Raw genomic sequence first — 72,089 nt, forward strand, 5'->3', positions numbered from 1 at the left:
TATTTATTTATGTTTCCAAGTTTATTAGGAGATTGTGAAAATGTTATTTTTTTTCCAAGAAAAAGTGTTGGACAAAAAGGTCTCATGATGAATGAATAAATTCATGTAACTACCAATAAATCACATAAAATTAAAGTTAACAAAATTTTTTTAGAAAAAAAAATATATATGAATAAAACTTTCATCTTTAAATATTCAAGAAATTTCTTCTCAAATAAATGTTTACGAAATTTATTCGCAGACATAAATCTAGTAAATTTGAATCAAACACCTCCATGATTAAAAGTGAATTTAAACTAAAATGAATTATACTTGGATAAATGAGTTTAATAATAAATGTGAGGATTGGAACACTTTTACATCAACAAATAAAAGGTTTAAATTATTAAAAATATATAATAAAAAAAAACTCAATGTCACCATAAACTTAGCTCAGTTGGTAGGGACTAAGCAACTATAAAAAAAATAAAAAAAATAAAACTAATTTGTCAAAAAAAATTAAACTAATTGGGCTACATGTTCACCAACTTGAACTCGTAAAGTCGTTATTCTAACCAAATCAGTTTGAATTCGAATATGGATTAAACACGATTGAATTGATTTGGTCCATCGTGTTGAATAAGTCACATCGTGTCAAATAAGATAAAAATAGAAAGGCTTACACACATTTATATAGTGAGTGGTTTGTTTATTCATCAACACAGTGAAAATATTAGAATAAGAAAAGTGACACAAGAATTCAAACAATATGTTTCTTATTTTTTTTTGGTAGTGTTACAATGTAACAGAGACAAAAAAAAAAAAGAAAAAAAAGAAGGAAAAGACAAAATTAAGTTCCAAGCGTATCTCTAGGATGAGAGATTTTATGTCTGGCGGAGGACAACTTTAGTTTGCAGAGCACCTTGCATGTGATCCTTCCTTAGCCATAAAATCTGCACACATATTTTATTCCCAAAGAACATGCACTACTGTTGTATTACCATTTTCGTGTAAAACGTCTCTAATATGAAGGATGTCGGTAGCTTAAGTGTGCAAGGTATGATCACGACCAGCAATAATCAGGTCAACTGCTTCCAAACAATCACTCTCACGAATAATGTTGACATAACCTTTTTTTACTACAAAAATCAAGACCTATCAGGATAGCACGTAACTAAGCTAATAACGCATCACCTCCAATCTCCAAGCTGCACCCGTTGTTCTTCACCCATAGAGAATATTCTTCATTGTTTACGTGATAGCTAGCACTCTAGAGAGCTTTGTCTTCGCTTAAATATGGGGCGTTATAATAATTTTATCTCTGAATTCGATGTCAATGTTTGGCTTCATGAGATGACAAAGAGTACTTCCTCTATTTTGTTTGTTACAGGAGTATGATATGCTTGGTGTTGGAAAACAATACTATTTTTGACGATCAACATTGGCGTATTTAAGATGCGGTGCAAAAGACTTTTGTGTTACATGATGAATGCATTTCTTTCTAATCTTGCTTTGGACCCACACTCATCATGCCTCTTAGCTCATTGGATCCCCCTCCAAAAGGTACAAACTCAATATTAATGGTTGCTTTCTAGAAGATTTTAGTTGTTTATGTGTTAGTGGTGTTGTTCGCAACCATGATGGAGATCGGATAGCTGGTTTTTCAAACAATAAGTTTCTTATACAATACTTGGATTTTGGCTGAATAAAATAGTAAAGACTTATTTACATGAATAAAATTTTAGTTTCAATCTTAGGCAGGTAGAGCCAACAACCAATTAACCATTCTTGTTGCTAACTTCTATTAGATGATAGTTCAATTAGTCATTTATGTTATTTATTTGGGAATATTTTATATGACATATCCATAATCAACCACCACCACCTCTCTCTAAGATTATATCTTAAGTTAGACTTATGGCAAATACCCCAACCTGAATTTCTTGGATTGCTGAGGTTATGTTCTCTTAGGCTTCATTCAACTTTAAATGTATACTCTTTAAAGAAGTTGTAAGTTTTAACCTAAGGTTTTGACGGTCACAGATTATTGATTACAGTCTCTTAACATGCATGTGAATACTATATACCCTACAAAACAATATGATTATAAGTAGTGCCAATAAAACTCATACTTTCTTGATCAAACTTAAAAGACTTTAATTTTTTTTTGTAAACTTCAGAGAGAAAGAAAAAACATAGTATCTGTGATGGAACTAACAATGGTTGATCACAAGAGAAACATAATTATTCGCCCATAGATTTATTGATTCAAAAAAATTATAACAAAAACACATTACACTTTCAAAATCTATTTTAAAATAAGCTATAACAAACGGACCCTTAATATGGAAACCATCAATCAACAAGGTACTGTTTTGCAGTGCCCCTTATAATTCAATGAGTGTGTTTCTTTAAGTGAGGTATAGACTATCTATTACTCCAAAACCAAGTAAATCCCCAACTTCATCAGATAATGATGGCTTCATTATTCTCAACAAAATTATCCATATCCTTTAAATAAGCACTAAATATTCCATATTTTGAAATGACATGATATTTATGCAAGAAATTGTTACACGTCTTCTTGAAAACCTACTTTCTGTAATTCTAGAAGGATATCCCTAAGATCATGACCGTAAACATTGTTTTCAAAAGTTAAGGACTCTCTATAATCTAGAAATCAAAATTGAATGACCAAAATAACCCATAAATATAAAAACAAACATACTCTTCTTGGGAAACACACTCTTCATCGAATTCTTCACCGTCGGATGAAGAGGAAGATATATTTATGAAGTCAACATGAGATAATGAAGAATCCGTGTTTGTCAAGTTTCAAACAATCTGTTGAGACAACGAAATAACTATTTTTTCTTCCCCCAATTTAAACTTTGCACACCTATATAGAAGAAAACAATATTAGGGAACGATGATTGTCCATTTTTTCCTCCTCCATTAACATACAAAGAAATTTACATGCAGTTAATAACTAAAAATTGTCTCCACATAAATTTATTTCCATTAATTGTCAGTGCCAATATGTGATTAAAGCCAATATGTGATTAAAAACACCCACCTAAAAACACTAAGGTGCAAGTTAGTAAGCTGCACCCACTTATAATATAAATAGAAGGGCAATTTTGTAACTATCTTAAAAAACATCTTAAAAAAAGAAACAAAAAAGACATTGACATGCTTAAGGTACAAAACAAGTAATAAAGACAAACTTTTAAGGAAACAATATTTGGAATGATGAAAGTGGGTGTAAATTAGTGAAGGTTGCTAACTTGCACCTTAATAGTACTTATAAAAATGAGTGTAAATAATCAAGTGGATGTAGGTTGCTAACTTGCACCTTAGTGTTTTTAGGTGTGTGTAAGTTAGCAGCCCATATATATATATATATATATATATATATATATATATATATATATATATATATATAGGGAGTGTATCAAATGAGAGGACTCTTATTATGAGAGGGTGAGAGGAATAAATAATGACCATTGGATTGAAATTAACGGTTCACATTAAAAGTTGCACATTAAATTGCACTGCCTATCTTTTTCCCTTCTCTCCACGCGCATCCTCTCTCCCAATGCCGTCTGCTTCCTTGTTCACTCTCTTTATCAGTAACTTAAATTGCACACAGTAACTTGAAAGCCATGAATTTTTTATCAGTAACTTGAAAGCCATGAATTTTTTAATCAACTTTTGAAACAAACAGCAAATTTTACATCCTTAAATGACATAATGGGTTTTCACCTTTGTTATCAAGCTTAAGCTAATTTTAATCTTGTGGTTTATCTAGGTTAATTTGTTTAACTTTACTTTTTTGGTGGCTGAAAAAAAGAAATGAGTAGTAGAAATAAATGGTTTTGTTTGTGAAACAATTTTTATTTTTATATCAATTGTTTGAGGCATACATAAATTACGTATCATATCATATGCCCATCCTCATCAATTGAAGAAAGTGCGGCAGGTTAAAAATAAATTGATATACGGAGGAAGAGGTGTGCGTGAGATAGAAGAGGAAGGATCTTCCTCCCTTTTTTGCAGGGTAAAATGAATAATGAATTATGCTGGTGGAATTTTTACCCATCATTGTACAATCTAAGTTTTTTCACTAATAATCTGAGTTTAATTGAGTTGAAAAATTTAGAATGAAGAGAGAGAAAGGAGCTATGGGAACTGTTGACAGGGATGACTGAGTTACACGCGCGCGTGGTAAAGGAATAATTATATGAGAGATAAATTTAACTATTTAAGATCTCAATTGTTAATTTCAATCCAATGGTTATTATCTATTCCTCTCACCCTCTCATAATAAGAGTCCTCTCATTTGATACACTCCCTATATATATATATATATATATATATATATATATATATATATATATATATATATATATATATATATATCAGTTGTAAAAGCAAATGATTGAGGAAATGCCATAAGCTTAAGTGAGAAATCCTATACCTAACAAGTCTTCCTTTCTCCAAATATAATGTCATTGAATACACGTTTTATAATTAAAATTAATTACTATGATTTTTATGGGACTGTCAACCATCAAATTCAATTGCGGAATCAGAGAAATTAAGCTATAAATTAGATTCTTACCTTGAGTGGATATTCAACACCTCAATATTGTCTCCTTTCACGGCATCCTTCAATGAGATTAGACTTGGAATATGTGGAATTACTTCAAAATATCCTTTAAAATACCTTGAAGAATACCCATGAATTCGAAAACCCTTGACTCCATATTTATTAGGCTCATGGTAAGTAAAACAATCATATGAATGATATAACAATACGGCAGCACCCTCTTCAAAGTGTTTTACCGGAAAACACAAAACATGGCTCCACGGTAAAGGATTGTACAAAGTATCAATGTGGTAAACCTTAGTCCATGATTGTCCAATGCCATATTCATTCATAACCCACATTGTAACATATTCGAAGAAGTTTGAGTCACAAATGTATAGAAATCCCTTTAATTCTCCCATGCTAATATGTATGTTACCAGACAAATAGCCATATTTATCAATTTGGTCCTGGACATCACTTCCAATCGCAACTTGGGGAGAGGGAAATGATTGCAACCTCTCACTTTCAAAACATAAACACAATATAGATATTTCTCTTCCCTCAAATCTGATCCAATGAAGTGCACCATTCACACAAGTGGGATTCATAAGACAAGAAAATGAAATTTGAGGATCCACATTGATATTTCTCCATGTTGGTGTTCCGAGTGTGTGTATCTCAACAAGGAACACGTGCTCAAAGTCCGAGAAATTGACACGTATAACACTTTTCTTCCAAATATGTATCACTTTATATTCATTAGTTTTAGGATAGAAACCAAAACCAGCTTCTTGTCCTATTACATGAACTGTGTCATTCGGCATACGAACCGTAGTAGCTTCAGGAAGTCTTATGAATTCCCCCATGAATGGGTTGCAGATCACTGAAGGGTTTCCAGTAGTTGGTTCAGACAAACATAGCAAGCCATTACATGAATTCACAATATTAAACTTATCACGATCACTGTTGCCAGCAATATAAGGGTGCTTGGATTTATTCTTTATCTTGTCACTTTTGACATCACTACGAAGAGGAAGCCTGAATATAGGCTCAAGCTTCACATGATTGTTGCTTCCAATCTTAAACTTTTCAGGATCGCACTCAAGAAGGTAGAGGGTTCTTGACACTCGTCTATAGTATCTTGTTCGAATCATGAGACTAATTGGTGATCGCTCAAAGTGTAATTTAGCAAAATGTGGTTCTGAAATCATTCCTTTCCAAATTTTGCACACACATTTACAAATGAGAAGAGACTTGATGGGAAGTTGAAGCAGAATATGGGCGGTGAGGTGGGATGGAAGAATATCAAAATAATGACAACATTCATGACTTTCTTCCTCCTCAACTTTCCCTTTTCCCTTATTGCATCTTTGGCTAGCCCTAACAAGGGTAATTGAACCGTTTTTTATTTTCATGGCTACACCAAATTTCAAAAAGGGAACATAAAGAAAATAAGTAAATCAAAACACACAAAAAGGGATTCATATTTGATATAGTTACCATAGAAACTAAAAGGAAAACATATTCAATTCATATTAAAGACTAACTAAAAGCTAACCGTAAAACAAACATGAGAATTATTGAGAAATAAAATCGGAAAAGTGATGAGAGAAAAAGAGGAAAGTACCTTGGGTCGAAATTGAAGAACTTTTCGTTGGTAAAGAAAGATCGGGAGCGGTGGTTGGCGAAAGCAAATTAGAGGGGCGAGGGTTTACTAGTTGAGAATGAAAGACTCGTCAATTTTTATTTGATTTTTGTTACAAGACTGACTCATCCATTTTTTTGGTTACAAAGTAAATAAAAGTAACAACAAAACAGAAAAAGAAAAAAGAAAACAAACTACTGCCTAATAAAAAGGATCTTAATTCATTCGTCCTTAACGGAGGGAGTAACAACTTTGGAGGAGAAGAATGAATGGTCAAATCGACATTAGTCGTGGCTCCAAGTTTGACTGACTCATTCATTTGAAATAGCAAGTGAATTTTACTATTTCTCACCTAAGTTGGTTTAATTCTTTAACTTTTTGTTTGTTTTAATTCTCTAATGCTTTTCTTAGAAGTTTGACTGACTCATTCATTTGAAATAGCAAGTGAATTTTACTATTTCTCACCTAAGTTGGTTTAATTCTTTAACTTTTTGTTTTAATTCTCTAATGCTTTCTTAGAATTTTAATGCTAAAATTTGTCCATTTTTCCGTCTCCACTTTTAGTCTTTGTTTTTAAATCGAGTTATGTGTATGTTTTAATTTTTTTTTATGTATTTTTGTAGTAATATTTAAAATATTATAAAACTCTCTTTCAAACGAGTTGAAATACTCTTCATTTGCTATAATAAATGAAAATATCTATTACTCCTTTCGTTGCTAATTATAAGCAAAATTGATTTTTTTAGATTTATTCAATTAATGGTATATATAGTTCATATATTATGGTCCACATTCATCATTAATTGAAAGAATTTAAAAAGTTAAATTTGTTTATAATTGGCAACGGAGATAGTACTATAATTTTGGTTTATAAATGTTCAATTGATGTCATATATTTTAGAAATATCTGCATTTATATCATGTATTTACACAAAAAATACAGTATTGGACATTGACATTTATTGCAGCAAATGGAGATAATCTCAATTCCTCACAAACATAAATTAAATATAAATTTTTGTGTAAAAAATAAAAAAATAGTTAAAAAAATCTCCTTTTTTTGGGTGAGATTGTTATAATACTATTAACATATCCTACAAAAATTCATTGCAAATATTGAGTGATACACATATGTTGATTGAGATTTAAAGACAAAAAATGGAGATGAATAAATTTTGGAGGGCTAAAAGTTGAAATAAAATTTCAAAGAAACTAAAATCAAAAGTTAATAATATTTATAGTGATCAAAAAATTATATTTAACCATTTTTCGATATAAAAAACGCTGGTCTAAGGAAGAGATTTATACAAATTTCAGTGTCCATTAATGAGAGCTTAATTGAAGTAGCTAAACTGTGTAGAAATTGTTCCAACACAGAATTTATTAACGCATAAAGGATTAGAACATAGGACAAATAACGCTGCACAGACGACGAACAAACCAACGTCGCATTAAGACGACGAAATCACAAAATAAAAAACAAAGGGTTAAATATATTTTTAGTCCCTATAAAATTGGGACCTTTTAAGTTTAGTCCTTACTTAATTTAAATAGTTCTTTTAGTCCTTAATTTTTTAGTCACTACTCAATTCAAATTTGTTTAATTTATGCTTAAACTCTTATGTTTTTGAACAGTTTTTTGCAGACATGTTTAGAACTTTACTAGAAGTTTCTCCGCCAAAAATTATCGCAAAATTTGATTTTTACATCCAAATTTTGTTACTTTTTATCATTAACTTTTTTCATTTTAAAAAATTCATATTTAATTCGTTTCATATTAGAAAATTCTAAATTTTAGTAAATGAACCTTTCATAGTGTTCTAAACTTGTCTCAAAAAAATCGTTCAAAAATTCATGATTTTAAGGATAATTAAACAAACTTTGTTTTAGCATGGACTAAAATTATAAGTAAATTTTTTTTGTAGGGACTAAAAAAGATATTAAAATTAAGTAAGGACTAAACTTAGAATTTCTCAATTTTATAGGGAAAAAAGAGTTAGAGAGGTGATTTTAGGTTAAAAATTAACCCAAAATCAACCCTCTTTGGTGGATGAAAGAGAATAAACTAAGGTTTTGACGACCGCTCACAAGAGAGGAAGGAAAAAAATTCATGTTTTATGTAAAGAGTTAATTATGTTTTTGGTCCCTACAAAATTGCGACCTTGTAAGTTTAGTCCTTACTTAATTTTAATAGCATTTTTAGTCCCTATAAAAAAAAATTTACTTATAATTTTAGTCCCTCCTAAAACAAAGTTTGATTAATTATCCTTAAACTCTTAAATTTTTGAACGATTTTTTTGAGACAAGATTAGAACACTATGAAAGGTTCGTTTACTAAAATTTAGAATTTTCTGACATGAAATGAATTAAATATGAATTTTTTAAAACGACAAAAGTTAAAGATAAAAAGTAATAAAATCTGGATGTAGAAATCAAATTTTGCGATAATTTTTTGCGGAGGAACTTTTAGTAATGTTCTAAACATGTCTGCAAAAAATTGTTCAAAAACTTAAGAGTTTAAGCATAAATTAAACAAATTTGAATTGAGTAGGGACTAATACTCAGTGCAGAAAAACAAAATTAGGGACTAAAAGAGCTATTAAAATTAAGTAAGGACTAAACTTAAGAGGTCCCTATTTTATAGGGACTAGAAACATAATTAACCCTTATGTAAATAAACATCTATATTTAAAGTGGAATAAAAAAAGTTGCGGTCACTTAGTCAAAGTAAAAAAATTTGGTCCAAGTAAAAAATAAGTTACCTACAAATGACAATTTATCTGCAAGATGTTGTCAATTACCTTCAATGTGCAGCTTATGTAATTCAAACTTTGAAACAACTCATCATATCTTCTTGAATGTGAATTGCTGCTAATATTTGGCAATGGCTAAGCAACATTTTGAAAATGCAGTGCATGTTTAATTCCATTTCTGCTGCTATTGATTTGTGTAATAGAGGTTGGTCACCCCTCTGCAAGATTGTGGTTCTTTCAGCTATCATCAATTGTTTCAATATAATTTGGTACTACAGGAATCAAAGAAGATTTGAAGATAGAAAGATTAACTTCAAAACTGCTATCAATTTCATCATTTCTGGCACTTCTTTGACAGGTAACTGTGCCAAGCTGTCTGCAAGATCCAACATTCATGATTTTGTCCTGCTCAAGGCTTTCTCTGTTAGGTTAAGATTGGGAAATGCTCCAAAGATCAAGGAGGTTTTGTGGCAGCCCCTATCCTTAACTAGGTAAAATGTAATATATATGGAGCCTCAAAAGGTAACTCTGGTCTCTCATCTTGTGGTGGGGTTTTTAGAGATTCCAATGCAGCATTCCTGGGTGCATTCTCTTTTAATCTTGGCATAGGCAATTCACTCACTGCTGAGCTCAATGGAGCTATGATAGCAATAGAGATGGCTTCTCAAAAAGGTTGGAATCACTTATGAATTGAAACAGATTCAATGCTAGTTACAATTGCTTTTAAGTCAAAAACCATTGTTCCTTGGAATCTAAGGAATAGATGGGATAATTGTTTACACTTGGTTTCTTCAATGTCTTTCATTGTTTCCCAAATCTATAGACAGGGGAACCACTGTGCTGATAAGTTTGCTGGCATTGGCTTAGATCTCAATACTCAATTTTGGTGGGATTCCCTTCCTCATTAGATTAGATACAGTTTTACTAGAAATAGGTTGGGCCTTCCCTATTATAGATTTTGTTCTTAAGTGCTGAGGGTTTTGGTTTATGTCCCCCCCTCTTTTTGTATCTTTTTTCATTAGAATTCTGCTCTACACCCTGCACTTTTTGCTCGCACCCTGCAGTCATGACGAAAATGCCCCTGCGTTATTTAAGTAACGCAAGTGTTAAACTCTGCGTTACTTAACTAACGCCGCGTGAGTTAACTCACGCTGGCTGATTACAGAAGCAAAATTCAACTATCACACCATCTTCGATCAACCATCTCACCATATTTGAGAATAATCTACGTGAAAATACTATTTTCGAGAGTATAACTTGCCCTGTGTTTATCCCAAATGAAATAGAAGCAAAATTCTCCATCTTCGAGAATCCATGGGTGAAGTAATCAATTAAATATTCAGAAAAACAATCCGTGTGTGAAGTAATCGAGAACAATCTACAATCCATGTGTGAAGTATAACTTCCCTTTAATAGGATGGGAACAGATGAAAATCAAAGGGGCATTCTCATTAAATATTCAGAAAAACAACAAGGGAAATAATCAATTAAATCAAAAAAGAAGCAATATGATGGGAACAGATGAAAATCAAAGAGGCGATCGTGGATCCAGAGAGATGCCATGTAAATTCAATTAAGACTTGCTATCAAAACCACTTTTTTTTTTTTGACGAAAACCAATCCTGTGTAATGAAAAAAAGAAGAAATAAATACAGCACAACTGAAGCGTAAGTTAAGTCACGCTAAGTTATAACCTGCGTGAGTTAACTCACATAGCGTGACTTAAGTCACGTCGGGGTGTTTTGGTCATGGCTGCAGGGCACGAGCAAAAAGTGCAGGGTGTAGAGCAAATTTTTTTTCCTTATTATACACTCCCTCCGTTTCAAAATGAGTATTGCTTTAGAAAAAAAATTGTTTCAAAATGAATGTCACTTTCTGTTTCCAATGCAATAATAACTTTTTTTTTTCATACCCTCCAATTAATAATATGTACACTACTTCCAAAGTATTACTTTTAAAACTAACCAATAGTTAATAAGGATAATTTGGTAAAATAATCATTCTCTTTCTTTTAATCATTGCATTTCTTAATATGTGTGTAAACACCTAAAACGACACTCATTTTGAAACGGAGGGAGTAATATTTTAGGAGCTTGCTTCTCTGGCAAGTTTCCTTTGGTTAAAAAAAAATAAAAAATTGGTCGCTCACAAAAAAAAACGCAATACATCTATTGTTGTCATTGGTATGAAAAACAAAATTACAAAAGAAAAGTTGGAGAAGGATAAATTATTACTAGTAAAAGTGGTATTAATGGTCAATATTTTACAACTAACCAAAGGATAAATTATTACTAGTAAACTAGTTGTCAACCCGTGCTTCGCACGGGGTGGATTGCTTTTTTTTTTCGGATAATTTTGTTGGCAATCACATTTGTTAACGCTTAAAAGTGAACTGATTGCGAACATAGATATTACATGCTTATAAATATAAAAAGTCATGATCCATAACATACTAAATCCTAGATAGGTCTACCATAAAAGAAACCAAAACAGAAGTTATACAACATAGATTTTAAAGTAGTTGTGTTTGATGGATTACAAAGTTAAATTTCCAAAACGGCCCCATCATCTTCAATCCCAAAAGTAAGCACCACCTTTCATTGTTTAATGGCCGCGGATGTGTCTGACATACATCTTGGTTGGTGGATCTTCTAAATCAAAGATCAACTTGTCATCCTCTTGTAAGTCGCGGTCTCTGACGAAGTCTGACCATTCACCACCCAAAGATTTCTCGGCATTTCCCCTGCCAGCAGTTGTTACCTTGCAATTATATGTCTTGTGTGTCTCCACATCCTCTAAAGTCATCCTTAGATACTTCCTCTTCAAGACTCTTCTGGATATTTGATTAGGAAAATGCTGTATGAAATCAAAAATGAAAGTGTAAATGCACATAGATAGCTTGAGCAGAAACTACTTCTTTAAGGCTGATGCTATGAGATGCTAATATATTACGCTACTATATTACAGTTATAACATCATCTAAATTTAATATAAGAGAGGATATGTGGTATGTTATCGATTTTCAATTTTATGGGTTGAATTATCTTTTTTCGGAAAATTTTGTTATAGATGAATAGATTATTACAGGAAAACACAGATTTGTTAATATGCTTAAAAGCAAACTAATCCCAAACAAAGATATTATATGCATATTGTAACACCATACTTCTATTAAGCGGTAAAACGCGCGAATACATCAGAAATATTCTAGAAATAGATGCTACGTCTCCGAATAAACCACAATTCATACATGCATAAAGATCATGTTATACTACATAGCAGCGGAACAACATATAATTCATAAACAATCTCTGGATCTCCAAACTAAATACAAATGTATCATCCAAATCTCAAATAACAGAATATCTCAACTCCAAATACATAGTCAAATAAACAACATGCAAAGACTATCCTAGATCAGAGCCCTAATCTAGACACTTGCATGAAAAAGAGGAACTCCACTCCTCGGCATCAACAAGCAACAACTAACATCCTGCACGCTGTCTACCCATCCATACAGAGAGGTAGGCGGTCCACCACAGACCACTGAGGGTTAGCATTACATCATCATAATCCATAAAAGATTTAAGCAAGAACATTGGAAATGAAAGATATATTCAAGAATACAAAATAACAAATCATACATGTATTCACAAGTATTCACAACACTTATATCATTCAATATTATCATTCCAAGTTCGTATCAACAAGTGTATCATACACGTATCACATATACATAACCCTCCCTCCTAGAACACTAGCATCACATGATCATTATTATCCCCCATCACTTACATTTCAAGCTATCACATTATTATCATAGCATAGCATACATATTCAACCTCTAATCAAGTCATCAACAAAATCTCATCATTTATCAACATCAATCAATGAAAACATTACTCACTTCATTACTCATCTAGCATGCTTATCTCAACAAGTACAATTTGTCATATCGAAGACCCATCTTAGAAGCCACAACCTGACGATTTTGCATAAGCACACCACCAAGACCCATCTTAGAAGCATCACAATACACAACAAATGATTCCTTCGGATTCGGCAAAATCAACACTGGAGCTGACGTCAACCTCTTCTTCAACTCTTGGAAACTTTTCTCACACTTAGCATCCCAAACATAAGCTTGTCCTTTCCGAGTCAACTGCGTCAATGGCAATGCCAACTTAGAGAATCCCTCAATGAACCTCCGATAATAACCTGCCAACCCAAGAAAGCTTCTAACTTCAAAAACAGACTTAGGTGGTTCCCACTGCAACACTGCATCAACCTTCGACGGATCCACAGCAATACCACCTTTAGAAATCACATGACCAAGGAAACTCACTTCCCGCAACCAAAACTCACACTTCGACAACTTAGCAAACAATCTCTTCTCTTTCAACACTCCCAACACAATCCTCAAATGCTCGGCATGCTCTTCCTCCGACTTAGAATACACCAAAATATCATCTATAAACACCACCACAAAACGATCCAGAAAAGGATGAAATATTCTATTCATGTATTCCATGAAAACACCTGGCGCATTAGATACTCCAAATGGCATCACAGAATACTCATAGTGTCCATACCTCGTTCTGAACGCAGTTTTGGATATATCTTCCGCCTTCACTCTAATCTGATGATATCCTGATCTCAAATCAATCTTGCTGAACACCTCCGCGCCAACCAACTGATCCATTAAATCATCGATCCTCGGAAGTGGATACCGATTCTTGATTGTCACCTTGTTCAACTGCCGATAATCCACACACAATCTCATGCTACCATCCTTCTTCTTTACCAACAATACAGGAGCACCCCACGGAGAAACACTCGGTCTGATAAACTGTTTCTCAAGCAACTCTTCCAATTGCTTCTTCAATTCACCCAACTCTGATGCAGACATCCGATAAGGCGCAATCAAGATAGGACTCGTTCCCGGAACCAAATCAATTGCAAACTCAACTTCCCTCTCCGGCGGTAATTCGGTAATGTCGTCCGGAAAAACTTCTGGAAACTCTTGCACTACCGGCAATTCACCAACTCCTTTCTCACTACTTTCCTTCAAGGAAGCAAACATCATGAACACACTAGCTTCACCATCCAAAGACTTCTTCACTTGCTCCGCGGTCAAGAACCTTCTACCTTCCTCAACTACTGCCTTAGAAAACTTTACACTCTTGGTCAAACAATTAATGTTAACACCAAAAGTCAACATCCAATCCATACCGAAAATAACGTCCATATGCTTCAACGGAAGACACACAAGATCCAACTCAAAATCAACAGGAACCTTAACACAAACCACAACCAACTGAGCCTCCGCAGCCAAAGATACCTTCCCTTGCCAGACCCAACAAACCTGACACAACCTGCTACTCCCCCACTACGCTCAAACCCACCTAAAAGAACGAAACAACACAACAAGTACCGACAGTACTTCCGTACATGTCGCATACAAACAGGAAAATCAACGGGTTTTGGTCTGGACAAGACTGACCACGGCTCTGATACCAACTTGTAACACCATACTTCTATTAAGCGGTAAAACGCGCGAATACATCAGAAATATTCTAGAAATAGATGCTACGTCTCTGAATAAACCACAATTCATACATGCATAAAGATCATGTTATACTACATAGCAGCGGAACAACATATAATTCATAAACAATCTCTGGATCTCCAAACTAAATACAAATGTATCATCCAAATCTCAAATAACAGAATATCTCAACTCCAAATACATAGTCAAATAAACAACATGCAAAGACTATCCTAGATCAGAGCCCTAATCTAGACACTTGCATGAAAAAGAGGAACTCCACTCCTCGGCATCAACAAGCAACAACTAACATCCTGCACGCCGTCTACCCATCCATACAGAGAGGTAGGCGGTCCACCACAGACCACTGAGGGTTAGCATTACATCATCATAATCCATAAAAGATTTAAGCAAGAACATTGGAAATGAAAGATATATTCAAGAATACAAAATAACAAATCATACATGTATTCACAAGTATTCACAACACTTATATCATTCAATATTATCATTCCAAGTTCGTATCAACAAGTGTATCATACACGTATCACATATACATAACCCTCCCTCCTAGAACACTAGCATCACATGATCATTATTATCCCCCATCACTTACATTTCAAGCTATCACATTATTATCATAGCATAGCATACATATTCAACCTCTAATCAAGTCATCAACAAAATCTCATCATTTATCAACATCAATCAATGAAAACATTACTCACTTCATTACTCATCTAGCATGCTTATCTCAACAAGTACAATTTGTCATATCGAAGTTATAAGCAAGCCATCATCATTAACAAAGAACATCACCACATCATATATGTATATATACATATACAAATCTCACCTCATCATTATTATTAAAATAACCATCATCAATTGATTCACCAAGTGTATAAGCACAAATAATTAAGACATGCAATCAGAGCATAATACAATTATTCACAACCCTCCACAATATTCACCAATGTACATATACACCAATCCACATAATCACAACATTCACCAAATTTCACCAACACACAAATTCACCAAGTCACATATTCAATTATGACACGACTCATCAATTAATCAAATGCATATGATGCTCTAGACTCTTCTAGATGCATGTGGTACCAAACTCCTCCAAGGTCGTCACCTTATGATGCAACAAAAACATCATTATCAACGGCTATAATCAACGGCAATATGGATACAAGTATCCGGTCAACGGCAATATGGATATAACATCCGACACGACATATGATGCATGAACATATGACTCAATCCACAATGCATATGTTCACAACAATTCAACGACTATAATCAACGGCTATAAGTCAACGGCTATAATCATCATCCAACTATATCATATAGTTCATATCTCCACATAGTTCCTTACATTCCAAATAAAAGAAAAATCACAACATATGATCACAAACATCATATTCATCACCTAACAACCATTCATACATCATATCATAATCATATCAATCTAATCATAGAGGGTTCATAAGCAATTGGCCCTCAATGATCATTTTCAATCAAGTTCGTCTCAAAAATCACAATATTGAAAATAATTGAGCACCTAAGCCAAAACCAAGTAAACAAGTTCAATTGCCTATGCCATGTATCCTCTCAAGTCACACATATGTGAAGTAGAGATTACATAAGCATTTCTTCGGCCAAATACGATGAATTCATAAAAATCACAAAGTTCGTCTCACCGAAACACCTTTCAAGAAATTTTCCATTTTCTAAGTAAAACAAGTTAAATCCCTCACATCATAGTTTAAATACTACTAAACATCTTAATTGAACTCATAAAATATAAGTTTGAAAGTTTGGAAACAATCCATAAGGTTTGGGTCGACTTAGAAATAGTTATGCGGATTTTTCGTAAAATTTCACCAAGACCACCTTGGAGTATTTGCCTCATAACTCAAAAACCAAGAATCATTTTCAAGTCAAACCAAAGCCATTGGAAAGCTAACAAAATTATCTACAACTTTCATGTTTACACCGAAAACCAATTCAAAACAGAAACGAGGGAAAAAGACGCATGAATGCGAAACAGGGGATGCTGCCACTGTGCAGCTCGCCGTGGCGAGTAAATCTACTCGCGAGGCGAGTAAGCATCACCGAAAGCACCTCCTGCTCACCTCCAACTCGCCTCCCACTCGCTGTGGCGAGTTGGGACAGTCCTGTTACGAGAAAAACTCACTTTTTCACCCCAAAACCCCAATTTTGACTTCCCAAAGCTCAAATTTGATCCCAAAGTTTGTTTAAACATTTCTAAACATGAAAAGACACCCAATTCCATATAAAATTTGCCCCAAAACATTCTCCTAACAAAAATCACCATTTGACCCATTTTCATCAAACTTCAAACAAAACAACACAAAGTCATATCAAACTCTCCAATTATGATTACCCAATGTTTTCATCATCAACAACAACATCTATCAACAACAATAGCAGCTAAACATCATGAATTCACCAACAATTCATCACAACAACATCTCATATCACCATTTTTGGGCAAAAATGCAAAGTATACATATAACCACAACTTAAGCATGTAATTTCATCATCAACAACTCAATTAACATTTAATTTACATACCCAAACATTGCATCAAAACATGAACACGAATTTACAATCAATTAGGTTCAATTCATCAATTTCATAAAATGGGTAAAAAGAAAAAGAGATGAATTATGGTTGAAACCTAACCCTCTTACCTCTAGCACCAAGATTCTCTAACCCAAGCTTCAATTTAGCTCATAGGTGATGAATCCCCTCCTCAAGCTCTAACCCTTGATCTTGTTCTTCTCTCTAGCCTCTATCTCTTATCTTCTCAAATGAAAAATGAAATGAAAATGTTGTAACCCTATCTCTTCTCACTAACATTAGTTTATAAAGGCTCACTTAATGGGCTTATCTCACAAACCTTAATGGGCCTAACCCATTTCTAATTCAACCTCAAAAATGTTACTACTCACTTACCGGTAAAATATAACACTAACGGTCACTTAACGGTAATTAAAATAATTACTACACCCTCTCTAATAACTTGGTAAAATAATAACTTCCACTAAACACTAAAAAAATAACTTTCTGCAAAATTACAAAATTGCCACTGCCCTCAAAATGACCAAAATGCCCCTAAGTCCAAAATGACTAAAATACCCTTCTAACACCGAATTCTACGATTCCCAACCAAAAATACACACAGAGGCAAATAATCACATAAGAGCACATATAACACACATAAATAAATAATAAAATAAAACTAGCGAAAATCGGGCTGTTACAACTCTCCCCCACTAAAAAGAATTTTCGCCCTCGAAAATTACCTGAAGGAAACAACTCTGGGTACGCAACCCTCATCCTACTCTCCGATTCCCAAGTCGCACTCTCACCGGTCGGTCCAACCCAAATCACTTTAACCAAAACGACCTCCTTGCCACGCAAACGCTTCACTTCACGATCCTCAATCCTCACTGGCCAAGTCTCAACGGTCAAATTATCCCTTACTTCCAAATCATCCACTTGAATCACATGAGACGCATCATACACATACTTCCTCAACTGAGATACATGAAACACATCATGAAGATTCGACAAAGATGGCGGTAACGCAATCCGATACGCTACAACCCCAACCTTCTTAATAATCTCAAACGGTCCAACAAAACGAGGATTCAACTTCCGACACTTCAAAGCACGACCAACACCGGTTACAGGATTCACTCTCAAGAACACATGATCACCAACCTGAAACTCAAGGTCTTTCCTCCTCTTATCATGATAACTCTTCTGCCTACTCTGAGACGCTCTCATCTTCTCTTGAATCATCTTAACCTTCTCAGTCGTCTCTTGCACAACTTCCGGTCCTAACAAAGCACCCTCTCCTGACTCATACCAACACAAAGGAGTTCTACACCTCCGACCATACAAAGCCTCAAACGGTGCCATTCCAATACTAGAATGAAAACTGTTGTTGTAAGTAAACTCAATCAACGGTAAACATTCAACCCAACTGACACCTTGCTCCAAAACACAAGCCCTCAACAAATCTTCCAAACTCTGAATAGTCCTCTCCGTCTGACCATCAGTCTGGGGATGATAAGCGAAACTCAACCTCAACTTAGTCCCCAAAGCAACTTGCAAACTCTCCCAAAACTTAGAAGTAAACCTCGGATCCCGATCCGACACAATACTAGAAGGAATACCATGCAATCTAACAATCTGCTCAATGTAGATCTCAGCCAACTTCGCCACAGACATACCGGTCTTAATAGGAACAAAATGTGCCGACTTCGTCAACCGATCAACAATCACCCAAATTGAATCAAAACCCTTAACAGTCTTCGGCAAAGCTCCAACAAAGTCCATTGATATACTATCCCACTTCCACTCTGGCACAAACAACGGTTGCATCAAACCTGACGGCTTCTGATGTTCAATCTTAGACTTCTGACAAACCAAACAAGCATACACAAACTCTGCGATCTCTTTCTTCATTCCAGGCCACCAAAACAACTTCTTCAAATCCTGATACATCTTAGTCGCTCTTGGATGAATACTCAAACTACTTCTATGACCTTCTTCCAAAATCTGCCTCTTAAGCTCAAGAACACTTGGTACACAGACACGATCACGAAACATCAAAACACCGTTCTCATCCAATCTAAAGTCTCCACCTTTGCCTTGATTAACCAACACCACTCGATCTACAAGTTCCAAATCTTCCTTCTGACCATTCTTGATCTCCTCCAGAATATTACTTGTCAGCTTCAACATTCCTAACCTCACACCATCCGGCGTCAACTCACTAACCAAACTCAAATCTCAAAACTGTTCAATCAACTCTAACTCTTTTACCATCAAAGCAGACATATGCAACGACTTCCTACTCAACGCATCAGCAACAACATTGGCCTTTCCAGGGTGATAACTCAGCTGAAAATCAAAATCCTTAAGATACTCCAACCACCTTCTCTGCCTCATATTCAACTCTTTCTGGTCAAACAAGTACTTCAAACTCTTATGGTCACTGAACACTTCAAACTTAGAACCATACAGATAATGCCTCCAAATCTTCAACACATACACCACGGCTGCTAATTCCAAATCGTGAGTCGGATAATTATTCTCATGCACTTTCAACTGCCTCGAAGCATAAGCCACAACCTGACGATTTTGCATAAGCACACCACCAAGACCCATCTTAGAAGCATCACAATACACAACAAATGATTCCTTCGGATTCGGCAAAATCAACACTGGAGCTGACGTCAACCTCTTCTTCAACTCTTGGAAACTTTTCTCACACTTAGCATCCCAAACATAAGCTTGTCCTTTCCGAGTCAACTGCGTCAATGGCAATGCCAACTTAGAGAATCCCTCAATGAACCTCCGATAATAACCTGCCAACCCAAGAAAGCTTCTAACTTCAAAAACAGACTTAGGTGGTTCCCACTGCAACACTGCATCAACCTTCGACGGATCCACAGCAATACCACCTTTAGAAATCACATGACCAAGGAAACTCACTTCCCGCAACCAAAACTCACACTTCGACAACTTAGCAAACAATCTCTTCTCTTTCAACACTCCCAACACAATCCTCAAATGCTCGGCATGCTCTTCCTCCGACTTAGAATACACCAAAATATCATCTATAAACACCACCACAAAACGATCCAGAAAAGGATGAAATATTCTATTCATGTATTCCATGAAAACACCTGGCGCATTAGATACTCCAAATGGCATCACAGAATACTCATAGTGTCCATACCTCGTTCTGAACGCAGTTTTGGATATATCTTCCGCCTTCACTCTAATCTGATGATATCCTGATCTCAAATCAATCTTGCTGAACACCTCCGCGCCAACCAACTGATCCATTAAATCATCGATCCTCGGAAGTGGATACCGATTCTTGATTGTCACCTTGTTCAACTGCCGATAATCCACACACAATCTCATGCTACCATCCTTCTTCTTTACCAACAATACAGGAGCACCCCACGGAGAAACACTCGGTCTGATAAACTGTTTCTCAAGCAACTCTTCCAATTGCTTCTTCAATTCACCCAACTCTGATGCAGACATCCGATAAGGCGCAATCAAGATAGGACTCGTTCCCGGAACCAAATCAATTGCAAACTCAACTTCCCTCTCCGGCGGTAATTCGGTAATGTCGTCCGGAAAAACTTCTGGAAACTCTTGCACTACCGGCAATTCACCAACTCCTTTCTCACTACTTTCCTTCAAGGAAGCAAACATCATGAACACACTAGCTTCACCATCCAAAGACTTCTTCACTTGCTCCGCGGTCAAGAACCTTCTACCTTCCTCAACTACTGCCTTAGAAAACTTTACACTCTTGGTCAAACAATTAATGTTAACACCAAAAGTCAACATCCAATCCATACCGAAAATAACGTCCATATGCTTCAACGGAAGACACACAAGATCCAACTCAAAATCAACAGGAACCTTAACACAAACCACAACCAACTGAGCCTCCGCAGCCAAAGATACCTTCCCTTGCCAGACCCAACAAACCTGACACAACCTGCTACTCCCCCACTACGCTCAAACCCACCTAAAAGAACGAAACAACACAACAAGTACCGACAGTACTTCCGTACATGTCGCATACAAACAGGAAAATCAACGGGTTTTGGTCTGGACAAGACTGACCACGGCTCTGATACCAACTTGTAACACCATACTTCTATTAAGCGGTAAAACGCGCGAATACATCAGAAATATTCTAGAAATAGATGCTACGTCTCTGAATAAACCACAATTCATACATGCATAAAGATCATGTTATACTACATAGCAGCGGAACAACATATAATTCATAAACAATCTCTGGATCTCCAAACTAAATACAAATGTATCATCCAAATCTCAAATAACAGAATATCTCAACTCCAAATACATAGTCAAATAAACAACATGCAAAGACTATCCTAGATCAGAGCCCTAATCTAGACACTTGCATGAAAAAGAGGAACTCCACTCCTCGGCATCAACAAGCAACAACTAACATCCTGCACGCCGTCTACCCATCCATACAGAGAGGTAGGCGGTCCACCACAGACCACTGAGGGTTAGCATTACATCATCATAATCCATAAAAGATTTAAGCAAGAACATTGGAAATGAAAGATATATTCAAGAATACAAAATAACAAATCATACATGTATTCACAAGTATTCACAACACTTATATCATTCAATATTATCATTCCAAGTTCGTATCAACAAGTGTATCATACACGTATCACATATACATAACCCTCCCTCCTAGAACACTAGCATCACATGATCATTATTATCCCCCATCACTTACATTTCAAGCTATCACATTATTATCATAGCATAGCATACATATTCAACCTCTAATCAAGTCATCAACAAAATCTCATCATTTATCAACATCAATCAATGAAAACATTACTCACTTCATTACTCATCTAGCATGCTTATCTCAACAAGTACAATTTGTCATATCGAAGTTATAAGCAAGCCATCATCATTAACAAAGAACATCACCACATCATATATGTATATATACATATACAAATCTCACCTCATCATTATTATTAAAATAACCATCATCAATTGATTCACCAAGTGTATAAGCACAAATAATTAAGACATGCAATCAGAGCATAATACAATTATTCACAACCCTCCACAATATTCACCAATGTACATATACACCAATCCACATAATCACAACATTCACCAAATTTCACCAACACACAAATTCACCAAGTCACATATTCAATTATGACACGACTCATCAATTAATCAAATGCATATGATGCTCTAGACTCTTCTAGATGCATGTGGTACCAAACTCCTCCAAGGTCGTCACCTTATGATGCAACAAAAACATCATTATCAACGGCTATAATCAACGGCAATATGGATACAAGTATCCGGTCAACGGCAATATGGATATAACATCCGACACGACATATGATGCATGAACATATGACTCAATCCACAATGCATATGTTCACAACAATTCAACGACTATAATCAACGGCTATAAGTCAACGGCTATAATCATCATCCAACTATATCATATAGTTCATATCTCCACATAGTTCCTTACATTCCAAATAAAAGAAAAATCACAACATATGATCACAAACATCATATTCATCACCTAACAACCATTCATACATCATATCATAATCATATCAATCTAATCATAGAGGGTTCATAAGCAATTGGCCCTCAATGATCATTTTCAATCAAGTTCGTCTCAAAAATCACAATATTGAAAATAATTGAGCACCTAAGCCAAAACCAAGTAAACAAGTTCAATTGCCTATGCCATGTATCCTCTCAAGTCACACATATGTGAAGTAGAGATTACATAAGCATTTCTTCGGCCAAATACGATGAATTCATAAAAATCACAAAGTTCGTCTCACCGAAACACCTTTCAAGAAATTTTCCATTTTCTAAGTAAAACAAGTTAAATCCCTCACATCATAGTTTAAATACTACTAAACATCTTAATTGAACTCATAAAATATAAGTTTGAAAGTTTGGAAACATTCCATAAGGTTTGGGTCGACTTAGAAATAGTTATGCGGATTTTTCGTAAAATTTCACCAAGACCACCTTGGAGTATTTGCCTCATAACTCAAAAACCAAGAATCATTTTCAAGTCAAACCAAAGCCATTGGAAAGCTAACAAAATTATCTACAACTTTCATGTTTACACCGAAAACCAATTCAAAACAGAAACGAGGGAAAAAGACGCATGAATGCGAAACAGGGGATGCTGCCACTGTGCAGCTCGCCGTGGCGAGTAAATCTACTCGCGAGGCGAGTAAGCATCACCGAAAGCACCTCCTGCTCACCTCCAACTCGCCTCCCACTCGCTGTGGCGAGTTGGGACAGTCCTGTTACGAGAAAAACTCACTTTTTCACCCCAAAACCCCAATTTTGACTTCCCAAAGCTCAAATTTGATCCCAAAGTTTGTTTAAACATTTCTAAACATGAAAAGACACCCAATTCCATATAAAATTTGCCCCAAAACATTCTCCTAACAAAAATCACCATTTGACCCATTTTCATCAAACTTCAAACAAAACAACACAAAGTCATATCAAACTCTCCAATTATGATTACCCAATGTTTTCATCATCAACAACAACATCTATCAACAACAATAGCAGCTAAACATCATGAATTCACCAACAATTCATCACAACAACATCTCATATCACCATTTTTGGGCAAAAATGCAAAGTATACATATAACCACAACTTAAGCATGTAATTTCATCATCAACAACTCAATTAACATTTAATTTACATACCCAAACATTGCATCAAAACATGAACACGAATTTACAATCAATTAGGTTCAATTCATCAATTTCATAAAATGGGTAAAAAGAAAAAGAGATGAATTATGGTTGAAACCTAACCCTCTTACCTCTAGCACCAAGATTCTCTAACCCAAGCTTCAATTTAGCTCCTAGGTGATGAATCCCCTCCTCAAGCTCTAACCCTTGATCTTGTTCTTCTCTCTAGCCTCTATCTCTTATCTTCTCAAATGAAAAATGAAATGAAAATGTTGTAACCCTATCTCTTCTCACTAACATTAGTTTATAAAGGCTCACTTAATGGGCTTATCTCACAAACCTTAATGGGCCTAACCCATTTCTAATTCAACCTCAAAAATGTTACTACTCACTTACCGGTAAAATATAACACTAACGGTCACTTAACGGTAATTAAAATAATTACTACACCCTCTCTAATAACTTGGTAAAATAATAACTTCCACTAAACACTAAAAAAATAACTTTCTGCAAAATAACAAAATTGCCACTGCCCTCAAAATGACCAAAATGCCCCTAAGTCCAAAATGACTAAAATACCCTTCTAACACCGAATTCTACGATTCCCAACCAAAAATACACACAGAGGCAAATAATCACATAAGAGCACATATAACACACATAAATAAATAATAAAATAAAACTAGCGAAAATCGGGCTGTTACACATATAAACATAAAAAACCATGAACCATCAACTTAGATAGAATGCTTCAGCACAATTTTTTGAGGGAAAAAGACTTCCTTAAGACCAATGCTATGCCACGCTAATATATTACAGTTATAATAGCACCTAAACCAAATCTAACAAAGGATATGTGGTATATTATACATATATATTTATCTTTTTTCAATTGCTTTTTTCTTTTCTCTTTTTGAGCCCTTTCATTTGCTACATTGCTCTGCATTTTCTGAAAATCACCAAGTTTGCATTTTTTTTTCCCTTCTTCTTCCTACTTTATACTAATTTTTGGGTATAAAAATATATGGGACAAAATCAGAATAATGGAGACCATTTTTTTTGCTACTTGAATAACTGAAAAGAAAGTGGATAGAGGTAAGCTTCCCAATATTCATTCGTGTGTTATTTGTTACTCTTAACAGATGGAAATATTTATTTGATAATAGAAGATGATATTCGATTTATTAAAAATAGATTTTTGCTTACCAAGACTTGGGGTCTTTCAATGGAAGTCAAAGTTGCTGTGACATTCTTCTCAAAGTGATGATAATCCATGCCGCCAGTTTCTTGCACGTTGTCGACAACACCTGTATTCGCCTGAATTTCATTTCCAGCTCCTACCTCATCCTCATTGTTCATTTGTTCAATCTCAGCTTCATTGTCTGAAATAATCTCAATAGGTTCCTCTTTAACTTGCACGGGGAAAACATTTGGAATTTGAATTGCTCCCAGTTGTGTCAACTTATATATATTCTTCTCGCCCTTGTAGTCGAGCCTAATCTTGGTTGGAACCAAAAACCCAAACTCCTTAGCAATTCTGATTCCACTACCCATGTACACCCCTGTCTCATCCGTGCCAAAATGTGTGACATAGTCTATCCCTTCATCAGAAAGAAGCAATCCAGGAGCATTGATATTGATCTCTCTGCGATGTTCATTGTAGTACTGGTTTGGAATACGGACCCTACCCTACATTGACATAAAAAATACGTTGTTCAGCATAATTAAAGATCAAAATCATTAATTAAATATTGCACAAACAATTCAAGAAACATGGTCAAATTTATTTCACAAGCATCTCTTGAGCCATAAAAAGAATTATGGAACAATATACGTAATTTTTTCATAAATAGGATCGTAATTAGGCATGGCAATGGGGCAGGGTGGGGACGAGTTTTATATTCCCCGTCCCCATATCCGATTCTCATATACTTACCCATTACCCTACCCATACCCAACGGGGATGAGAAATTGAACGCCATCCCCGTCCCCGATGGGTTCAGGTATCCCCGCCCCATCCCCATCCCCGCAATGAATAACATGGGTTCGGGGTAGCTTTTATAGCACGGTAATTATCAAACAAAACAACATGGCATATCAACATAAAATAATTTTTTGTATTCGGGACGGGTTTGGGTATGGGTTCGGGGTGGGTACCTGTATACCCGTTACCCGTCCCATACCCGTGTTTTTGAAATCGGGGAAAACCCAAACCCATGCCCAAACCCAGTCAAAACGGGGAAAACCCGTCAAATTGGGATTGGTTCGGGCGGGTAACCACAGGTATGGGTTTTGTTTAGCGTTTCAAAATATTTTTGAAAAGGATAGTAATTAATCATTCAAAATTTTAGCCTTGAGAATGTTGCTAATCTTAAGCAACAATATGGATTGAACAAAACTGCAAATGAAGTGATCATTGTCTTAGAGGCATAAGTACATTAAAAAGTGAATTAAGAGGAAGAAAGGAATGACAAGTTAAGAGATTTTGAAACTTCAATACCACTTTCCTTTAAGATAGATAACAAACGATATTTTGTTTTGTTTCTCAACCACCTTTACATTATTGTTTACTTTGCAATTAGATTATCATTCAAGCTCTTCATGTATTGTAATTTGATTGTTTATATAGTACATACAATGGTTTCATGCAAATGTTACCGCATTTCATTTCAGGATGTTTCTTTACAACATCTGGAGGTTTGAGCAATTTTGAGCACCCACTGAATAAATTGAAGCCTGTACAAAGGGTTGACAGTCCTGGACAAGTATGTGGTGCAACTTTCAAGGTGGATGCAGAGGCTAAGAAGGAATCAACTGGCATGCCAAGGGTTGGCAGTGCTGCTAACTGGTCTAATAATATCCGATTGCAACTCCATTTATTTGAACTAAGACTTTTATATTTATAGCTGGATTGAATTTTCAAGTTTTGATTATCTAATCTTACGATATAGAAAAACCAAACCTTTGAGAATGACTTCACCACAAAATCAATTTTGCGAACCATGAATATCATAATATTCTATATCATGATTTTTGAGACATCAATTGAGAGAGCAAGCATATTTGAAATGGAAAATATAACGAAATTGTGATGAATAGCTGCCTTTTTTTGTTATCATCTTTAATAAATTGAAATTCTGGAAATTTGCAAGTTATATACCTACTATTTGACTATGATGTTATATATTGACATAACAAATTTCTTACCATGATAACCAATCTGACTTTAAATTATATACATGACAACATAACTGCTTTTGTTACTACTATGCAAAAATAATTTATTCCAGTTAATATGAAATAAAAAATAATCCTAGGGTCAAATTCAAAGCACAAAACTTGTAATAAAAAATTATATGAAATAAAAAAATTGGTACATATATCTAAACTTAATATCAGGACGCAAATGATTGTGCCATCACACTCTACACTGCTTGCCAACCCTTCCTTCTAACTTCTCAGCTATTTGAGCCCATTTTCTTTCACTGCCAGAAGTTGGTCTACTCCACTCTCAACATGATACAGTGGCTGATAATGATAATCATAGTATACTACAAAACTCAACCAACAATTTTAAAGAAAACAATATTGCAAGATTGAAAAATTTGAGCTAAAAAGTGAACCTTGAAGCAAGAGTTCTGATACCTGTTTTGCCAATTAGTGGTATAGAAAATTGGATAGAGACTCAAATTGCCTAAGCTATAAAGAACCATTAAATTAATGACATCAATCCAGCCATTAGAACCCCCATCATTTGAATTTTTCCCAGCAAGGTCTCGAAATCTCAAATTCCCTGCATCGGCTAACAGTGCATATATGTGGCCTTTTCCAATCACACCTACCACCCTTTTACAGTTATTCACAGCCTTTCTCCGCTTCAGAGACCATGCAAGATACTACAGAACAGACAAAAAATACTATTGTTTACTTGAGTTGTAGGACTTGTCACATGCAAAAGGATACTGCGATGCAATTTTTGAGTGAGAGGAAGAAAAACTTACAGTATCTCGTTCATGTATAAGAGGTGGCAATAAGGATGGATATGAAAAACTGAGCTGCTCATAAGGCTGAAGTGTAGCATCATCTGAACTTGCTTTCTGAAACTAATACCAAGATTTGGCTCTTTAGTTTTTCAAATAACTACTACTAAAGCAAACTGTTGCATAGATTATATGCGAATCATAAATATTTATGCATCTCCTTAGTTGAGAGTTTTATATATAATATACATATAAACACTTTGAGTACATTCATTCATGGTGTTTGATAAGTTTACACTTGATCGACCACCTTGAGTTTGAGTTGAAAAATGGAAAATGGACAACCAAACATTAGAAGTATCCAAGAGCAATGATCATCCCTTCAACAAAAAAAACAATGAATCGTTGTGGTATAAGGAAATGGATCAAGTACCCTAAGTGCAAGTCATGTAGCCCTTAAAAGTGTTGAAAATGAATGAAGCGGTTGAGATTGAAAGGTAGGGAGTAGAACTCTTCATTCCTGCTATCGGCTCTAAAGGTTTTAAACTTAGCCCATCATGTCATTCCTCTATCTTTGGCATTTGCCTAAGAAAAGGGAAACACCACTGTTAAAGAGGTTTCTCATTGAATTTTTGTTGGTGTGAGTTGCAAAAATTATAGCCCTACAAAAGCTGAAAAAACAAAAACAACAATTGTTGCGGCATGACTACACCTTCAATTTAAAACTTGTCATAAACTATTTGTTTTTTGGTACCTTTTGCTACAACAAACATAGTAATGTATGATATTAACAAACAGGTAGAAAGCACCATGATGCTCTAGAAATAGGAAATCACACCGTTATAAAACTTGGTTCATAATTCAAAACTAAAAAATAAAGGCTGCAATGAAAGTATTAAGGAAATAATAGCTTACAAATTATTGAGGAGTTTCTTAACGGCCACAAGGTTCCTGTTGATAAGTTGACCTCGATAGACAACTTCATAACCACCTTCTCCAATAATAATGTCTTTTGCAAACCTATTGGTTGCAAGTTCAAGGCCCCTTAACGTAAACCAGTGGCCCTAACCAAGGTGAGAGAATTCAGGCAGACCAGAACACGGTGATGACGCGGATATAGGATGTGACGAAGACCTATAAGCCGATATGCTCCTAAAACTGCCGCTATCTTCACCTGACTGAGAGGCATTCAGATCTTTCTCTAAACGATTAAATGAGCCTGATTGACTACTATTATCTCCATTCTTTGTTTGAATCAAAACCTTTCAAGAATCGCCGTCACTAAACTTATCACTCAAGCTCATAAAGGAACAATTTTGCGGATGATTATTCGATGAAACTTGATCGACACTAATTTCTTTGATCTCTTCTGAAATAGATAGAATATGGCCAAGAGGAAGCATGCCACCCTTGCCTCTTCTAGACCTCTTTCTTAAAGCAAGAAATATTTATAGCACCACAAGGATGATTATAATGAACAAACCAACCACTATTCCCATTAATACCCATGCTTTCAATCCAAAAACATTTGTTTTCTTTGACAACCCTGAATTTAGATCAGATGCCATTTTGTTGTTGTCAAATAAATCTGCAAATATCGGAGTTGAAAAATTAGAAGGCACTTTGATACATACAACAAAAAGTTATGACACCAAACTTCTCAACCAAGCAAATTTACACAAACAATCAGATCAAAACACAATTTCTAAGTATACATTAAGATTTTTGCGATTTTGCACACACAGAGGTTTGAGAAACTTAATCATACATCTGGCCATTCAAAAATTTCAGTAACAAAATATATTATCAATGCTGCTATATAAAAAGTAAGTAAAACATGATAGTCACAAACAAACAGAAGTTCATTTCCAGATAACAAAAGAGGGAGATAAATGGTTTGAACAAAAACTGCATTATGGTCAGAAATTCACCTTCCAACTAATCAAGCATAAATGAATCATATAAAAAGTAAAAATCACCAAGTATATTTTATTTTCTGAGATCAAAATAACTCTATTGTGACTTGGTCAATTTATCATATTATATACATACATACATAAATACATACATACATACATACATACATACATACATACATACAAACACAAAAACAATTTTATGTTCGAGAGGAAAGAGCCTAGTTTACCTTCATCAATCTTGCCATTATCTTCCTGTTCTTGTTGTTTCTCTGTCATTGTTAACTTGTTAAAATAATATACTGGAGAATATTAAATAAAGTGTGCAGCAATAAGTAAAATAATCCTAATCACCTATGGGTGCAACAATATATTGATCCCCTTGGCCTTGAGTATGATCAACCTGAAAATTGTAAAATCTCAAATTAGAGTAACACATTTACCTTAGTGGTTCATGTCTTTCAGTTACAATCACAAAAATCTTTACAACAATGACTATATCAAGCAACATCCTCACTTACCTCATTGTCAGTATCATAATAATCATTATTCTGCATTTCATCATCACTCATATCATCTTGGAGTCCCTCACTGTCATCCTCACAAGAGTCCAGCACACTCTTCACCTATAAAATGCAAGAAGATATCGTCGGCAAAAACATTAGAAAAATATTTAATACTTGGCTTTGAGCAGGATATCCTTCAAATACCCTCAGAGCTAACACAAAATGCTTGTTGTTTACATTCCCAACCTCCATTTTCAGTGGATTTTTCACCCAAGGATGATTTTCTTCTTCTTCACTGCAGCCCCCTGAAGAAAGGAGGCCCATAATCCGATGGCTGCATGACAGACAAGTATAAAATGTGAATTTGCCCTTATATGATTCAGCACAGTGGAATAATAGAATGTTGAAATGCTAACCAATTGCATAACAAAGCACATGGTCATTTTGTATCGATGGTGTTTTAACCATTTCCCTACTTAAACAACAACCTAGTCGAAAATGCATTTCAAGTCTAAAGTCTAGAGCCTAAACAGTTCAGCAATCCATATGAGAGCTAAATAATTGCAATGAAATTAAGAACTCTGAAGAAACCAATAAACATATCATAAAGCAAACATAAGTTAGCACTATTCTCTCTACACAAATATTTTTTTAAATTGATTTAAGGTTATCCCCTGTAGTTGTAGCCCTATTATGTGACATATCAAATTCATTCATTCTTCAAATTATCAATCTAAATATCAATAACACATTTCAATTGAAATGCATTTAAAGGGAATAAAATATATAAAACAGTTTTAGCTAATTTTCTCTATATGCATAAACCCATATTCATCTATCAATTTTTAGCTAAATGTTTTATCAACAATCAGAGCCCTATAGGAAACTCACCTAAAGAATCACTTCCATTGATGCCAAAAGCTTCAAGAACACTCAATTATCTTCCTCCTTCAAGGATCCTTTTGCACTTCTCTAACCTTCAAATTCGTTTCCTAGCAGCCCAAACAACATGTTTGAATAAAAGGGATTTACATGCAAGCTATTCATTACATGAATTTTGAAGAAGGATGAATTTAGGGAAAAGGGTTTGGTGGTTCTGCTGAGACAAATCAGAGGAGAGGGAAGAGTTCTTGACTTATCTTTAGTTTCTCCTTAGTTTAGTTGGAAGAATTGAAGGAATGGGTACCTCATGCAAGCTTGATTGAGGTTAAAAATGGGGGTTTTGTGGTGTTGGAGAGTGGAAAGGATGAGTCCGCATGAGAAGGAAATAAAGGAAGAAGGAGTTCTCATTTCTCTCTCTTCATACCACTCCATATATATAGGGGAAAGGCAGCATTTACTAATTTACCAAAATACCCCCATAAGGGCAAAATGGTAATTTCCACGGACATTTATTTTCATATTAGGTATAGAAGTGGTATTAATGGTCAATATTTTACAACTAACCAATGAGAAATTTGAACTGGATCAATGAGGTTAAAAAGTCATACACTTATCACACACTTTTTTTGGTGGTGGCCGGGTTTGAACCCCGGACCTTTGCATATTTTTATGCATTGTCCACACCAACTGAGCTAAGCTCACGAGGACATACACTCATCACACTTTGCCAATATAAAAGAATGTTTTAGGAAAAAAATATATATTTTATTGTTAACTAGTATGATACCCGTGTTAAGCACGGGAAATTAATGTACTTATTAAAGTTTAATAAAATATTATTTTTAATCTAATTGAAAATTAATTTACATAAAGTTAGTGAATATTTAAGTTATTTCATATATAAATCAGTATAAATTTAAAGTAACTTTAGTATAAATTATATATAAATTTTTTTGGTAAAACATATAAGTAGTAATACTACGTACTTTTTGCAAAAAAATATATTATATAGTTGTATTAAGATATGTTCTTTTATAAATATAAAGTATATATGTAGTTTACAACTATATTTTATTTTAAATTAGTGTCTTTATCCTAACTAATAAATTTTTTCCGGGATTGAGTAGTTCAAGTGGTTTGAGTTAAGAAATAAGGAGTCGGAGGTACTGGGGTCAAACTCAAACGAAGGAGTAAATATTAATCTAAAAACTAATTACTAACATTTGTTGTTAAAAAAAAATTCCCTTAAAAAAACATTTGTCTTTAAAAAAAAGGAAAATTGTTTCAATCTCTCCACATAATAATATTTGCACTAAATATATTACATTGACATTTCAGAAAGAAAAAAAAAACTAATATTTACTATCGTCAAATTCACCTTTTCAAAATGATTTTTTTATAAGATCTATGGTATCCCATGTTCCTATTATGATTGGCTTGCGGAACTTAGGAATATCTAAAACCATTACGCGCGGATACCCGACTGAACTCATCTCGATTTGACGGATTTTTCCCCTTTGATTTGGTTTGGATTTTCCCCAATTTTAAAATACGGGTACGGGGCGGGTAATAGAGATATAGATACCCATTTTGAACTCATACCGAATGTAGAAGTATATTGATATGTAACATGCAAGTCTCTAAATATTATCCCTACTTTTGGGATATTCTTGAACTTTTATTCACTTTAATCATTACCTTAGTTTGAAATTGACTAATTACCTCGTGGAGATGTCTGTTTGATATCAAACATGGTGTTAGGTGTTTTCCCCTTTGATTGGTGGATATTAATTTCAAATAATAGGTTCAGGTTTGAGGATGAAAGTTCTTCAAGATTTTTTCACACTTCAACAAGTATATTTTCAACCTTAACTACCTTATCGTTACTCATATTTTTCAATGCTTCTTATAATTCATGTTCTTCAATCCAATGATAGTAGTTATACTTTTCATCCTTCTCTCAAATGTCTATCATATTCGAGTATGATAATATCTCATAACCTTCATTAAATAAGTTTTAAAAATACTACCTCCATTTACCCTTTATATCTTTTTGTCGAACAATAAATTTACCCTCTTCCTTTTTAAAACACTTCACTTGAACTAGAGGGTTTTTCCCCTTTGATTGGGTTTGGGTTTTCCCCAATTTCAAAATTCGGGTACAATGCGCGTAATATAGATACCCACTTGAAACTCTCCCTGAATGTAGAAATATATTTATATGTAACATGCAAGTCTCTAAATATTATCCCTACTTTTGAGATATATTTTTGAACATTTAATCACATTGTAACCATTACCCTAGTTTGAATCACGCAACCTTCCTTTAAAATCTTTTGTAGAAAAACACTTTGTTTGTCATTCTTTAAATGCCACCATTTGATCCTTGTATCCCAACTATAACAACCCAATTTTAGGTGGGATTATTTTATATATTATTTAGATGTGTTTTTATGTGCTTATTTGCTTATGTGTGTATTTGATATGAGATTAGTGGGTTTTTAGCCTAGAATGGTATTGGGTCATTTTTAGGACTAAGGGAATTTTAGTAATTTGTCGAGTGAGGGTAATTTATTAATTTTAGAATACGGATTTATTTTGGTATTTTGAGGTGAATAGTTATTTTACTAGGTTGAAGGTAACAAGTAGTAATTATTTTTGAGATGGTATTAATTAGAAGTTTTACTAAGTTAAATGATGTAGAAACTTTTCTAATTAGAAGGTAAGAGTGACAAGCCCAATATGAGGGAATTTAACCTAGCCCAATTAAGTGGTGATTATATAAGTTTAACATGGATAGTGACTAGGTTAGAATTTCATTTCATTTTATCATAAACAAAGAGAGGTTAGAGAAATAGAGAGAGAGAGTTAGAGAGAAGAACATAGAGGAGGTGACCCAAAGGGAGATTCAAAGAGGATTGAAGCTATGAGCAATGAGTAGCGAAGATTAGCTTAATTTTATGAAGACAAGAGGTAAGGGGGATAGTCTATACCATAAATAAGCTATAATTTCACTTTTCAATTATGGATCATAAGTGCTTATGTGTGGATTATGATTTTGATGAATTCAAATGTTAGTTTTCGTGCTCGTTATTGAAGGATGATTTTGGGGATATTAAATTTGTGATAAACTTGTTGTTGTTGCTTATTCTTCATTGTTGAAACATGTTGAAATGAATACTTGGTGGTTTTAGCTTAAATTGATGAGAAATGATGTTGTTGTTGTGAATTGTTGATGAAATCATGATTATATGATAGGCTAAAATATGGTATTGGTCCCTGCAAAATAGGCCAATTTTGGTTTTAGTCCCTGCAAATTTTTTTTATAGTTTTTGGTCCCTGCAAAAATAGGCCAGTTTTGGTTTTAGTCCCTGCAATTTTTTTATATAGTTTTTGGTCCCTGCAAAAATAGACCAGTTTTGGTTTTAGTCCCTGCAAATTTTTTTTTATAGTTTTTGGTCCCTGCAAAAAATTTTGTTTTTGGAAATAGTCCATGACCCTAATTATGTGATGATTTGTCACTCACTTTTGTGCATATGTGGCATATGTGCTTACTTAATAAAAAGAATATTATTTTTTATAATTTATATAACAATAATTATTTTTTAATTAAAAAATAATAATAAAACAGATACAATAATTATTTTTTAATTTATAAAAGTGACAAATCATTACATAACTGGGGTCAGGGACTATTTCCAAAAACAAAAATTTTTACAGGGACCAAAAACTATAAAAAAAATTTGCAGGGACTAAAACCAAAACTGACCTATTTTTGCAGGGACCAAAAACTATAAAAAAAATTGCAGGGACTAAAACCAAAACTGGCCTATTTTGCAGGGACCAATACCATATTTTAGCCTATATGATATGAATTTTGTTGAGTTATGTTATTTATGTTAATTCATGCCTTGCGTGTTGTTAAATGTGTTGTTGTGAGTTAAGTTGTGATGTTTGATGATTTTTGTGAAATGGGTAAAAATGGAGAAGTTTGAAATTGGTGAATTCAAATGAGTTAATAATGTTTTTGTGTTAAAGTGACATGATTAAAATTTCTGTTTTGAACTATGAGTTTTGGATGTTGGATTGTTTGGGAGAAAATGAGATTTTCGAGTAAAAGTCGTTTTAAGTGTTTTTGTGAAATAAGTGATTTTGGAGAAAATGGATTAAGTTGATTTGGGATGGGAAAACATGATTTTACTTTAGAATGTGATAGGTTTAAGTGATTGGAACGCGTAGGAGAGACAAAATCGAAAACGGATCAACGATCGGAATTTTATGTGTGAAACGGCGAAAACTGAAAATCAGAAAATCTTGTACTATCAGGGACACAGGACCGTGCGCCCTACAGGCACGGACCGTGTATGTGGCTCAACATTGAGTTGCACGACCATGCACCCTATAGGCACGACCGTGCGCCCTGTGCAGCTGTCCGAAAACTTGATTTTTCACCTTTTCGTGGACCTTTACGTATCCATATAAGTTTCAAACACCTAACCCTACCATATTGAAGTGTAATTAGACTTTTACAAGTGTTTAAACATGATCTCACTTTTAAATTGTTTTGGTTTTGAATCATGGGTTAAAAACAGACGAACTTTGTCAATACGTCAGAAAACGAATTGATGAGCTACAAATGAACTTGTATACATGATAACATGCTGAAATAAGATTGAATCAATGCTTGATGGATGTGTATTGTATGGGTTATCATGATGCGAACAATTTTCTGTTTATTATGAGAATTGTGAATTTTGAAGCTAAAGTGTTTCATTTTAGTAATAACTATTTGATGAATGTTTGATGATGAATATGATGATGTTTTGATGATGATTCTAATAATGATGATTTATTAATGATGATGAGTTCTTACATGCAAAGTGACGATGTTATTGATGATGAGTTATGGTGTGAATGTATGCATTATTGAGTCATATGTTCATGCATTCATAAGTTGTTGAGTTAGGATATTTATATCCATTAACGAGATTAGAATACTTTAGTATTCAGTGACAAGATTAAAATACATTTGTATTCAGTGACGAGATTTATGATACAATTGTATCTAGTGACGAGATTGGTACCACTTGTGTAACAGCTCATTTTTAGCTATAACTATTTTATTTGTTTATTATATGTGTTTATGTGTGTTTGATTTTTATTTATTTATTATATGTGTTTATGTGTGTTTGATTTGGGATTAGTGAATTTTTGGAGGCTAAGGGTATTTTGGTCATTTTCGAGTAAGGGTAAATTAGTCATTTTATTAAGAAGGTTATTTTTGATCTTTTTGTGAGAATCATTATTTTTACTAAGTTACTAGTAAGTTGGGGTTATTATTTAGAGATGGTAATTATTTGACGTTTTAGCGGATTAATGAGTAGTAACTTTTAAGAATGTTTTAAAACCCGGACCGGTAGTCAACCCGGTCAAGGCACTGGGTCACTGGGTCAGCGGTCGGACCAATGGATCACTGGTCGGACCGCATGACTATTGACCCAGTCTTTATAAAAAAGTCATGACATAAATTTCATAATATAAAAGTTAATAAAACTTCTTCTACGAGAAAATTAATAAAAATTCACACATTTAAATAATTACCGGATATATATCAAAATCATATTCACATTAACAAGGAAAACTAAATGGAATATATATTTTATAATTATCAAATAAATATGTGAGATATTATTTTTTAACAAACATGTGAGATATTTATATTATATATACACACACACACACTTGTGAGAAATAAATGTTTCAGTTAAATATATATAGTTCAGATGGAAATTTAACAAGCAAGTTCACATAGCCAAGTGGTAAGTGTTAACAATATTGTGCTGCATGTACTCGGTTCAACTCCCACTAGCCACAATTTGATAATTTTTTATAAAATAATCGTTTAGAATCTGGTCCGATTCACGTGTGGGTCATAACGGTTCACCGATTCATCCATCGGGTCTCTTGGGTTGCTTGCATTTTCGGTCTGATTAGCTGACTAACCCGGCCACCCCTCCGGTTCTCGGTCGGACTGGCCGGGTCGGTCCGGGTTTTAAAACACTGGATGTAAGAGTTTTGATGCTCAATTAGAATGAGAATTAACCTAGCCCATTTTGGTGGTATAATTAGATAACTCTTATGAGAATACTAGGTTAAGCCATTCATTCATATTTGTACTTGCAAAAGTACAATAATCGTAGTTAGGGTTTGTATTGTATTAGTCATGCATTGAGAAGGCTCTCAATGGTTGTATTATAGACCTCAATGGGCTTGATTTATGATTACTTAGCGTGCAAGTAACGAGGTTATTTTAGGTATTTGGCCGAGCTCTAGAAGGCTCTATAGGCTGGCTAAGGCGGTGCCCTGTTGAAGGTGCACCTTGGGCCTTAGAGCCCTTTTGGAGGGCACTAAGGCTTATGGGAGGGTCTAAACTCCCTTTTGGAGGACTTCTAGGTCCTTAGGAATATATTGACGGTCCATAGCCCCCCAAGGACGAGCCTTGGGACAAGGCGAAGTGATTAATTTGCTTTAAAATTCTGGTATGCTTTGCTTATATCTCATGTGCGTCTTTGGGTGCTATCGTCTCTGCTTTAGGAGCCCCCCTAGGGTAGTTATATTCTGCTTCCTAGGTGTATATCTGATTCAGCTTCATGTGTTCAACTATTCGGTCATCCATAGCCCCCCAAGCACAAGTCTTGGGACAAGGCAAAGTGGTTTGTCAACGTTACAGCGAGATTTACTACGGCGGGCATGTGCGGTTTAAGCTTCTTGTGAGGTGGGTTCCATGAAATTGAGAATAAGATCTAACGGTCCAGATTTCTTGACCTTTCGATGGTTGTGACGTGTACGAATCTAGGCGTTACTTGCCACGCGTCGATAATTGTGTTGATGGAAAGCGTGTTTACCAAGGCAACTTAATTGCTTTTTCGTCTATAAATTCCGCGAACCCTTCATTTTCTTCTTTTCTTCATTTCTCTACCCAATTTTTATATGCTGCGTTTCCCTTTGTTGCGCGAATTCCCCCTTTGTTTCGAGACCTCAGGATTTGTAGCTTCAACTTCTCAGGTATTTAGTAGCTCTTTAAACTCATTTTTCTAGTCATTATTAGCTTTTTGCCTTTAGGAATGGTTTTGATTAGAGGGTGTGATGATACGGGTAAGGTGGTTTCACCTACAAATTCTGAAGAGAGGAATTAATTAAGGAGGGATTATCTTAAACATGCAACACGACGAAATGGCTCTATCGATTGGGAGGCTTACGAAATAGGGCTTTTTGGCCATAGGGTTATAGATAGCGACACCAGTAGTGATAGCTTTGATAGTAGCAATAGTGATTGTGTTTTCCTCTATGCTACTTCAAGAGCAAATCGTACAGAGGGAGTTTGTCAAGAGCTTTGTCGCTACGTTACCACTTCGTCATCTGCCCCCAACGAGGATTATCTAACGTTTAGTTCAATTTTATAGTTACCAAATTCATACTCTATTATAGTTACCAAATTCATACTCTATGTAGAATGATATTAGACCTAAAGAACAAGTAACTTTAAAGACCAAAAGATTATCTAACATTTAATTCAATTTTATAGTTACCAAATTCATACTTTAATACATTTATTAGTCAAATACTCTATGTAGAATGATATTAGACCTAAAGAACAAGTAACTTGACTAAAACCAAGTTTTAAATTGAGTTTAAACGAAATTAAAAGAAAAGGTCGAACAATTAATGACCAAAAGATTATCTAACGTTTAGTTCAATTTAATACTTATCAAATTTATACTTTAGTACATTTATTACTCAAATACTCCACGTAGAAAGATATTAGAACTAAAGAACGAGTACCTTGACTAAAACAAAGTTTGAAATTGAGTTTAAACACAATTAGAACAAAAGGCCAATCCTTTAATGATCAAAGGATTATTTAACGTTTAGTTCATTTTAATAATTACCAAATTCATACTTTAGTACATTTATTAGTCAAATACTCTATGTAGAATGATAGTAAATCTAAAGAATAAGTAATTTGACTAAAACAAAGGGGATATTAGTACATTTATAAGTAATTTTTTTTATTTAAAAAAAATTTGTTTTGATTTACCCTCCTAATAGGCCAAACAAAAACGAAAATTTCTTAAAAAAATAATAAAATTGGTATTTGTTTGGCCTATTAAAGGGGTAAATCAAAACAGTTTTTTTTTTTCAGGGGATAAATCAAAATAAAACTTTTACAGGGGGAAATCGGAAATGACTTATGGGGGATAAATATCTATTAACCCAACAAATTAAAGGAAAAAGTCAAACACTTTTGTTGACCAAATCACTACTTCAACCAACGATGTTTCGCATAGCTTCAAAACTCTCATCAAGAGTCTCTCCAAGAGCTCTTGTTTCTGTCACACCAAAACCCTCCCGTATTTCATTCAGATCATTCTACTCTGGTGTGGTGTTGCGTAAAAGCTTAGCTGCTGTTGATGTTGTTCGGTTGAGTGAATATGCTTTGAGAGAAGCTAGGTCTGAAAAATCAGGTCAGAAAAAAATTCAATTTTTTTATCAAAATTTGGATTTTTGATAACTTTTTGTCTGTTTTTTTTTTTTTTACTTTCAAATTTAACATCTTTTTGGTTTTTATTTTATGAGGTTTTTATATAACCCATTTGTGTGTTTTGTTCAAAATTAACGATTTTTGGGTTTTTTTGATGACCCTTTTGTGTGTTTTGTTCAAAGCTAACATCTTTTTGGTTTTTTGGTTGGTTTGTTTTTGTGTGAATAGTTGGATCGTACGGTATCGGGTTTTTGGTGTTGAAGCATTGTCTTACAACTGAGTTAACCCAAGGAAATGATCCAAAACACGAGAATTCCAAAGGAATTGCTTTGCTCGCTATGTCTACATTGTTTTGTGAAAGGTTAATTCTTGATGATCATTTAATTTTTGTTTTATTAATTCTCATTTTGGTGTTACATTTTGTGTAATTTGTTGTTAAAACTCATTATACATTTTCCTTAAAATTTTGCTAGAGGAGATTATGTTGATGCAATTGAGAAGCTCAATGGTGTACAAGAATTGAGTAATTCTTACTTGGGAATCAGAGGTAAATATTTTTGAACCTCTTTTGTTGTTTACTGCATTTGTTAGAGTTTTGAACCTCTTTTTATTTTTAGTGAGAATTTTTTTCAGTGTGTCTTGGTTTCTTGTTGTAGTTGCTGCATATGAAGCTCAGGCTGGACTTTATCTAGAGTTGGAACAGGTTGATATCTGCTAGTTGATGTAAATTACTTGGCCGCTTTTTTACAGAACCATTGTGTTTATCTGAATTTATTTTTCGTATATAGGATGATATGGCATCTGCGGTGGCTGATAAATGCATTGAGCTTGTGGAGAACGAGAAAACAGAAGATTTTGAAGCTCTAAAAATTCGTGCTAGAGCAATTAAAGGGCTCATTGAACTTGTGAAGGGAGATATTAAGTCAGGTGGTGCTAAATGCTAATTGACTATTTGTTTTCAATTTATTGCTGATTTGTTATGTGTGCTTATTATGTATGCTCCTGTTGCAGCTGAACCTTTCTTTGACAAATCTCTCCGCACCAAGCTATGCTGTGGTAACTTTCTTTCTGTGGTACTGCATCAGTCATTCTTCGATCGTGGATTGATGTTCTGTAAATTGTAATGTAGGCACCGCTGCTCTATCGTATGCAGAGTTCCAACAAGCTAGGCAGAACATCTCAATTGCAAAAGAGATTTACCAGAATGTCTTAGAAGGAGCCACTGAACTTAAAGAAAGAGGAAATATATACTTAGGAGGTGGTAACATGAACATAGATGGTTTAATGTTGCAGGCCATGTTTGCTATAGGACAACTTGAATCACATTTGGGGTAGGCTTAATGTTTTTGTATGGTTTTCCTTATGAAATGTTTCTTTTTAATTTTTATGCTGTCAAATGATATATCTCTAATAGGTAATAACTTCTGCTTTAGGAACCTCTCTAATGCAGACGAGTATTTGAAAAAGGCACTGACTATGGCAAATCAGATCTATGGTGACTTGTCTATTCTTTTGATATGTTACTGTTGCCTGAACTCAATTTAAAAGTTCATACCGCATTATCACTGAGCCTGGTTGTGGCATATTGTTCCTAATAGCTTGTTGTTCTGTATTTGTTGCAGGCGAAAAACATCCCAAGCTGGCTGTTGTCTTAACAAATATGGCTCTTAGGTATAAGCGTTTTAAGCAGAAGTCACGTTCGCTTGTGGTTGAGGAGGTTAGAACTCTGAATGTTGAGTTTTTAATGAATATAGTTTGTTAAAAACATCCAGTGATAGTGAAACCCCATTTGTTCTATGATAGTTTTTAATCCAAAAATATTAAAGCGGGATTATTTACTAATAAGTTGTTAGGACTGAAAATGTGAATGTGGGACCAAAAGGGCAAATAGTACAGCAGTTGCCCAAGCATGCATTGTGCATCATTTTATCAGGAAAAAATATAGGAATGTGGAACGTGGAATGCGACTTGGCACAGGGGGAGTCTATTGTGTGACTTGTTTCGGATATAAGGGAATGTGAGGAGAGAGAGAGGGGTATCATCACATCTTTTTAGTTAGAAGCTTAAATTTAAGAATCTTTAGATATTCCTTTAATGGTACAACTACCTAGATTGATTGTTATTACTCCTAGAGTATGCAACTTCATAGGCTAGTGCTTACTCATGATGCATTCAATGTATTTATTGTAAAATCATTATAAATACAAGGTGTGTGATCTCATTATAGACACACGGAATACACACGGAGTTCACATATTTTTACAGAAACCTTATGGTTTGGTCAGAGAGAAGAATACCTCTTCTCTGAGGAGTTTTGGCTTTGGGGGGTTATATTATAGGGGTTTAGTTCTGTAATACAAATATTTTTGATCAATATTATAACATTAAACCTTGTAACATTAAAACTAAGAATGTCTCGTCCCCGTGAGCTTAGCTCAGTTGGCACTGACATTGCATTTTATATGCAAGGTCGGGTTCGAATCCCATCCCGGACTCCTCACTTATTCACCTTAAAAAGGCGAGTTTCTAGCCACTAGGCTACTTGACCCAAAAAAAAAAAAAAACCAAAGATGTCTCACTTAAACTTTTAGCATTTCCATGCTTCTTTGATGCCCCACCTAAGTTTTCTTTCAATTCAATTAGTAATTGTAACTGGAAAATCATTGACAGGCTATCTACAGAGAAGTTTCAGAGATTTTGAAGTTCCCACCACCTGAAACTGAATCTGAAGGTAATATTATTGTGCCGCTTGGTTACCTTATGCCCACTTATCTATATCTATAAGATATTTACACAATTAGTTAGGGTTATCAATAATATTCTATAGCAGCAGTGATTTATGGTTGGTGGCCTCTTACATATCTCAGTCTGTAGAGCGTTATTGTACTGTGCTGTTGTGATTCATCGCCACAACCATGTCCGTTTGTGACTGTTCAACACTTATTTTTTGTGAAATTCATCATTCCCTGGCATTTGGTGTCAGATAATTGGAAACCGTCCTCAACCCAACACACACACATGCTTCTTAGTCCCTTGTTTACTCAGACTGATCATACTCAATCTCCTGTTCTATTTTTCTAGACTTGGTTTTTAACTATGAGTGTCTTTAATTTAAGGAAAATTTTATATTTCAGAGCATTTTTTTTTTTACAGAAAGCATTAATTATTTATGTTAGATATAAAATCTTCGGTCTATCAGCCCTCATAGTTTTTTATCTCTCAATAGCGTTTTTTTAGGGTCTATTAAACAGATCAAATGAAACCATAATGTTTATCATGGACTATATCTACATATATAGAGGGGTAACCTTGGCGCAACTGGTAAAGTTGTTGTCATGTGACTGAAAGGTCATGGGTTCAATTACTGTAAAAAAGCCTCCTATGTAAAAAACAGGGTAAGGCCGCGTACAATACATGAAATGGTGGGTCACCTTCTCGGATCCTGCGAATGCGGGAGCTTTAGTGCAACTTTAGTGCACTGGGTTGCCCTATCTACATATATATCTTTTTTTCTAGATATCTCTTGCTAGGTCTATAGATAGGTTTTTATGGCTTCTCTTTACTTCTAACTATTCGAACATTTTCATAGCATTTCTAAATATAATATGTCTTCTTCACACATGCCCTCGCCACTTGACACGAGATTTACCATTTTTTCTATGATTGGAGCTATCTCAACTTTTTCTCCACCATTTATTTAATTCAGTATTGAAACTTAACTTTCTTTGTGCAGGTGCTGCAGCTAAACCCGCGGTAAAGAGAAATGATATGGTGGCTCTTGCAAGTGGTATGATGGATTCATTGATCCTTTAGGGTGTGTTTCGATTGAGGGTTTAGGAGGGGAAGGAATGGGAGGGCTCACTTTTAATTTTTAAATTACAAACAATATAAAATGTTTTCTTTTTTATAAAATAAATCAAGTGTTTTTTATGTATTTTATGATCATTTATCATGTTGTTAATTCTATTTTCTAAAAATCATTTTATAATGTCCATAATTTAAAAAAGAAAAGTAAATCCTGCCCTCCCTTCCCCTCCTAAACCCTCAATCCAAACACACACTTATAATCTATGATGACTGGGTTATCGATGAATGATAATTATGCATGTCACAATGAATGTACAAATAAGATGATTTCTTAAATCAAGTAGAATTTCTTTTTCATAAATATTAAATGGTAACAATTATAGCCACTACAGATCGATACATATCTTACTGCATATGGTATAAGAGAAATGCTTAGGTGGGAATTGCGTACTATATGTAATTCAAATTGTCTACAAGCATAAAGACATTCTTTAGTAATGTGGCTCATACAATGTTACATTTTTTTTTAACAGTGAATCACCATTTGACTAGTTGCTCAATATTATAGGTGGATATGCAGAACTACTAAGTGCCCTAGAAAAGGGTGCAGGAGAAAAGATGAAGAAATTATCCGACTCTTTATGGAAAAACAACAGGATGTCTCTGGATGATTTTCTAGGAAATACAGAAGCAAGTATATGTACGGTTGTTGATGCTCGTATTTGCAGGCTTCTGTGAATTGATTCATCTTCTGCTGCTTATCTTGCTGCCGAAGGTTTAGGTTGGAGTATTGATTAATGAAAAAATGAACTAATTTTGTTGAAAATTAGTTCTTGGTGTGTGGTTCTTGCAGTTAAAATGTTATGATGGCAAATACTATGGTATCCATCGTCATGTACATATCATTTCTAAGGTGTATAATGACACGGAAAATGGTGACTATGGTGAAGCATATGATAAACTCTTTATGATAGTAGTAATATCCATTGTTGGATATATTAGTACTTTAATCAATGGATTAGGGTTTTTATTTAGAACTTTTTAAAATTCAAAATTTCAGAGTAAGTCAAAGTATAGTTTTTTTTTTTTTTTGAAGAGAAGTCAAAGTATAGTTAATTCACCAGTTGCGATGAAAATTGTAGTATAGTCTTTTGAAATTTGAGGGGATGCTACTTTTATTTTATGAGTCACTTTAGAGTCTAAAATTTAGACAAAAACAAGTCATCTTTTTGTATTTATAAACAAAATTGATCATTTTTGTAATTAGAGGGGTGAATTTGCTAAATTTGGCTTTGGTCTATTTGTCTTTAAACCTTTAATTTAAGCTTGATGTGGTAATTTATAACACAATCATCGGTAGTTTGTGTAAAAATAAACTTAACCGATGCCAATGAGCTATACTCTAAAATGATTGCAAAGAGAATTTCTCCCACCGTTGTCACTTTCAATTCACTAATTTATGGATTTTGCATTGTTCATCATTTGAAAGAATCATTTGGTTTGTTCCATCAAATGTAGCAATGCACAACACAATCATCATTAGTTTGTGTAAAGATAAATTTATAACCGATGCCTATGAAAGAAGCATTTCGTTTGAAGATTTCTTTGAAAGAAGAAGGATCAACAGTCAGGCTCTGCACTTCACTTCGAACATTGCTTTGTACCTTTGTTCGTATAATTTGAAAGTTTGATCATGAATGATTTTCGAGTTTCAGGATTTGGTACCTAAAATCATTCCCATGGCCAGAAATCTGGTTCATGTCTTTCTGTTTTATTTCACAATATTTTGAATAATATAGAGTGCATAATTCATGCTTGAAGTTATATGTTGTTCTTATAGATACTTTTAAGTACATTATTAATCTTGAACATTGGAGTTTTGTATTTAATTTTCAATTTCAATAACAACGATGATGAACATGTCAAACACATTATTCCTTTTTGGTGTGAGAAGAGCATTTGTAACAGATATAGAGAACTAAATCAACCGTAAAACATTATCTTTGGATGTGCTGGATGAGTAGTAGACAACAGAAAAAATGTAAAGTCAAATAAAAACCATAGATGTCTAGAAGTTTAGCTCAACTGGCAAAATGCCGAAATTGTTAGGCTGGACGTCATGATCGGGGTTCGAACCCCGACACCTCCACTTGTGTGTGTGAGTTTATAATGGATTTGCCATTTCGTCTACCACCAAAAAAAAAAAACCATAGATAGAGTCATTTGAGACAAACAATCCCGATAAATGGTGAACATTTAGCATGAGATAAAAAAAAAAAAAAACCTGTGCTTTGGCTTTTAACTACCTCAGTAGGGATAAGCTCTCTAATGAAACTAATTGCCAGTTAGAAAATCTGGTTTAACTATATAGCAGTGAGAATAAATATTCTAAACCTCAAAGTAAAATATGTATATATCACCCAGAGCACGTAGGATAGTACGATCCTACGTGCTGAGATGTGATTCTTGCTACATTGTCTATTACTGAATTGAAACCTATCATATTCAAAATGCCTATCATGTACAGTCTCAAAAGAACTAGTAACTTTTGCACACACCACAAGTAAATAGAGATTCCTGAACTCTTGTATTTATGTATTTATAAAATATGCCTAACTTCAAAGCATTTTCATTGTCGAAACGAGTAAGTCCCACTAATTCATTTGCTTTCCACGGTAAATTTGAGCGAATCGCTGATGAAAGATGAGACGATTTGGCATCTGAGAACATCTTCCGCAGCTCACAAGAAATTATAATCATAAAAAATCTTGTGAAACAACTAGCAAAGTTGTCATAAAAGGAACAAACCTTTTTCGGTTCAGATTGAGAGCAGTAGCTATGGAGCTATGAAGCAAAAGCTTCAATATTCGGTGTAGAAGAACAATATGAAACAATATCTCACAAGTCCTAAGGTTTCTAATTTCTATCAATTAAGAAAAACAATATTATTAGATAAAACAATCATATTTTCAAAGAAGAATGCATGTATCTCAATATTGCATATGCTATGCTAAGAACAAAATCTGCACTATTATCACAGTGACAATAAGTTTGTAACAAGCATCTGCATATGATCTGACGGCATTCCACCAGAAGTAAGCAACCTTTTCGGTAACTACTCAACAGTAAGGATAATGAAGAAGCAAATAAAGCAACGTATGAAGAAAATCCCCAAGACAAACTGTCAAACAAAGTTACCGAGACACAAATGTAACAAACACAAACCACACGAGCCATAACTCAGTTATTTCATCATCAAACTACGGACTCCTAATCATAATATCCATTGAACCTATTCTTTCATCGGCAAGAAAATCCAAACAATTGCTTACTTGTAAATGAAAAGGAACATCAATAACTGAAATGAATCAGTCTACTCAGTTCTTAATTCTTGTTTTGTTCTTTTGTTACACTAAGCAAATTAAACCACCCCTCAACTCATAATATCGGTAATCTTTCTAAAAACACAGAATTCAATGTGATGTCAAAATTACTTTTCGGTTTTTGAATTAGTTTAGTCATCTCAATCAACTAAGATAGATTCTCGTAGCATACTTACAGTCAACAAATCGATCAATAAAAGTTAAGAGATAAATCAGGTAGATGAACACTATGACAAAAAATTGCTCAATTATCCTAGAGTTAGCACAATTATCCAAAACTCCAGTTAAAAAACTGCATCTCAGAAACATTTTATTTTGAAATGTACGTATCGCAGAAACTAAATTGATGAATTACAATACAATAATTAATAATCATACATATTTCAGGAAAAAATGAAAGTAAAAAAAGTTTCCTTAGCAAGATTGCCGTCGTATTTGGCAGAACTGCAATCGGAGCAACGACACAGCCATGTCTAGAACCTCCGTGTTTAATCAACGTTTTTGCTTCTTTCTTCTTGTTTCGGTTCTCCTCTTCCACCGCAGCCAAAATCAAATTTTTCTTTTTCTCCCAATCGAATTCTATATTCACCATCGCATCTCATTATGAGAGATCAATCGGAAACTGAAGATGATGAGATCGATTGGTACAAAAGAGGATAAGAATCGATGGAGAATAAGCGAAAGGAGCGCCATGGAACAACGATCAGAAAAGGAATGATGCATTTGTGCTGAGAGCAAAGAAAAATTTTGATAACTAATTTAATATTTTCCAGTAGTGATGTAACGATTAACACAATTAGTAGTGAACATACTTTAAGTTTAAGTGAAGAACAACATCAAAAGCACCTAACAAAAGACATCCAAGTTTTATCCTATGCAGAACTCAAAATGAATTAAAGGATTTTGGAGAGTTTTGGAAAACCTAGAAAGATTTTATTAATTTGTTACCTCTTTTCACAATACTCTAAAAATAAAATACATCAGTAATACGGTTTCTTTCCCTTGTACGAAAAAAGAACCTAAGATAGAATAAAATAAAATGTATAGTAAACCCATTTAAACAAATGATTTGGAAGGGAAAGAATGAAAATAGAGAATGTGGAGAGAAAATGAAAACGGAAATGCTTTTTGCCACAAACAACTTATCAACGAAAAACAAGAATAGTACTATGTTTGCCGTTTTTCCGCCAAAAACAACTTTTAAGTTTTTTTTTTTTATAAGAATAGTGCTATGTTTGCCACAAATATTAAAATGATGTTTATTATAGTTGAATTGTGAAGGTTTCGTAAATTCCATGAAATCCACTTCGTGGTAAGTAGCACTGCTCAAATGAAAATAAAAGAATGCGGGGAGAATAGTTATATAAGTTGTGATTGATTCTGGAAATGAATAATATTTGCAATAATAGAATTTAATATCTGATTAAGGAGCATTAATAATAATTAAGCCATATCCTAAAAAAAAAAAAAAAAATTACTTGGAGCCCACGCATATCCTTTTCTAGATAACCATCCTAATCAACATCGATTCTAGTTGTTTCTCAAGTTTCTTTGTCTCCTAACTTTGTTTCTCAATGGCTGCCGTCACCTCGTTGGTCCACCTGAGACCTTTACTCTCAATTTCCTCTTTCTCCTCTCAACTTTATTTCTCAACAACAATGGCCGCCGTCACTCTCCTCGGCCCACCTGAGATCTACACTTTCAAATCAAACCCTAACCCCACTGCTGCTCAAACCACCGCTCAAACCACCACAACAACCAACGATGTCTTCGTCGATCAAATGGTGGCCAACTTCAATTCTCTGCCAAGTAACCGAAACCCACCGATGGGGTTCACCAAGAACATGTCACCAACGTTTCTCTCCACCGGTAACCCATGCCTCGATTTCTTCTTCCATGTTGTCCCCGATACTCCCTCTGAAACACTAGTCGAGAGACTCAAACTAGCATGGTCCCACAACCCACTCACCACCCTCAAACTCGTCTGTAACCTCCGTGGTGTTCGTGGTACCGGCAAGTCCGATAAAGAAGGCTTCTATGCCGCCGCTCTCTGGTTGCATGAAAATCACCCAAAAACCCTAGCTACCAATGTTCCTTCATTCGCTGACTTTGGTTACTTCAAAGATCTCCTTGAGATCCTCTACCGTCTTCTCGAAGGTTCTGAAGTTCGCAAAACGCAGAAAGAAGAGTGGGATCAAAGGAAATTTTCATCAATATCAAGGAGAGAAATAAATAAAAAACAACTACACCACAACAAGGACAAGGACGTCAAGGATAACAAAGGTGAAGAGGTGGCTGCGAGAGCTAAAGCTCAGAAAGAAACTGCTCACGCTTTGAAGGAAGAGAAGAGGATTGCCTTGGCTAAGAAGCTTGTTGATCGATACAATCGTGACACTGATTTTAAGTTCCTTCATGATTGTATCTCTCATCATTTTGCTGATTGTTTGAAGAAGGATCTCGAATTTTTGAAATCTGGGTCACCCAGAAAAATCAGTCTTGCTGCTAAATGGTGCCCCTCTCTTTACTCTTCCTTTGATCGGTCAACTCTTCTGTGTGAGACCATTGCCAAGAGGATCTTCCCTCAGGAGGAATATGAAGGTGTGGAGGAGGCCCATTATGCTTATAGGGTTCGTGATCGTTTGAGGAAAGATGTGTTGGTGCCGTTGAGGAAAGCATTGGAGTTGCCTGAGGTGTTTATTGGGGCTAATCAATGGGGTTTGATTCCTTATAATAGGGTTGCTTCTGTGGCCATGGAGTTTTATAAGGAGAAGTTTTTGAAGCATGATGAGGAGAGGTTTGAGAAGTACTTGCAGGATGTGAAGGCAGGGAAGACTACTATTGCTGCTGGTGCTTTGCTTCCTCATAAGATTGTAAAGTCTATTTTGAATGGATATGGTGGAGAAGTGGCTGAGTTGCAGTGGAAGAGAATTGTTGATGATTTGCTCAAGAAAGGAAAGATGAAAAATTGTCTTGCATTGTGTGATGTGTCTGGGAGTATGTATGGGACCCCTATGGAGGTGTCTGTGGCATTGGGATTGTTGGTGTCTGAATTGAGCGAGGAACCATGGAAAGGGAAGGTGATTACTTTCAGTGCTGAGCCTCAGCTTCATGTGATTAAGGGGGATGATCTGAAGTCCAAGACAAGGTTTGTGAGGTACATGGATTGGGGGTTCAACACTGATTTCCAGAAGGTGTTTGATCGCATATTGGATGTTGCTGTCAATGGGAATCTCAAGGAGGATCAGATGATTAAGAGGATCTTTGTATTTAGTGACATGGAGTTTGATGAAGCGTCTGCAAACTCGTGGGAGACCGATTACCAAGCTATCACTAGGAAGTATAGTGAGAAAGGGTATGGTTCTGCTGTGCCTCAGATAGTTTTTTGGAATCTGAGAGATTCGAAGGCCACCCCGGTGCCATCCACTCAGAAAGGAGTGGCGCTGGTAAGTGGGTTTTCGAAGAATCTTCTGAAATTGTTCTTGGATAATGAAGTAGAAGCCATGGAAGCTGCCATCGTGGATAATGAAGGTGATCTAAGCCCTGTAGAAGCCATGGAAGCTGCCATCGCTGGCCCCGAGTATCAGAAACTACTTGTGCTGGATTGATTTCCTTCTGAAATTATTAGTGTTTTATTTAGTGCAACATTAATAAGTTGATAAAAAGGAAATAGGTGATTCTGTTTATGAACTACTGCTTCATTAGATTGTTGGAAAAAAAATTCTGATATGCTTTTGTTTTATGTAGTTGTTCTTCAGTTGAAATGGCTGTGTGTTTTTAATGCAAATTGGTTACCTCTTTCATTTGATTTACCCTTTGAAAAAGAACAGGTACTGTGATACAATGATAACATTTCATTGTGCCTCTCTTGATCTCTGGAAAAAGTTAGTAAAGCACTTGATAACAAGTACTTTTTCATAACACAAGCAACTAAAGAATCGCGAAAAATGCAAACAATTGCATAAAATACAGATGTTGAGAGTTTCTTATAGCTCACGAAACCAATTAGTTGCGGCGCTTCTTGAAGCTGAGGCTGAGTTATGCGTTTGTCTGAGGCTGCTGTGCTGGTTTGCCATCAGTTCTGTATAGTTCAGCATCAGTTTTTTTTTCCTTACTGCTGTAGCTTCTGTTTGCGTTTTTTTCTTCTGCTAGATGTGTCTTCACATCCGCAGGTTCGGTTATAGCAATCAGGTAGGCTGTAGCCTAGTTTTGGGGTTTTTCCGGTATATTGGTGACCTTTGTATTGTTGTTTCTTTTCTGTCCGTGAGTTTATTGTGTTTCTTGTACACTCTCGACGTGAATAAATTTTCTGTTTCTGAAAAAAAAAAAAAAAAAGTAGTTGCTGCGAAAAAAAGCAATTTTATATGAATGAAAATGTGCAAAACTTACATACTGTTGCTTATGAAACCAAGAGACTGATATTGGGAAACCAGGCTAGGAGTTGGTGGTCACTAATGAAGGTATGCCACTTGCAAAGGACTTTGAGTGGTGCTGATAACTAACACAATATTTTACTCTAATCTTATGTTTTTAACTCTTCGTTGATCCTTCCTTCAAAAATAAAATAAAAATTAACCCTCTTCGAATTGACCTGTAAATAATTTAATATGCAATTCCACTATTTGTATATGGAATTTGTACATATATTAGATCTACCAGAGTTGGGTTCTTATTGTTATACAAATATAAGCATGCAAGAGTCTCAAACCAATTTGATGAATTATGATTCCAAAACAAAATTGGGGAGAATGAAGCACAAATCATATCATATATAAAGAATGCGCATTATTTACTGTTTAAGACTTGCTTACATTTTCCTTTCAAAAAAAAAGACTTGCTTACATTTTCCATAAAAAAAGAACCAAAACTATATTTCACACACAATTTAATAACTAGAACCATTACACTGGTTTGGTTCGGTTTGGGCTGAATTATTAACTATTCGGTTTGGTTTTTCCCAACTATGATCACAGTTCAGTTCGGTTTAGTATTTTTTTACAAACCAAACCATGAACATCCCTAGGCATCAGATAGTAGGGATGAAAAGAAAATCAAAAATGGAATAAAAGAAGTTAGTACAGAAATAACATCATGTTTCTGTAAAAATTTCTAACGCTATGAAGTTGTTGTAGCAAGGCCAAGTTGGGAAATGTTCAACAAGATGAGTTGGGAAAATTAGTTGCAAATCAACCCATATGAGAGAAGTAATCGGTTACGGTTCCTAAAATTAAGGGAATGAATGTGAGGGAGTGAGTGAGGTATATAAGAAAGACTATCGAGACTGTAGTTTTCAAACGACAATTGAGGAACTCAATGCAATGGCGAAATGCACCATGCCTCCACCGTCACCGAAACCACCCAATTTAACTAGTGGTTTCGTGGCCAAACCTCCAAAGCACCCCCAATGCCAACAGAACAAGCGAGCGACTAAATTTACGAATGTTTCTCGCATCATTTCGATGTACATGTTATGTTTAATTCAGTATGTTATCCTATAAAACCCATTTTTCTTCCAAGAAGACAAATCGGGAGGTGTAAGACTACATGGTAGATTGAATAAGAAAAGATTTCTATCATATGATGCTTTAAATTATTGTGCTTAAAGACAGTAAACAACAACCAAGCATGGTAGGAGGAATAAATTTGGGTTTGAGAAATTGAAAGATGGGTATTGTGAAAGCAGGGTATTTTCCTAATATTCAATTGCACTACTTGATCTGTTATTTATCATTCAATTTTTAAATTTTTTGATTTTATGAACCTTTTATTTGGCTGATAGTTTGAGAATTACTTTTTCTCTCTCTTTTTTCTTGTAAGACAGAACATAACTATGTTACTTGAGCCAATAAAATATTGCAAGAGACATTAGTTTCTCTTTATATTGTATCCTCTAATAAGATAAAAGAATGACACCTATTCTTTCTATTATTTGAGTGAAAATGATGACACCAACTAACTATGTTCTGTGCTTGTAGGTTGTTCCCTTGTAATCAAAGGAGAATGTGCTGCAAAAAATGTGTTTTTGTTACAGTGAATGTTCATACACTTAGTTTCCATGTTTTCAATAATCCTTTGTAAATCCTCCGTTCATACCTTTGAAAGCAGAGAATTTCAACTTGTAGGGTTGTCACATATAATCCCATTGAAAGTAGTCGTGTTTTTATGTCAATTCTGTCACAACAGGATATCTATGAAAGATAACATATTCATGCCTGATATTATTGGAGAGGATGCATTGTTGTATATCCCTTGTGTTTTACAATGATGGGAGCCAACATTTAAGCCAATTATCTGGTTTTATTTAAGGGGAAGAGTTGTGAAGTCATAATAATTTACTCTATGGTTCACATGTATTTGAGTCAATTGGAACGCTCGTGATAAAGGTGTTTTTCAAGGAAAGACAATATCGGTGGATGATACGCTTGAACATGTAATATTGGCATCTTCGAATTGAATTTTGGTCCCACTCAATGGAGGTAAGTGGTCCGGTGATGGCTTTGGAGAGTCAGGCTGTGGTTGTTGTTGCGGTGGATAGTCGTTTGGTGGTTGGGACGTTTAGAGGGTCTTTAGTGCTTGGGATGGTCGAGGAAAAAAGGGACATGCAGTTCTTCTTCGAGTGAAGGTTGTTCTACATGATTAGGATCCATGGTGTTTTTCTAGATCTCAACGACATCTTGGAGGAAAACTAGGAGAAGAATATTATAATGTTATGGTTTTTTAGATTATATAGTGTGTGAGAGCTTCAATTAACTGATTAATGGTATTTTAGTTAGTTAGTTGCATATGTATGTAAACGTAACTGACTAACGGTCTTCTATATATGAAGCTCAATAATTAATTAATGTGTCTATAAGTTAAGTCTTTCAAAGAGATTCATTGTTGTTTTTCAAAATAGATATTGAAATACGGTTGTTAGTTATAGTGGTTAGCTAGTTGCATTTTGGACATATACAATAGAGTAATCAGAAGGGGATGAAAACAACTGATATACATTAGAGTTTGAAAGGAAAGTTTACTTAACACAGAACTGCAAGTGAAAGGAATGGACATTCACTACAAAACAAACATTATATAAATAGAAAATTATCAAGTGCAGTACTTTAAGTTTGCCAAGAAATCAAGGCTAAACTGCACTTTTCGCCCCCTAAGTTTCAAAATATTGCGATTTTGGCCCCCTATTAAAAAAATGCGATTTTGGCCCCTTTTGTCCCTAAATTGCTGAGAAGACGCCATGTGTCACAAAAAAGGGGCCATAATAGCAACTTTTGGGAAAGATGAGGGGTCAAAAAGCATATTTTCCTTATGTTAGGGGTCAAAATAGAATATTTCCCTAAACATGAGTGGTCACTTTTGCCATTTTTTTTAATAGGTGGCGAAAATTGCAACATTTTGAAACTTAGGGGGTGAAAAGTGCAGTTTAGCCAAAAATCAAATGATGACTGATGTTATATAGCGGAAGTAGAAATTCACGATCTAGTTTCAAAAAGCTGAGACATTATCTGATCGGCGTAAGTTTGACAAAAATAAAATAGATATTTGTGCATCAAAAATTAAAATTGAACTCATTTGTTTTCCCTTATTTGTCAAATCGGATCGGATCATGTTACTGTCCTAGTTGTGATTACGATGAGAATCGCTGGCTTCTACTTCTAGAGACAACATCGCTATGATGTTTTAGACAATTTTCAGTCAATAACCATACCACCCTTAGAAAGTGCCTATAAAGTTATAGTCAAGTAAGTGATTAATAAATTATTATAATCAAAGATGACTTCAATTAGCTTCACAAAATATTACTTCAAATACCATATTCATAATTCTAAATAATAGAATGTATATATTCAGTAAGCCGTTACCTGGCTAGGTAGGATAATCATTAGTTAGTTTGTTATGAAACTGGTTATATAACTAACTTTCAACAAAACTGTTATTCAGTTAGTAATATCAGAATATTTTCTAACTTTCTCTGCAAGAAACCATCAAGTAGTATCAGTGTTGTTATGATTGTGAGTAAGAAACCGTTATGGATCCAAAGGGCAAAGCAGTGGTTGAAGAAAAACTTCCACATCAAAGATAACCATGGGAGACTACTCACAACCACCGCAAGACACTTCTTTAATCATCAGCCAACATTCCTTCATCACCCAGACTCCACCCTAAATTGCTTTAAAAAAAAGAGTAATGTTCTACACACAATTCTCCTCATACATCTATTATACACCCCTTTGTGGCATTTATTTATTTTACTAATCCAACTCATTTTCTTCCCCTTCTCCCTCTTCTATCTCTGCCAACCGACCACCCTCATCCGCACTCTCCATCCTCTGTCGCCCCCGTCCTCAGATTCATCCATCTTCTCCCTCCCTCTCTCTCTCTCTCTCTCTCTCTCTCTCTCTCTCTCTCTCTATCTATCTATCTATCTATCTATCTACCTCCCTCCCTCCCTCTCTCTCTCTCTCTCTCTCTCTCTCTCTCTCTCTCTCTCTCTCTCTCTCTCCCCCTCTCTCAAACTCACTTCAAACCCTCATTGATCCTCTCTCCTCCATTGTCACCATTTCATTATGTCTCTCCCACTCCTTATCCATGTCGTCCTTAACGTCAAATTCACTGTCCTTGTCGATTTCCCATCTCGGCTGTGTTCTCACATCTCAACGTAACCAGATCTAGCGCGTTCCGTCTGAGATCTCACCACCCATGACTTCATCAAATCCATATTCAATTTTTGGTTAAGGGCAAAGTGAAAGGAGACGAAAGATGAGTTTGATGTGACAGAAACATGGATTGAGATCTGTAAACAACATTGGGCCGATGTGGGAGTTGAGAGAGAGAGACTCCGACCAAAGAGGACTGACGACCGATACAAGAGAGAGAATTTAAAAAGAAGATAGCAAGAGTGATGAAGGGAGTTTTTTTCCTGTCGGCCCCTGTTCTGAAATTTAAATATCAATATGCCCTTCTTAAAAAAAAAACACCAAAATGCCCCATTTTTAACTGGCTAGTAAGAGTGTGCCATTTCATTTGACGTACTCGTAGATGACCTTGCCGTGACCATGAGTTTTCCAATTCAACTAGCCCACTCGTGAAGCCTTTTTTTTGCTTCGCTTTTTGCTCTTTTTTTTTGTTGTTGTTGTTTTATATTATTATTTTAATCAATTTTAATTAATAAAACATAAAAACATAAATTAAAAATAATTTAAAAATAGACTAATAACATCAATAATATTAATAACATTAAAATATAACATAAAATAAAATACTGATTACAATAAATTGATTAGTGTTGTCTAGCAAGTGGACAGTTTTTCCGTGAATGCTCGGTTTCACGACATATTCAACATTTCCTTGGATTTTTTTCCACCACGTCTATTTCGGTCATAATGCGAGTAATATTTCGACTACCTTTTTTTACTCGTCACATTGTCTCATCGTGGCAGAATATTTCCCCTTCGTATTGGACCAATATGAAGGGTGTTGCATTATTTCGAACCTGGTATTGTAGACATTGAATACATTATCACTGCAGTAAACTTAATGGATATATCATTGGTAGTCATGATTAAAACTGGAACACACAGCTTTGTCATGTGAACAAGGCATATGAAAAGCCTGAAATTTCCCACCATCACACCATTCTGCCAGCAGGTCGACCTTGTAAGTTCCCGTTGGCCTTCCGTCATTGTGGTGTTAATACCAAAAATAAAATATTATTTGTGGTTATTTATTTGAATTACTTAATGGACATTTAAAGGGAGAAAGCAAGATTTCGACAAGTCAGATGGGTTATTTTGACATGCTATAAAATGCAAAAGGATTTCGACCAAGAGCATGCAGAATTCGACATGCCGCATTTTTAACTAAGTGGTTTAAAATGTTTCATGCATGTGGTTAATGGGTCCCCATCAGTTTATCAAATGATTGATTTTTGTGGGAAAAGCCTTGGTGAAATAAAGAAATTCTACAGTACTGTATGGACCGTAATTTAGCTAGATACTTTCTTATACAAGATCCAATGTCTGAATTTTATTACCATGAACTTGGAATAATTCAACGTAGACATGGTGATAGTAATAATAATAAGGCAAAGTAGAACACGCGGTAACAAACAAGGCTGAAATGCATTGAAGTTATTTTTTAGTGTCTTGTAATTATGCCAAGTGTATGGCTCTAAGTATAGGAAGTTATTGTTAGTTTTTCGTGCAAGGTATATATATATATATATATATATCAGAACCCATTTGGGGTTGGCCTAGTGGTTGGCTTGGGATCTTGGAGTTTGCTCCTCTCAAGGTTTCAGGTTCGATTTCCTCTGGTGCCAATTTCAAGGGGCTAAGTCCATGCGAAGCTATGCTCTGGCTTTAATCGGTTCTTTGATTGGATATCGAGTTTTCAATATATATATATATATATATATATATATATATTTATATATCAGTTTGTAATTAGAACAAAATGTTGAATCCTATTTTCTGAAAGTCTGTAACACCCACGCCGCATTGGAAAACGGGTCCAGAGGAGGATAGAGATAGATTATAATCACCCTTTACATTCCCTGCAATTTAATATTACTTTTTTCTTCCTTTATTTTCCTCTTTCTTTTGCAGTTTGCATTTCTTTTCATCTTTCTTTATTTTCCTTTCTTTTGAATATGCTCACTTGAGCATTTTCCTATAATGTTGTCAAGAGACAACTTGTAATTAAAAGTTGTTTGATGCAATTCTAACATTAATAAGAACAATAATTTTTATTTTAAAAAACGCATAGAGCGATATCATAAATTGTGAGACTTGAACGGACAATATAAAAATATATTTATCTAGTCCTAAGCGTTGATAGATAATGAAGTTTACATTACCAAAAATCGGTGAAAACATGTGCTCGACAATTTTACGGACATAAAAAGTATGCAGTTCTCGATCGAAATGAGTGACTTCATGAGTGTGGGACTTAATCACTTCGAGTTTTAGTTTGTTCATACAATGCGCGATGTAAGCTTGGTAGTCTTTAACCTGGTATCCGTGTTCTCTCCTCGCTTTGCAAAAATAGTATCATATGCATGTGTGCATTTTTCTTTTGGTATTTTGTCGAGCCACTTCAAAGATTCTTGCTTTTCCTCTCGGATTTTATTGTTGTAATAGTTGAATGTAGGGTCCTTCAAAGCATAACCTACTTTGCAAAATTATTTAAAAAATAATAATTAGATATGTTAAAAAAATATATGTGGAATTCATGATTATAAGAGTGTGACTCTTACCCATATTGAGAACTTACTTCCGAAGCTCTCCATATTTGATCGCCCGCATAAAATTATGTCCAATGTGCCGGATACAGTACAAATGGTTGTTGGAGTATCATGCCAGCCATTTTGTGGATTATTGTATGCGTTTTTGATCGATTCGTGCCTATCTGAAATCACGCAAATGTCTCGTTGCAGTGTGACGTGCCTTCTCAAACCGAACACCCCATGAACAATTAGAACTTCGGTTTACACAACAAAACCAACCACAATAACTTCACACTGATGCATAATATTAATTTTTCCAGTCCATCCTTAAACGCTACATGGTGCACAACCGATCATGATTTTCGACGAGAAGTATGGTGTCAAGACGCTAGTGAAGTTGAAAGGAGATTTTATTCAATCATTTAATGGTTTCATTCAAGGAGGCAATTCTTCTGTGCAATCATCAATCGACAACATACAACCGGAAGAACCACGATATCCTGCTCGTGGCATTAGACGTAGGCGATGTGGCACAAATGGACATTTGTAGTTTTTTTTATCGTAATAATTTTTAATTTGTATATTTTACTATGCATTTTAGTAGTCTATTTTTAAATTATTTTAATTTACTTTTTTATGTTTTAATAATTAAAATTGATAAAAAATAATAATATAAAACAACAAAAAAAGCAAAAAACGAAAAGAAAAAAAGTTTTCATGAGTCCGCCATTTGAATTGGCAAACTCATGGCCAGGTCATCGACGAGTGCACCAAATTAATTGGCACACTCCTACTAGCCAATTAAAATTGGGACATTTTGGTGTTTTTTTTTCAAGTCGGGCATACTGGTATTTAATTTCAGAATAAGGGCAGACAAGAAATAAACTCTGACGAAGGAGGAGAAAGAAAAAGCAACGTAGTATTTTAAATTTTTATTTTTTATTTTTTATAAAGTGACACTTTATTAGAAAATTTTGTATTAAAATTTTGACATCTATGAAGGTACATAAATCACCACATAAAAAAACACTTTAGGCCATTGGCCCTCTTTTGTACAAAAAGAAACACTTTAGTTTTTAGCCACTAAACCCAAACATAGAAAAATTTACTTAATGACTAAGTATGACAAATATTTATCATTATATATATATTGTTGGTGATTTCCAAAATAATGGAATCACTTTAGAACCAAAAGTTGTAACTCTTGATGGGAACCATCGATATACATTGGAACATTATTATTGATTATAGATAATGAACCATGACATTGATTCAAGTTTATATGGTTATAACCTTTGGCAAAAGGGTGCTTAATGAACTATAGCATTGATTCAAGTGTATATGATCATAATCTTGGCAAAGAGGTGCTTAATGAACCATAGCATTGATTCAAGTCAAAGGGATGTTTTCTCTCGTGTGAAGAGTCATATAATACACTGTAAATGTTTGGCATTTGGGCATTACTTGGACACACAACAAGAAAAACAACACACAATTTGGACAGAATTTTGTTACATTAACAACATAATTCTCCATCATTCTCTTACTCTAAATCATCCATCAATTCTCTAATGCATGAGTGAATTGCTGGAACCATAAATCTGTAAAATATTGTTAGGAGATACTGTTGGAAATATTAAGAGTAAACTCATAGTATCCCGAAGGGGATTCGTCTGTCATTCCTTATTGCATCCAATATACAGTTATTGGTGGGGGCGAATCGAACCTAAAGGTTAGTGTGGCAACCCCATACGCTTTGAGTTTTACATGCATAACCATTAAACTTTTCAGGTTTCAAGTGTAGCAGCATCTTCCCAACAATCAAGATATACCACAATATTTGGAATTTTTGTGCACACTTCATCATCTTCTTGGTCAAGTTATTGCAGCAGACCCCCAACACAAGTTCCAACAATCTTTAGGTTCGATTTATGATTTACTTGGGATTAATGACTGCAATTTTTGGGAGAGATGAAAGCTTATATTTTCACCCATGACTACGTTGAACGGTAAACAAATTCCTTTTATGAATATATGTTATGGAAATTTATGGATAAATATTTCATATGTGATATGTTTATGTTAAATTTACATGTGGTTGTAGATAATAAATGCATGGTAAATTTTGAGTATCGTTTGAAATTCATTTGATGTTAATTTGAACATGAAATAATATGCATATAAGTGATGACATATTATGAAATATTTGGTGTTCTAAATGCATGTGTATTATCTAAAAGTAATTTATTTATGTTAGATTTATCATATGGTATTAGATCAATACATGCATGATTTAGAAATAATTCAAGTAAGGAATTAGATAAGTATTTTGGATAAATATGTGACTTTGTTCTAAATGGTTTGAAAATGATGGATGATAAATATGACACTAGGTGAACCATACGTGTGTCGGGAAAAACTATTTCGATAAATATCTAATGTGTTTAAAGGAATATATTATATGCATGCATATGATTTTATTTGAATATAAAAGTAGAGCATATAATTATCAGAATATCAAGGGCATGTTTTAAAGATATTGTTGTTATGTATAAGAAATTAATTGGTGTTCTCATATTATATGTACATGATAATATGAAAAGTAATTGTTAATTTCTTGTTTATCATGATATTAAAATAATTTGGGAATGTTTTGAATTATTGTAAGTTGATATATGTTCATGGAAGAAAGTCATAAAGAATATTAATGATTTTGGTTCATTGTTTATATTTTTCTATGTGATTGTTTATTGAAATTTAGCATTGAACATATTTAAACATAAATTTGAATTTAAAACAATGAATTTATAATATATGTATTAGTTATATGATAATTAAAATCAAAATGTTTGTGTTATATTTAATTTTACGTGAAGTATATGACTTACATGTTTAATCCCATCTTATAAAGTTTGGTTATGATCAAGTTTTATTTTGGTATGTATGTTTAAATGCATTCAATGTATGATATATCTTGGCCAGATATAAAAGAAAAGTTGAAGTTCAAATTGAAATGCATGTTAAATATTGTTTAGCAAAGGTGTAATGACCTAAAAGTTTGTGTATTATTACAATATACTCAATTGACAAAAGTGTCATGGTTTGATGATAGTTGGTGAATACTATCAAGAGTATATAAGTTGATCCATAGACATAGCTATGAGAATACAAAATCTACGTGAAGAATTGAATATTCAAAGTTTATAAAAGTTAAAAGAAAATCTTGCAATTATTTGACGAAATGATTGACAAGGAATGATGTCTTTGGAAATGATGTTGAATACATTGAAAACATTATTAGGGATGTGGTACAAACCCAAATCTAATTGATCACCAATGGTGGAAACTCAACCCACACTTGAGTAGCATCAAGTCTTGGGTTCAATGGTGAAAGTACACTATTAGAGTGATTGAAGTACTTGACAATAGATACATCCAAAGGGGTAAAAGTACTTGGACCATAAGAAGAAAAAGGGTAGGATGAGGTTTTCCTCTTAATGGACATTGTATACCATGATTTTCGGGTGTCAATCCATTAATTGGTTTTGAACCTTCAATCGTTTGGACTTTTCGATCTTTATTCGTGGGAAGGGAAAAGATGAATTTAAAACCCTTTTTGGATCCGGGGGTTGGTTACGATTGGGGAAGGTGTTAGGCACCCGCATCGTCCATGGTACTCCGTGGGAACCTCTTTCTAACTTTATTTTTATTTGAAAATTTATTGCTTAAAGTCTAAGTGAAAGAATGGAGGGAGAAGAAGTATGAGTTTTGTTGTTTTTTATTTGATCGATTTGGAAGGAATAAACCCTCGGCCTATGTACCCTTAAAAGGGATCAAAACCGCCGTAGTTCTCTCTCAAAAATATTTTTTGTGGGTTAAGTTGATTTTAATTTGATTTTGAAAATGGTTTTAAGAAGGGTTGCGAGACCTCAAGGTATAGAAGAGTAAAATAGAAGTTAGGTTGTTTCATTTTATTTAAGAAATTTGGTCTAAGTTTAATTAAGATTCATTTAGGAATTTGATTAAGAAAATAAAGGAAAAATCTCTTGGATTTGGATCCAAGGTTTATTAAGAAAATAATTTGACTTTTGCTTATTTGATTTTTGAGATAAAAAGATTTTTCTAAACCAACGGAAAGCTAGCGTAATGACGTGAAAAATAAAGCGAGAGTAAAGCAATAAATAAGGTGATATGGTGTCGGTGCAAGTGTCGGTGTGTGCAATTACTACGCTATTACATACCATCCTAGGGGCATTCTAAAGCAAGAAATGAAAAACTCAAAAATAAATTACATCAATGCTTAAAATACACACTAAGAATCAAATGACAATAAAATGAATTGCAAGAACTAAAATATGCATGAGATGATTATAATCCTACTAAGCATAAAATAAAATAAATGCAATGAAATAAACTTGCTATGAAATAAAAAGAAAGTGCAATAAAATAAAACAAAGCAAATAAATAAACTAAATAAAATGAAATAAAAGAGCAATAAAGAAAATAAAATAAAGCCTAATAATGTTGCACACAAGTATGTGTGCTAAAAATAAAAAAACAGTAAAATAAAAATAATAAAATCATTAGAATTAATCAAAAATGTTTGAGAAAAATATAGAAGAATTTTTAAAGGAAAAGGGGGTACAGAATTAAAACAGAGAGGGTGTAATAGCAAGCTGCATATAGGACAAAAAGAAATGGGTCCCACTGGTCAAGGGGGAACGAAGTCAACTTCTTCTTCCCCAACCAAATGCTCATTCACGTGAAACACCAACAACAACAAAGCCATTTTTTCAAAAATTTCGAAAACTCAAATAGTCACCAAATCTCACAAACTAAAATACCATTTTGCTTGGATTTTCACTCTGATCATGAATCTAAGCTTAGATTTCACAGTGGATGTTTGTATAGAGAGAAAAGTGAGAAAAAATTTTGACCCAAAACAATAAAACTAAAAAAAAACAGTGAATTAAGCAAAAATAATTAAAGGGAAAGCATCATAACAACTCCAGGGGTATAAAAACATCAAAACCCACCTTAATGGAGCCTTTAAATGGTCTAACTCACTATCACTTTTTCATGAGAAATTGTGGTTTTGAATTCACGAATTTGGATGGTTTTTCTTGAGTTTTTGAGTGTTTTTGGTTTGTTGGAAGTGTTTATGAACTTTTGGTTGAAGAATTGTGAAGTTTCATGGAGAAATGAAGATTTTGGAATTTTTTATGAAAATGGTGATTTTGGCAACTCAAAATTTCGGCCCCCTCTCCCTATGAGTTGTTGGGTACTTATAGAGGGAGTGACTTGGTCACCAAGAGTGCAAAAATTAGGTTAAGTGTTGGGTAAGAAAGAGTAGTTTGGAATTTTGCAAAAAAAAAGAGTTTTTGGGACTTTTTTTGGATGATTTTTGGTGGTGAGTGATGATGTGTTGGATAATGATGAGTTGTTATATGTGAAGAAGAATCTAGATGCACAATTTATGGGGAAAGAAATGAAATGGGAGTGGAATGTGCATTTTGTGTGAATTTGTTAAAGTTAGTGTTTTTTTGAATTTTTGAAAATGAATTTTGTGACTTTGAAAATAATAAAACAAAATGGTGAAAAGTTTGTGATTTTTGTGATTAGAAATGTACTCCCTCCGGTCACTATTATAAGCAAATTTTGACTTTTTAGGTTCATTCAATAAATGATGTATGTGGTCTATATTGTAGGCCACATACATCATTCATTGAATGAATCTAAAAAGTAGAAATTTGCTTATAATAGTGACCGGAGGGAGTAATAAAAATGATAGGAGTTGAAATTGGAATGTTTAGTGTAATGAAATTGAGTTTTCTTCAAAAGTTGACTTTTGGTCAACTGTTGATCTTGGTCAAAGGTTGACTTCGGTCAACAGTTGACCTTGGTCCATGTTGACTTTTTTTTTTAAAAAAAAAAATTTAAAAATGAGGAGAAAGAAAGCTTTGGTTGGGTCAAAAAATGTGGTATGACAAATGCCCCTATTTAAGTTTCTTCGTCGCGGGATTTAAAAAGATGAAATTTTTAAATCAAAGGGTCGAAGAGACTTAAATACTAAATACACCAATTTTTGACCAGTTGAAATGCTGAGAATGCAATGCTTGTGAATATAATGATATGGATGCATGTGATGCAAGTATGAATGCAGAGACTGCGAAAGTAAACTGACTGGGGAACAAACTGATAAGTATCACTGGGGAGAAAAGACTGTATATTACCGACTTCCGTGGTAAAGACGAACATACAGAAGATAAAGCTTGAACAGAACATAAAGCTCAGACGGAAGATAAAGCTTGGCTTGAAGATAAAGCTCAGACGGAAGATAAAGCTTGAGACGGAAAATAAAGCTCGAGACGGCAAATAACGCTTGAGACGGAAAATAAAGCTTAAGATGGAAAGTAAAGCTTGTACATTACCGACAGCCCGTGGTAAGGACGAAAGTACAGAAGATAAAGCTTGTCTATATTGATTAGTATTGATAAAGTGATTATTGGATGGGATCTACCACTTGAACACAAATTGATTGGTGACATTTATGAATTAAACACCTTGAGGATGACCTTTTTATGTATTGGATTAGTGACGCCTCTTGAACACAAGCTGGGGACGACATATTAAGGGAATGATAGGTAAACACAAGCTGTCCGTGGTTTGGGACTGACCATTTGAAGCAAAATAAATGTTTGCGAGAATCCACTCGGCTTTTGACGAAATGTTTGCGAGAATCCACTCGGCTTTTGACGAAATGTTTACGAGAATCCACTCGGCTTTCGATGAAGGGTTTGCGAGAATCCACTCGGCTTTTGATGAACCGTTTGCGAGAATCCACTCGGCTTTTGATGAAAGGTTTGCGAGAATCGACTCGGCTTTTGATTAGAGGTTTGCGAGAATCCACTCGGCTTTTGATGAAGTTTGCGAGAATCTACTTGGCTTTTGATGAAAGGTTTGCGAGAATCCACTCGGCTTTTGATGAAAGGTTTGCGAGAATCCACTCGGCTTTTGAGAAAAGGGTTGCGAGAATGCACTCGGCTTTTGAGAAAAAGGGTTGCGAGAATACACTCGGCTTTTGATAAGAGGCTTGTGAGAATCCACTCGGCTTTTGATAAAAGGTTTGCGAGAATCCACTCGGCTTTGTAAACATTTGCGAGAATCTACTCGGCTTTTGATAGAAGTTGCCCAGAATCCACTGGGCTCCATAAGAGTTTTGCGAGAATCCACTCAGCTTTTGATAAGAGGTTGCGAGATTCCACTAGGCTTTTAAAAAGTTTGCCGGAATCCACGGGCTTACAGTGAATGACATCTCTGGACCAGACACACTGGGGTAGACGCTTGAAATACAATTGAAATAGGACACAAGGTGGTCAATGCAATCATGTACGAATGATATTTGTATGCAAGTTATGTGTGCCTGAATGCTTATATGCATGAATATATGTATGAATGAATGTATGAATATATGACTGTATAACTATATGAGTACATGAATGTATGAATGTATGACTGATATGACAGGTGAACTTGATGAAACAAAAGAGGATAGGTAAGATGAGAGATGGACTGACACCGTACTACAAACACTCAGCAATCTTCATTGGGGATAACATTACTGGAGATGAGTTAAACACTGTCAGGGTAAAGCTCATACTCAAACCACTGGTGGGGGAACAACCCATAACCACACTACTGAAGGGAGAAATGCCCCATAATCAAACCGCTTGGAGACAGAATGCCCCATAATCAAACCACTTGATGGGAGAAAGCCCGATAATCAATCCTCTTGGGGAAACAGTTCATCAATCAACAATTTGGCAGAAGTCGCCATCTCTAAGGGATAAAATACATCAATCAAGCCACAGATGGGAGACATCGTCAATTAAACCATAGGCAGGAGTCGCCATTCATCAAATCACCGGCCAAAAGTCGCCATTTCTCGGGATAAAACCCATCAATCAACCATTCTGGCAAAAGTCGCCACTCGTAAGCCAGCGCAAAGTGCATTCTTTCCATTTGGCCCACTTGAACTGTGATACCTCTGTCTTTTATTCATTTTTTGTATTGTTTTTTTTTTTTGAAAGTCCCTAACTTTTGCCTGGATTGCCCTTTCAGGTTTTCAATCCACCGGGAGCATATATATATTTTTTTTATGCCCCTAATTTTTGCCTGGACCACCCTTTTCGGGTTTTCAGTCCACCGGGACGCTCATTTTTGGCTTAAGCCGCCCTTTCGGGTTTTCGACTTAGCGAGCTCTTTTTTTTTTGAATTCTTTTTTTCTCTTTTTTTTTTGACAGAGGTCATCGCACGGCACTTGTTCATAACTATCTTGCAGAGTTTAACTGTCCTTGGGACGAATGTTGATGTATGCTTCTCTTACTCATAAGTTCAAAGAAGATGTACCTGTTGTTTATGCTTTTCAAAAGACATTAAAAAAGATTTTTTATTTTATTTTTTGCTTTAAGTATTCACATCAAAAATAGAAGAAAATTATGCAAACAGAATAAATGAGAATTTCAAATAAATGGGCACAGGCTCAAATTAGATGTAAAGGAGTGGTGACCTGCCAAAGGCGTGGTTCCACAGATTTTAAAAAGTTTGGAAAATGGTAATTATATTGGAAAAGGTACATTGCACACAATAACCGCTATGCTCTCTAACAACTTTGAATTCCACTGTTCCGAGTCTTTGATTTTGCAGATGCTTCGTGTCGAAGGTCTTTTGACAGTTGAAAATGCCCCAGATGAATCATATCTGAATTGATGTAGTTACCTTGCCATAAACCGGAGGTCTTTTGATAGCTGAAATGCCCCAGATGAGTCATATTTGTTTTGATGCAATTACCTTGCCATGAGTTGGCGGTCTTTTGACGGCTGAATTTTCTCAAGTGAGTCATGTCCTACCAGATGCAGTTACTTTGTCATAATCCTTAACTTTTGCATAGATCGCCCTTACGGGTTTTAACCTATTAGGATAAACATTTTTTTTATGTCTCTAACTTTTGCATGAACCGCCCTTTTAGGTTTTCAGTCCATCGAGACGCTCTTTTTTGCCTAAGCCGCTTTTCAGGTTTGCGACTTATCGAGCTGATTTTTTTTTACATGCCTCTAATTTTTGCATGGACCGCCCTTTCGGGTTATCAGTCCATCGAGACGCTCCTTTTTGCCTAAGCCGCCTTTTATGGTTTGCGGCTTATCGAGCCTTTTTTTTTTACAAAGTATTTCTTGACTGCATCGGTATTCACAGGACATACAAGTTTGTCATTATTCTTTGTAATTTGGCATCCATTTTCCCTTGGAATCGGGTAACATATTTTTGAGCACAAAGCCATTTTCTTGACATTCACGGGGACGAGTCTTCTTTGTCGAATACTTGATATAACTGTCTATGGCACACGACAATAACACTTTTGAATTTCAATCAAGTTTAGCTTTCATTGGAACTTCCGTTGCCGGGACTTTGACCTCCGTGTGAAGCATTGACTTTATATTGTATATTGAGGGATGGTGGGGGGGTTGCCCCCGTTGAAGTGTGCACTTGAAGTATAACATCCCTGCAAGGCAGATGGTAGTATCTCGTGCCAGTCTTTGTACATGAAAGTCCTCTTCTGGACAATCTTTCTTGATATTCGCAGCTTCGATGGCCAAGATGCCCCAGTAGGCGAGAAATCACATTGGAAACTTCTTCTTCATACTCCTCTTCAGTCTCGGATACAAGGAACTCAAAGTTGAGAGAGAGTACAGGGTTTAAGTGTTCAACGGGTTTATTAATGCATGATTTGATTATTGATATAAACATTATGATAATGCAAATATGTGGAAATAATTTAAAGAAAAGAATTTTTGGTTTTTTGTATTACCATCTTTCCAGAAAAAGCACAAAATAAAAACAAAGTCGGGATCAAAGCGACCTTTTAATTAATGACGAAAATACATAAAGCAAAAATCCCTAAATAAGTTCACTTCCGTCTCGGGTGGGACGAAAGGATTTTTTTTGAAAAACATAAAGCAACAAACAAACATATTAATTAAACAGATGAGTAGTAGAAATAAACATCAACAAAGACCCAAATGCAGCTAAACATTCCATGTACCAACATCAGGTTCCATGATCCGATAACGGATTAACTTGCACCTTCAAATTCAAAACTCTTCAAAAGGTATGAGATTTTTCTGGATCAACTTCTGAACTATCTTCTGCAATGCACAACAGTGCTCAATATCATGACCTGGTGCCCCTTGATGGAAAGCACAAAAGAGGTCGGGCCTGTACCGGGCTGACAATTTTGTTGGCATTGGCAGAGGTGCCTTGGTATAGACCAAATTCCTTTCAAGCAACTTTGGAAGCAACTCTGCATACTTCATGGGAATGGGATCGATCTGCTTCCTTGAAGTCCGTTGTCGAGGCTGTTGTTGATATTGCTGAAACTGGGGTTGATAACCCGAACTTTGCAGAGCATTTGTGACAGGCATAACAGCGGCCACAGGATGATAAGCCAGATACTGTTGTTGAGGCTGACTTTTTGCCACACTCATTTCCTGGTCTTCCTCTTCTGAAACATTAGTGGGAACAACTTCTTTGATCAAATGTCCTTTTTGAACCCAATCTTCAATACGCATGCCCGCGGTCATCATATCCGCGAAATCCCCAGATGCACTTGCAAGCATATGCTCAAAATAGAACGGATCTAGAGTTTCCAGGAAAATCTCGGTTAACTCTTTCTCTTCTAGACGTGGACGGACTTGTTCAGCGAAATCTCTCCAACGTTGGGCATAAGCTTTGAAGGATTCATTATCATTCTGCGTCATGGCCTGTAGTTCTTTTCTGTCTGGGGCCAAGTGCAAGTTGTAATTATATCGTTGGACGAAAGCCTCACACAAATCACTGAAAGTTTTGATATCATCCTTGCTCAGACCCATGTACCATATTAGTGCAGCACCAGTCAAACTATCTTGGAAACAGTGGATAAGGAGCTCATCATTACCTACTTGAGCAGACATCTTTCTCACGTACATTATCAAATGAAGCTCAGGGCAAGTGTTCCCTTTGTACTTATCAAAATCGGGGACCTTAAATTTGGATGGTATCACGACATTGGGAACCAAGCAAAGATCATAAGCATTTTTCCCAAACAGTTCTTTCCCACGAAGAGCTTTCAATTCCAACTATATTCTGTCAAACTTTTCTTCCAGTTCAGCTATTTGGTCGTATGCAACCACATTTTCAGAGTGATAGATTGGCCCAGGGCCCTGCTGAGTAGTATGAATCAAAGGAGCTGAGTAGGTCATAGCAGCTTGAGGGATCAAAGGGCCCGATTGAGGGATGCGCGTTGTCTGTTGCACAAAAGGAGCCTGAACCTTAGAGTCATCAGGACGGAATACTTCACCAGAACTTAAAGGTGTACTCCAGAGATAACCTTCCAGCATAGCATGTTGAGGAGTACTAGCAAACACTGTTGAAATCGGGGTAGTGGAAGCAACCGTCTGAGCTTGAGTGCTGCCAACTGGAAGAGATAGTGGCTGACTCTGTGTAACCGTCATCAAAGACACTAAGTTCCTCAAAATCTCATTTTCAGCCCGGATGGTTGTTACCTCTTCACGAAGCTTGTGGTTTTCTTGTTCAAGATGATCCATTCTGATTTGCTCGAGTGTTGTAGATGCGAGTTGACTGATGAATTGACCTTTTGTAGACAGAAACAAGGTATGAGACACGGACTAGAAACTATGAATGCAAAATGATGAATGATATGTTTATGCAAAAAGGTGGAAATTTTTTTTTTTTGGAGGGACTTATTGAAGCTAATTGTAAACATTGTAGAGGATCATGGTTTCATTTGGAAATTGTAAAGATATCGCAATCAGTTCCTTTTCAAAAGGTAAGAACGAAACCAAGGACAAAGTTCTTTAACAAAAGCAAAAGCTTAGTTAAGATTTTTTTTTTTTTTTTGAAATTGTATTGCTTGGTGTTCATTCTTACAAGGTCCATACCTTTGATGTTTACAAAAAACTTGGCTAAGTCCTTCAACATTTTTTTTTAATGGATGGAAAGAAAAGTTTATGGATGAATGCATGTATGCATGGTTATGCTAGAATACATAGAATACATGAGGGGTTAGATTCAAAATGTTGGAGGTGAGAGTAACGCCATTTGATAAGGACTATGGTTTCAATTGCACTTGTAACAAGGGTTCTACCAAGTTCCCAAATTGCAACTACCCTTATGAATATCTCGGTGCGTAGGATTAACTCCTAGACCAATAATTCGTAAGGAAGTCTAGTTTGAGTGTAGTATCGCGTGACGACCAAAGTCAAGACTACTCTTGGTTTAGTCTCCGCACTACGTCCTAATAAAAGGCCAAGATGGGTTAAGGGTGATCTAAAGGTCCTCAACGCTTGATGGATTTCAAGAATAATAACGCCAATCACGACTACTCATGGTGACGTATATGTACTCTTGAACCCACGTTGAGTGGAGTTATATCACATGCACACATAGGCAGGACTACTCCTGGTATGGCACTATGACCGTACTCCGTCCTATCTTAGGTTTCACTCAAGTCCGGGTGTAGGACTTCTTTTCTCACCCCTCACGTAACAAGGTAAAAATATATACAAAAATAGTAAAGCATAAAAATAAAGGAAGAAAGGTGGGTTTAACCCGCGTAGGATCCCTAGTGAAGTCGCCATTTTTGTGGACCATGATTTTCGGGTGTCAATCCATTAATTGGTTTTGAACCTTCAATCGTTTGGACTTTTCGATCTTTATTCGTGGGAAGGGAAAAGATGAATTTAAAACCCTTTTTGGATCCGGGGGTTGGTTACGATTGGGGAAGGTGTTAGGCACCCGCATCGTCCACGGTACTCCGTGGGAACCTCTTTCTAACTTTATTTTTATTTGAAAATTTATTGCTTAAAGTCTAAGTGAAAGAATGGAGGGAGAAGAAGTATGAGTTTTGTTGTTTTTTATTTGATCGATTTGGAAGGAATAAACCCTCTGCGTACGTACCCTTAAAAGGGATCAAAACCGCCGTAGTTCTCTCTCAAAAATATTTTTTGTGGGTTAAGTTGATTTTAATTTGATTTTGAAAATGGTTTTAAGAAGGGTTGCGAGACCTCAAGGTATAGAAGAATAAAATAGAAGTGAGGTTGTTTCATTTTATTTAAGAAATTTGGTCTAAGTTTAATTAAGATTCATTTAGGAATTTGATTAAGAAAATAAAGGAAAAATCTCTTGGATTTGGATCCAAGGTTTATTAAGAAAATATTTTAACTTTTGCTTATTTGATTTTTGAGATAAAAAGATTTTTCTAAACTAACGGAAAGCTAGTGTAATGACGTGAAAAATAAAGCGAGAGTAAAGCAATAAATAAGGTGATATGGTGTCGGTGCAAGTGTCGGTGTGTGCAATTACTACGCTATTACATACCATCCTAGGGGCATTCTAAAGCAAGAAATGAAAAGCTCAAAAATAAATTACATCAATGCCTAAAATACACACTAAGAATCAAATGACAATAAAATGAATTGCAAGAACTAAAATATGCATGAGATGATTATAATCCTACTAAGCATAAAATAAAATAAATGCAATGAAATAAACTTGCTATGAAATAAAAAGAAAGTGCAATAAAATAAAACAAAGCAAATAAATAAACTAAATAAAATGAAATAAAAGAGCAATAAAGAAAATAAAATAAAGCCTAATAATGTTGCACACAAGTATGTGTGCTAAAAATAAAAAAACATTAAAATAAAAATAATAAAATCATTAGAATTAATAAAAAATGTTTGAGAAAAATATAGAAGAATTTTTAAAGGAAAAGGGGGTACAAAATTAAAACAGAGGGGGTGTAATAGCAAGCTGCATATAGGACAAAAAGAAATGGGACCCGGTTAAGGGGGGAAGATGTCAACTTCTTCTTCCCCAACCAAATGCTCATTCACGTTTTTTCAAAAATTTTGAAAACTCAAATAGTC

General features: G+C 34.8%; 6 protein-coding genes across 13 annotated transcripts in view; 3 read left to right on the forward strand and 3 right to left on the reverse strand.

Moving 5' to 3' along the window:
• Positions 1-2,202: 2,202 nt before the first annotated feature.
• Positions 2,203-5,988, reverse strand: LOC146915661 (F-box/kelch-repeat protein At3g06240-like). The gene is made up of 2 exons (XM_085718020.1): positions 4,604-5,988; positions 2,203-2,878 (listed from the first exon to the last, which is right to left on the reverse strand). Exons 1-2 carry the CDS (start codon positions 5,986-5,988, stop codon positions 2,815-2,817), a joined length of 1,449 nt encoding a protein of 482 aa, XP_085574146.1. The 3' UTR covers positions 2,203-2,814.
• Positions 5,989-25,913: 19,925 nt separating this feature from the next.
• LOC146915662 (uncharacterized) lies at positions 25,914-26,806 on the forward strand. Its single transcript, XM_085721411.1, has 4 exons — positions 25,914-25,924; positions 26,225-26,300; positions 26,388-26,413; positions 26,503-26,806. The coding sequence occupies exons 1-4, from the start codon at positions 25,914-25,916 to the stop codon at positions 26,777-26,779; spliced, it is 390 nt and encodes a 129-aa protein (XP_085577537.1). The 3' UTR covers positions 26,780-26,806.
• A 251-nt stretch (positions 26,807-27,057) lies between these two features.
• On the reverse strand, positions 27,058-31,563 carry LOC146915663 (meiosis-specific protein ASY1-like). Of its 8 annotated transcripts, none has more exons than XM_085718028.1 (9): positions 31,167-31,563; positions 30,522-30,609; positions 30,291-30,395; positions 30,124-30,172; positions 30,000-30,041; positions 28,769-29,441; positions 27,875-27,976; positions 27,519-27,769; positions 27,058-27,401 (listed from the first exon to the last, which is right to left on the reverse strand). In XM_085718028.1, the coding sequence occupies exons 2-6, from the start codon at positions 30,597-30,599 to the stop codon at positions 29,302-29,304; spliced, it is 414 nt and encodes a 137-aa protein (XP_085574154.1). In that variant the 5' UTR covers positions 30,600-30,609; positions 31,167-31,563; the 3' UTR covers positions 27,058-27,401; positions 27,519-27,769; positions 27,875-27,976; positions 28,769-29,301. The 8 variants fall into 8 exon arrangements, with proteins under 8 accessions (XP_085574154.1, XP_085574153.1, XP_085574150.1 ...); XM_085718027.1 differs by having other exon boundaries at positions 27,058-27,424; XM_085718024.1 differs by adding an exon at positions 28,287-28,438 and having other exon boundaries at positions 27,058-27,769.
• A 7,892-nt stretch (positions 31,564-39,455) lies between these two features.
• On the forward strand, positions 39,456-44,516 carry LOC146915664 (uncharacterized). The gene is made up of 12 exons (XM_085718029.1): positions 39,456-39,682; positions 39,928-40,060; positions 40,173-40,246; positions 40,356-40,402; positions 40,488-40,626; positions 40,711-40,755; positions 40,829-41,030; positions 41,133-41,194; positions 41,322-41,416; positions 42,370-42,430; positions 43,433-43,486; positions 44,075-44,516. Exons 1-12 carry the CDS (start codon positions 39,493-39,495, stop codon positions 44,242-44,244), a joined length of 1,272 nt encoding a protein of 423 aa, XP_085574155.1. The 5' UTR covers positions 39,456-39,492; the 3' UTR covers positions 44,245-44,516.
• A 3,916-nt stretch (positions 44,517-48,432) lies between these two features.
• On the forward strand, positions 48,433-50,694 carry LOC146915665 (uncharacterized). Its single transcript, XM_085718030.1, has one exon. It carries the CDS (start codon positions 48,464-48,466, stop codon positions 50,492-50,494), a length of 2,031 nt encoding a protein of 676 aa, XP_085574156.1. The 5' UTR covers positions 48,433-48,463; the 3' UTR covers positions 50,495-50,694.
• A 15,688-nt stretch (positions 50,695-66,382) lies between these two features.
• The window catches only part of LOC146915666 (uncharacterized), a 6,237-nt gene continuing 530 nt past the window's right edge, over positions 66,383-72,089 (reverse strand). The window contains exon 1 of the mRNA XM_085718032.1: positions 66,383-72,089. This exon is cut by the window's right edge and continues 530 nt beyond it. Coding sequence (XP_085574158.1) covers positions 68,256-69,128 — 873 coding nt within the window. The 5' untranslated portion in view covers positions 69,129-72,089 and the 3' untranslated portion in view covers positions 66,383-68,255.

The sequence above is a fragment of the Medicago sativa genome, chromosome 6, assembly GCF_051527215.1.
Source record: "Medicago sativa cultivar Bolivia chromosome 6, Bolivia_mono, whole genome shotgun sequence".
In the NCBI taxonomy this organism is placed as follows: Eukaryota; Viridiplantae; Streptophyta; class Magnoliopsida; order Fabales; family Fabaceae; genus Medicago; species Medicago sativa.

Bases quoted from the DNA above. Each gene is read 5' to 3' on its own strand.
- LOC146915661 (XM_085718020.1), bottom strand. From the start codon at position 5,988: ATGAAAATAAAAAACGGTTCAATTACCCTTGTTAGGGCTAGCCAAAGA. The intron at 2,879-4,603 runs GTAAGAATCTAA...TCTTCTATATAG, and splicing joins GTGTTGAATATCCACTCAAG to GTGTGCAAAGTTTAAATTGG.
- LOC146915662 (XM_085721411.1), top strand. The intron at 26,301-26,387 runs GCATAAGTACAT...CTTTCCTTTAAG, and splicing joins AAGTGATCATTGTCTTAGAG to ATAGATAACAAACGATATTT. The intron at 26,414-26,502 runs GTTTCTCAACCA...TTGTTTATATAG, and splicing joins AACAAACGATATTTTGTTTT to TACATACAATGGTTTCATGC.
- LOC146915663 (XM_085718022.1), bottom strand. From the start codon at position 30,599: ATGGGCCTCCTTTCTTCAGGGGGCTGCAGTGAAGAAGAAGAAAATCAT. The intron at 30,042-30,123 runs GTGATTAGGATT...TAACAATGACAG, and splicing joins ATATATTGTTGCACCCATAG to AGAAACAACAAGAACAGGAA. The intron at 29,442-29,999 runs GTAAACTAGGCT...CGATATTTGCAG, and splicing joins TAATGGCAAGATTGATGAAG to ATTTATTTGACAACAACAAA.
- LOC146915664 (XM_085718029.1), top strand. From the start codon at position 39,493: ATGTTTCGCATAGCTTCAAAACTCTCATCAAGAGTCTCTCCAAGAGCT. The intron at 39,683-39,927 runs GTCAGAAAAAAA...TTGTGTGAATAG, and splicing joins AGCTAGGTCTGAAAAATCAG to TTGGATCGTACGGTATCGGG. The intron at 40,061-40,172 runs GTTAATTCTTGA...AAATTTTGCTAG, and splicing joins TCTACATTGTTTTGTGAAAG to AGGAGATTATGTTGATGCAA.
- LOC146915665 (XM_085718030.1), top strand. From the start codon at position 48,464: ATGGCTGCCGTCACCTCGTTGGTCCACCTGAGACCTTTACTCTCAATT.